This window comes from Rousettus aegyptiacus, unplaced genomic scaffold, assembly GCF_014176215.1.
Source record: "Rousettus aegyptiacus isolate mRouAeg1 unplaced genomic scaffold, mRouAeg1.p scaffold_m13_p_12, whole genome shotgun sequence".
NCBI lineage: Eukaryota > Metazoa > Chordata > Mammalia > Chiroptera > Pteropodidae > Rousettus > Rousettus aegyptiacus.
In genome coordinates this window covers 62,484,643-62,556,731 of record NW_023416287.1, presented here as the reverse complement: position 1 = coordinate 62,556,731, position 72,089 = coordinate 62,484,643, and the positions used below count along the sequence as shown (strand labels likewise).

At 31.0% G+C, this 72,089-nt stretch overlaps 1 pseudogene; it reads right to left on the bottom strand.

Moving 5' to 3' along the window:
• Positions 1–44,440: 44,440 nt before the first annotated feature.
• LOC118610315 lies at positions 44,441–44,559 on the bottom strand (annotated as a pseudogene).
• Positions 44,560–72,089: the final 27,530 nt, after the last annotated feature.

The window sequence follows — 72,089 nt, the reverse complement described above, 5'->3', positions numbered from 1 at the left end:
CACACTAATTTAAGTTTAGTAATTCATTGTACGTCAAATTTTAAACACTCCCCATTGTATGTATGTAAGATTGCATTGGTATAGTACAAACTAAGCTCCAGGGGAAAAAAAAATGTGAAAACAGAATTGAGATACATTAAATGAATGGAAAATGATATTTATTTTACTTGTACAATCTGAAACATAGTTGGAAGAAAAAAAGCAACCAAATAATAGAGAAACATCACAAAGAGATTATTCTAAAGAGTAAATGAGCTATTATTGTTTTCAATATTAACACACATATTTCATGAAATCTAAGGAATATAGAATTTTAATTATTTGTGTAATCCTGATTTACAAGCAACGAACACATTTTTTAAAACTCAAAATCAAATTGGTACTTCATTATATAAATAATAATTATGTGAGATAATGTATCCTTAAAATTAAATGTATGTGATATGTGTGTGCTTAGCAGGAACATGTGTTGTATTTTAACTGAATCCTACTCTAAAACTTAAAACCAGCTTGATATCAACTTTTATTCATAAAAAAACCTATCAAAGTTTTAGTGATCCAAAGATGATCTCCTCTCTGGAATCCTCTAGAAATGACTCATTGTTGAGGAACTGATGTACCTTGTAGATTTTAAAAGAGAACCTCAAAAGACTGATTATAGTAAGAGTGCAAATTGAATAACTCTCCTATTATTTTCTTCAGAATTTGACTTAAAAATGCACTTAAAATGAAGAAATCAACCAATTGTTACTCTGAGAAGTTTAAGTTCAATCAATTTAAATCATAATTTTATATAGTCTATTGATAACTTATACCAACTTCATCATTAATATTTTTGACTTATTGACACAGCAAAAATTAATCAGAGAAAATAATATGAAAAAGAAAAGACTCATGGTTTAGTGAAACTTATTTTTCTCCCTGTCTGGTTACTTACTATTTTTTCTGAATCACATTTATTTAATTTTCTTTTGGGAACCTATGTTTTCTCCACCTCATCTATTTGTTTTCATTATGAACTTCTATGTTTTTACCTAACTCCAAATCTCTGGCCACAGTTGACTAGTTCAAGAGTAGACTCAAGCCAAGCAGAGATTTTCCCTGAAAGTTTTCAAAATATTCAGGCTTTATAGTGGTAGATATTACAAGGCACTTGAGATTTATGAGTAGTCAAGTGTCCTTCTTATGAGAAATCAGCTTGCAGTGAGAGAGGATGAAGTATATACATGGAGAAAAGCATCAATGAAAAAAATACAAGGGAGATCTCGTGGCATTCAAATTCCTAATCTGGTGTGGTTTTTGTTTATTTGCTTGCATATATATATATTTTTTAAGTTTAGAAGTAGTTATCTCTTTTACATTGACCATTATATCAATTTGTCTTTGGATTTTCCTGTTTTTCTACATAAATGCAATTTCTGTAACTTCTAATTTGAATTGAATAAACAATAGAATGAGCCTGAATAAAGTTTTATATTTACAAATATTTTAGCAAGATCTAGACAAAATAAGTATTTCTGCTGAATAGTTCAATATATAAATTTCATTTAGTTATTTAATTAATATTTTTATTCATAGTTATCATTTATTGTCTCTACAGTGGCAGAATTGACTGCCAGAACATCACTCTCTCAGTTCACTTTCTACCTCACCAAAAATACCTTCTCAGCTTCCATTGCTGGTTGCCCTCTTCTCCTTGTTTTTGACCTTTAATTTTTTCAGGAATCTAGGATTCAGTCTTGAAACTTCTATTCTTTATCATCTATACTTGCTTTAAAGTTATCTTATGACTTCACATATTACCTACATGCTTACTATCCCAAATTTAAGTTTCTAGCCAAGGTCCAACATATCCTCTGCATGCAAGACATGTGTATCATGTGGCCTACATGATATTTTCACTAGGGATGTAATAGTCAACTCGAGATTAACATCCAAATTCAGTTTCAGCATCCTCATATCCTAAAGTTACTGCTTCTGCACATTTCATCTCAACAAATGCCACTTACAGTCTGTCGATATGTAAGCAAACAAACAAACAAACTTGGAATGTTTTATTAAAAAAAAACTATCTATATCTATCTATCTATCTATCTACCTATCTATCTTCTATCTATCTATCTATCTATCTATCTATCTATCTATCTATCTATCATCTATCTATCTATCTATCTATCTATCTATCTATCTATCTATCATCTATCTATCTATCTATCTATCTATCTATCTATCTATCGTATTTTCTGTTCATAAGCAATTTCTAATCATTCCAAAGACAATATTTATTTAAAATTTGAACACTGTGGACATGGTTCCATAGTGTAGTGGTTAGCACATCTGCTTTACATGCAGAAGGTCCTGAGTTAGTGCCCCAGTGGAGTCACAGTCCATGGTCTATCGCAATGCCACCCTGAACAAGCCTGATGTCTGATCTCAGAAGCTAAGTAGGTTTGGGCCTGGTTAGTACTTGGATGGGAGACCACTTAGGAAGATCAAGTGCTGTAGGCATAAATAATAATAATGAAAATAAATGAAATAAAATAAAATTTGACCATTGCAATCTAATTGGCCACAGCTTTGGTCAAAACTCTCATCATCTATTGCAGGTTCTGCAGCAACCTCCTGACATGTCACCCTGCTATGACTTCTGCGAGTGACTTATTGTAAAAGCTTCTAAATGACACCTTTCACTCTATATAGTTAGAAAAAAGATATTTTAAAAAGATTCTGTCATTGCTTTATTCAGATTCCCCCAATACCATCCCATCTCTTTCTAAATAAAAGCCCAAATACTTAACAATGACCTTGAAAATCTAACTTTACCTGGCTGTAGGCTAACTCTGATTTCATCTCCTACAATTCTCTCCCTGCCTTTCACCAAGACACACTTGCCTTCTTTCTGTTCTTTGAATACACCAAGTATAAGCCCATTTTTGTGACCTTGAAATTTCTGACTCTTTTGTTTGGAAGGGACCCAAATATTTGTATGATTTACTCCATAAATTCATGATATTTTTTTCTCTTAACATAACATCATGTATTTTTTTCATCCTTGATAATGTATATTCTTTTAAAGACTGCCTTATTTTATTTTAAAATCGATTAAATATGAAAAGTGCAAATGACTTTAAATCTTGCACTTTTCATCATTATAAATAATCTTGTATTTATAACATGTGATTTTTTTATTTTAAAATCCCATTGGATTCAACGGATGTGTTCTTTTTACTGTTATACTTTTTATCCTTAAGATTCAGACATGCAGGTTCTTAATAGTTGATATATTTAATTGATTTTTGTTAAGGTTTGTAACTCAGTGGAGTAGATGTTAATTATCCATTTCATAAAAACCTATAACTTGGAAAAATTCATCAATTACCCAATCACACAACTTGAAAAACAGGATTCAAACACTTACTTTGTTCCTTAGGCAAATGGGCTTTCTCATTAGGCCATAGTTTTGTTACATATCTTTTGAGCAATCCAACAGAGTCTATCATCTCTTAATTTAAATGTTTCCCATAAATTTAAATCTTTTTCATTGTGCAAACTGATTACTTAATTTCTCTGATACCTAATCTTATTTTTATGGGTGTAAAACTGATTAATTTTTATGTTTCTTAACATTTATTTCATTAGTGAACTTGGTACACATGAAAGTACATGATGCATACATTGGACATTCAATATTAGTCTTTTATATTTCATAGCAAGCTTTACAAAGTGATAATTAAAATTGTAACTCACCAGATATTCTGAATTTAAGAAAGAACTGAATTTTTTACTTTGACTATAATTTCTTTGAGAGAAAGATCTTTGTCTTTCTTTATTTTGAATGTGAGTTGTTGCTACTTATTTAATACAAACAACACGGACAAAAATATTAAGCATAATCTCTATCCTCATTATCATCCAAAATATAATCAATACAATCTGGTTTTAGTACTTTATTTTTATTTGCTTATTTTTTATTAAGTTTATTAGGGTAACGTTGGTTAACGAATTATATAATTTTCAGGTGAACATTATCATTTGACATCTGTATATTCTATTGTGTATTTACCAAAGTCCAGTTTCCTTCAGCTACCATATATTTGATCCCCTTTACCCACTTCTCCATCCCCCGACCCTCCTATATTTGACCCTCTTTACCCATCTACCTCCTCTCTCCTCTCCCACTCCAGTAGTAACCACTACTCTATAGTCCTCTGGTAACCACTATTCTATAGTCCATGTCCTTGAGTCTCTGTTTGTCCTGTTCATTTGTTGCTTTTAGGTTTATATCCCACATATAAGTGATATCATGTGATTTTCAACTTTTTCTATCTAGCTTATTTTCTGTAGCATGATTATCTCAAGGTCCATCTATGTTGTCACAAATGCCAGTATTTAATCTCTTCTTACAGCTGAGTAATATTCCATTGTATATATGTACCACAGCTTCTTTAGCCAATCATCTATCATAGGACACTTCAGTTACTTCCATGTCCTAGACATTGTGAATAATGCTGCTATAAACATTGGTGTGCAAATATCTTTCGGATATCGATTTTCAAGTCTTTGGGGTAAATACCCAGTAGGGAGATTACTGGATCATATGGTAGATCAATTCTTAGTTTTTTGAGGAACTTCCATACTGCTAATATAATAAAGGCCATCTATGACAAATCCTCAGCCAACATTATACTTAATGGTGAAAAACTAAAACTCTCCCTCTAAGATCGGGAACAAGGCAAGGCTGTCCACTATAATCATTCGTATTCGATAGAACATTGGAGGTCCTAGTGAGTGCAATCAGACAAGAGAAAGATATAAAAGGCATCCAAAAAGGAAATGAAAAAGTCAAACTGTCACTATTTACAGACGACATGATTCTCTATATAGAAAAGCTCAAAGACTTCACAAGAATACTACTAGAAACAATAAGCAAATATAGTAATGTCTCTGGATACAAAATCAATGTTCAAAAATCCATAGTGTTCCTATATTCTAACAACAAAGTGCAACAAAAAGAATAAAATACCTAGGAATAAATTTAATGAAACAAGTGAAGGACCTATATAATGAAAACTATAAGATGCTATTAAAAGAAATAAAAGAAGATTCAAAAAATTGAAATAATATTCGTGTTCTTGGATTGGAAGGATCAACATAGTTAAAATGACCTTATTACCTAAAGCATTATACAGGTTTAAGGTAATCCCCATCAAAATCTCATCAGCATTTTTTAAAGAAATAGAACAAAAAATCATCAGATTTGTATGGAAGCACAAAAGACCCCGAATTTGCCAAAACCATCTAAGAAAAAAGTACAAGGCTGGAAGCATCACTCTGCTTGACTTAAAATTACATTACAAAACAACAGTAATCAAAATGGCACGGTATTGGCAGCAAAACAGACATATGGACCAGTGGAACAGAATTTAGAGTCCAGAATTAAACCCATATTTATATGGGCAAGTGATTTTTGACAAAAGAGCCAAAAACATACAGTGGAGAAACAAAAGCCTCTTCAATAAATGGTGCTGGGAAAACTGAAAAGCCACCTGCAAAAGAATGAAACTAGACTGTTGTCTATCACCACATGCCAAAATTAAATCAAGATAGATTAAGTACTTCAATTTAAGACCTGAAACAATAAAATGCATACAAGAAAACATAGGAACTAAACTCAAGTATCTTGGACTTAAAGAGGATTTTATGAATTTGACCTCAAAAGCATGAGAAGTAAAAGCTAAAATAAATTAATAGGACTGCATCAAACTAAAAAGCTTCTGCTCAGCAAAAGAGGTAAGGTAAGGAGACAACCATCTGAATGGGAACATATATTTACAAGCAATGCCTCTGATAAGGGTCTAATATCCAAAATATACAAAGAACTCATACAACTCAACAACAACAACAATAACAATGACAACAACGAAAACAAATGATCCAATCAAAAAATGGGCAGAGGGGGCCTGAACAGACATTTCTCCCTAGAGGACATACAAATGGCCAACAACTATATGAAAAGATGCTCAACATCGCTACCTATTAGGAAAATGCAAATCAAAACCACAATGAGATACCATCTCTTACTTATTAGAAAAGCTATAATCAACAGGACAAGTAATAACAAATGTTGGAGAGGATGCAGAGAAAAAGGAACTCTCTCATACGCTGCTGGTGGGACTGCAAATTGGTACAGCCACTATGGAAAACAGTATGGTGGTTTTAGTACTTTAAATGTTATAAAAGTTAGCAAAAATTGGTAACATAATGAGTTTATCATATAAGATAGTTTAATTGGGTGATGAAATATTTTAATTTAGTGACTTAGAGGAAATGTTTAAATTGGACCATTGTTTATTCTCAAATAATTTATATTATTTATTTAGTTTGATAAGTGTTCACCATGGTCAAAGCTGAATATTTTTCATATTAGTAATAATATTAAATTGTTATAATTTTAGGTTTTTACAATATTCTAACTTGTTTGATTTATTCTCTTAATTCTCTGACATATGGTAATAAAATAAATGTTAACCTCACTTTATAAATTAATAAATTATATCTTATATAAAGTAAGATGAACTCAAGCATAATTAACTAGTGCATGAATAATTCAAATTGGAATGAGTTTATTTGTATTTTAGTCTATTGCATCTGAATATTATACTATATATAAAGTCACTGAATACTTAAACAGTTCTCTTCAAAAGCAAAAATTCAGATTTTATATTTCTATTTATTTTTCCATGGTAAATAATTATATAAATGATTTATACCCTAACCATATCCGTAAAACATATTTTAAGCTTGTTCTATAATGCTGTTGTTTTATAAAATAACCAACTAGCACTGGGATCAACAAGTAGCTAATATAACTGTCATTTTCAATATTTATATGGCTTTTCTGGAGAACTTTAAAAGTATTATTAACTAAAATATTCATTGATGGCTTTATTATAACTGTTCTTTTGGACCCAGACACAGCTTCTTCCAATAGAGAGAGAAAAGATAAATGATAAAAAGCAGAAAGTAATCATAATTTCCTCTTTTAAGACATGATTAAAAGGGCAATTTAAAATGTAATAATTAATGTCAGGGATAATTGCATTACTCTATGACATGCTGAGACATTCTGCGTCATTTAATAGGTTTGGATTTGCAAGGCAAACTTCTAAAAGCTGGTTAATTCCTCCCAGGCAGTATGCCTACAATTTAAATAGGAACAACCAGATTCATTATTTTGGATGCAGCGAAGTAGGCATAAATGAATAATTTAGACTTACACCAGGCAGTACTCTGAGGACATTCCCTACATCATTCAGTAAACAATGTTTAAAAACAAAAAACAAAAAATGAAAAAACAGGAATAAGATTTTGATTAAAATGATGCTATAACTTTGCAATCACATATTTAAAATTACAGTAAGATAGCTACTACATTAAGTAAACATTAAAACATATATGTATACATATTAGCAAAAGGTGAATGCTTGTATTTACTCATTGATTTACATATTATTTTTGAATACCTAATAATTGACTAAAAATCAAGAAAGTCATATCTTGTAAAGAATACATGCAAGTCAAAACTAAATCACACCATTCAGTAGATTGATAAATGTTATGACTGAGACTATCATGGTTGCAATGAGAACAAGAGCAAGTACTAATAGAAAACCTAATATTTTGGGTTCAAAGAAGACTTCAGTAAAAAGGTAATATTTGTTTTAATGGGCAAAGAATAAATATATGCTAACTAGGTGGAGGCTTTAGTATAAATTAGCAAATTTTTTTCATACACAAAAGCAAGAGAAAATAAGAGTGTTTTGAAGGAATTTCATATATATTTGGACCATAAATCTGAGGAGGATAAATGAAGAGAAATCGGGAACTAGATCATGAAGAACTTAACCCAAAGGTAATAAGAATGATTGAAGGGATTTATTAATAATTTATACTCAGATTTTTCTATTAGTATGGCAATTCTGACTGTAGTGTTGAAAATGAATCAAATGACTTTAGAAATAAAAGGGAAGTATTTATGAATTTATTGCTATGTTCCCAAAATTAATGAATCATAGAACAAAATAGGAAAAGTATAAATGGGGAAAAGTAAATAGATTTGAAAGATAAGGAGATAGTTATCACAAGTCATATGAGGAAAGAAAATGTCTTAGTTTCCTATTGCTGATATAATAAGTTTCCAGAAACTTAGTTGCTAAAACAACACAAAATCATTCTTTTACAGTTCTTCAGATCTGAGTCTGACACAGGTCTCACTGACTAAATTCAAGATGTTAGCAGAATCATGTTCTTTTCTGGGTGGTTTAGTGGAGAATCCATTTCCTTGCCTTTTCCAGCTTATAGAGCTAGTCTTTATTCCTTATTTCATTACCACTTCCTTCATCTTTGAAACTAGTAAGATTGCATGTCCCTGACCCTACTTTTCTATAGTCTCATGTCCTTCTCTTACCACAGTCAAAAAACATTATTGGATTTTAAGAACTGGGTTATACTGGGTTCACCCAAATAGTCTAGAATAGTCACCTCCTCTCAAGGTGTTTAACTTAATCACAACTTCATGGTTCCTATTGGCCATATAAACTAATATATTCACAGGTTCTGAAGATTAGGACATGGGTGATTTTAGGACCATTATTTCAAATACCACAGGACACAAAATATCAAAGCTGAAACACTCATTTCTGATGTAGAAAATTTCAAGGTGAAGACAGTAAAAATTCCATTAACTGAGACAGATAAGGAGAATTAGGAGCAATAGGGCATTATTGGTAAAGTAATAGGGTGAAAAAAGAAATAGAAGATGCAGGTTATGAGAGAAAAGTTAACTGGTGACTGATGACAGTAATACAAGTACCTGGAAAGGCAAATATATGATTCAGAACAGATTTAGACAAGAAGATATTGAAATACAACCCTTATAATAGAGCCTCTCAATCCCGCACATGTGTGAATCATTATTTTTTGTTAAAAAGCTCTTAAAAGTTTGGTACTTGGAGTATTATAATAGTTCTTATTTTCTTTTTGTTGAGGTAAAATTCATATAATAAAAAATTAAACATTTTAAAGTATATGATTCAGCAACAGTACATTCACAATGTTTTATAACCATCACATTTACTTAATTCCAAAATATTTTTATCAATCACCCTAAAATAAAAAATCATACCCATTAAGCAGTTACTCCCATTTTTTCTCTACCCTTAGCCCCTGACAATTGCTTTTTATCTCGATAGACCATAGTACAGTTTTAAATTCTGGGGATACACATATATTTTCTTTTTCTTTCAAAAACTGGATTGACTGGGTTAACAAATCTAAATGAATAATGGTGGACCAGAGTCCATTATTAGATTTTATAAATTTTATCCCAATACTAGTCATACATGACTCAGATGGTAACATCGATCTCTATAATCCAGATCATAGAGACATAACATTTACAGATTTGTTGAGTCTTTGTAGTATATTTTTTAGGCAAGCTGCTAAAACAAGGGAAAAAAAGTAGATTCATCTCTGTGTGATATGTATCAATGTTAAGATACTTTGTTATATTTTAGAAGGTCTAAATATGAATAAAATTTCATTATTAGAAGGAAATTATTCAACTGTACCAAGTGATCTAGAAGTTCAATCAGTAAGTTAGTGTATATGACAAGTCATCTAATTTATAAGTAATGAGAATATAATTTATGTTAAAAGAGAAGTGATTTATTTCAACAATAAATTTACAGTTCATATGTCACTATTTAAGGTGTGGAAACTATTTCTTTCCACTCTTCTACATTAAAAAGTACCACCTTCTTAAAAAATTTTTTTAAATAAATTTCCCAGGGTTTTTTTTTTTTTTTTTTTTTTTTGTATTTTTTCCTCCCTTATTCAGGTTCATGTGAAATATTTAGAATTCAAAATTAGGGTGGCTTGAGAAGGTGAAACAAACTCTCTTAACACTTAGTTTGAAAGAGTAATCTTTGAAAGTGAGGCCAAAGGTTAATTGTATTACCTTCAGTATGCGTTTCATATAAAATTTTTCTGTTTCTCTGGATCTCGACTCCCTAAAATTTTTTCTTACTTTTTCTGAGAACTTTGCTCTCAGAAATGATCTCAAATTTATTATTGGCAATATATTAATAGCTAAGAAGAGTGAGATGTAATTGTAATTTAACATGAATTAAAACCTTAAAGTCATTATATAAATTTCTAATAGTAAAATTGTTCAGGGGAAACAGCAGACACATTGAAGGTCACAGGGGAAAACACTGAGACATCCGCTAGAACTCTTATAAGAAGTCTTTCTTGGTTCAAATAAATGTGATGGTGATTTATCTCAGTAGTTAACAAATATAGGTGAAAACAGAATATGCAATAATTGCGTTGTTTAATACTACTTAACAGTGGGAGAAAATAAACTGTTTTATTATAATTTAGTGAACATTTATTGAATAACTAATACATGCAGAATATTTGTTAGAGGAAAATGTATAGGACATAGACTACACTAAAAAAAACTAAAATTCCTAATGAGGGACTTGATAAAGTCCCAAATTCAAAAAAAAGTGTACCTTAAATGTGGTACAAGAATGTTATTGGAATCCATAAGAAGTAGAAAAAAATATATCACGGCTACTGAGGAAGGCAAAATGGAGGCAGTATGCAGAAGCTGGAAATGAAAGAATATCCAATTTCTAAACCGCAGTCACTCTAATCAAAATTATGCAGCATGACCAAAAAAGAAATTATCATTCATATTTTCTGCATATTTAAAATAATATTTGCATTTGGGTTTTTGTCGACAAAGTATAGTAATCATTGAGAGAATCATTGGAAATCAGGATTCATGGGTGGTTCGGTAGATGATGCAGTATCATGAAAAATTATGATTCAAATTAAATAAATAGTATTAGGAAAACTGGAGAGGCAAGTAGATCTGTATTGTTTTAATATAAACATGCTCTAAAGACTCATGGCACTGCTATCTTTTCCTCAGGTCAAGATAAGGACAGATGAAATTAGCTGGGGACAGTATATTTGAAAATAAAAAACATGAAGGAATATTTTCAGAATAATACAATCTTCACATGATTAGAAAATAAGCAAATATATAACTACCTCTCCTCTGTTAGCTATTCTAAATCTTCATCGATAAATTACTATTGTCTACACAGGACTGTGAAATTTTTAGTAGGTTTTTTTTTCATCAACTTCTTTGTATAAATAGGGACTATGTACATATTTTTGGTAAAATCTCAGTATTTCCACAAGTCCAGCATGAATATAAATAATTATACTATAAAATGATACCTGGCAGCACTTGAGTGGGTACATTGTGCCAGATACTCCTCTAGGCATTTTACCTAGAATGCTCCATTTTAAAGTCTAGAGCAACAATAGAAACAAAGTGCTACTACTGTCACTATCTTCTTTTGAAAGTAAAGGAAATTGAGGGTACTAAGATTTCTAGAATTCAGTACAAAGCCATTCTGTATTTCAAGTGCCAGATCATCTTGTGCAACACATAGAGATCAGCAGATTTGTCCTTCCTCATCAGCTTTGCAGCATTTTTGTTTCACCTGGCTCCAAAACTTCTCTCCTTGGATTTTACGGATGCTCAGTCTCTCTTGACCAATACCCCTTACTTCACTTACAAATATCTTGTAAAAATAAAGAGCATTGGCTTCTGATCCTTGTGATTCTAAAGAGAAGAGTTCAAACTCACGTGGGAAAAAAAAACCACACACACACACACATTTAAAAAATTCTCATTCATTGTGTTTGGGTCAGTCACCAAATCACCAGCATTTCTGCCTCCTTCCCTCTTCCAAAATAATATAAAACACAGAAAAAAAGCCTTCATGAGTAGGCAAGGTGCTAATTACTGTAAACATACTTGAACTCTGGCAGAGCCAGGCAAAAGACTGTTATCTGTGTCTAATCTGCAACACCTGCGTATTTAGACACTTTTGTCAGGTATTAATAAGCATTTTACATAAAATGGAATGACTTATTAGATCAACTATATCTATTAGGATTTAGTTTTGCACTGATTGATTTTTTAAAACATTTTCATTGGGCAGTAGATTATTTATTGTTTTTCAGCTTAAAAGAGGGAAAAACCTATCATTTAACTAACAGCAGGTTTATTGGTATACTTCTAGTTACCATATTATTAAGTAGAAAACATTCAAAGGAGAATTAAAATGATCGTATAAGATAAAGCTCACATCTCAATATAAATTTTAAATAGAATTCAATAAGCGATATGTAGAAGGGTAAAGTTGATTATGAGGAGAACATTAACTGATGTGTCAATAAATAAATGGCTCAAAAGCATATCCAAAATATCATCTATTATATAAATATTCATGCTTAACACATATTTTAATATTGTGCACTATAGATGCAGTTTCCTAGTACTTACCTTTGAGTTTGCCATAGGATTCCAAAACAACCATTTGATTACTTTAAGAAAACAGTTTGCCTCCACAAATGGGAAAAATAGACGAATCTGTTATTTAATGACATATAGCTTTAAAAATATAAATAGATTAACTAATAAACTTTCCAGCAGGCTTTGCTTTAGTTGCACAGTGAATTTTCTTAACAAAAAGCATCTGAATAGAAAACTTGATGTTCAATATTATACTTAAACTAAAAAAAATACAACCTTGAATTTTCACAATGAATGCCACATCACAAACTCTTGTATAATAATAAATGTCATATTTCACTTGCTTTCTGATCTCTTTACTAATGCTTCATTTAAAAAATGATAAATAGGCACATCGATAAATCTCAACTGAAGAAAATGGGTCTGGATTGAAAAAATGAATAACACTCTGACAACAGAATGTATTAGTAACCTTTTCCTACCTGTACCCTATTTATTTTTACGTAAGTACTTTTGAATCTTATTATTACATTATCATTGAAGTTTGCAAACCTGGTCAGATGTACATCAGAATCTTACTTTTCAGTATATTTACTTTCTCTTTTTTAACTGTTCTTGCTTGGTCCAGTTCAGATGCATGATATAACAATTATCATTTTGGTAAATGTTATTTAAATAAAGGGCAAAGTTCTTCATCTCCCTTCTTTAAATTTCCCTATTCTAGCCACATTATTTGGATAGTCATTACTAATATGATGAATATTGTTACCATTCTACTACCACTGCTACTTTTACTATTTTCCTTGGATGATTAATTTCCACTTATAAAGTGTACCACATACATTTTAATGTTTGTCATTGTAACAGTCTAGCTAAACAGGCACATAATTATTAATATCTCTATAGTGAAGAAGAAGAGGTAAATAGAAACAGAAAAAAATATTTTCTTCATCAAGATCGCACAGTTTAATCCAATTAAAATACATGGATATTTCTGAACCTGTGCTAATCAAGGAAATAATTTCTATGCAATGTGGTAAGTAGTAGAATAGAAATATGCACAGGGTGCTAAAGAACACTCTCATTTACAAAAGGCAGAACTCTATCTTACATTTTCTCTTATTTTAGACTTTTCTAGCAATATACTGCAAAGCCTCTCCACCACAAAAGATGTTCATAAACTGATAAGTAGCTAAGGCTTTAAAAAATAACACATTAGTGATAAATGAACTCGACCAGAGAGTTTGGTAACCTAGAGTCTGGTCTAACTCTGCCGAGAGTGATCCTGGGCAGATTGTTTCCTATGCTTCTTTGGATGCTTCAGTTTCCTCATGTGTAACACCATGGCTCTGACTAATACAGTTGCTTGCAGTTTAAAAATCTGATCATTGAATCTCTGGACCTATCCCCCTTACTCTGCCTCCCCCACCATTCCACCCTTGATGCTGAGTGCAGCTCTTGCTGTAGGTACACAGTATATAAGGAAGCCAAAATCTTGTCTATCAAAGCTCTGCACCAAGTGCTGGATTCTGTTGCTTAGTCTTGCAAGAGCTTTTGTGGCCCTTCTCTGACTCCAGAGTCATCTCCAATACTTATCCAGCAGTGACGCTAAATAAAGATAAAGAGTTCCAATACCAATGCAATTGGAGAAAAAAGTTTTAGAAGATAAGCTCAGGAATTGTTCTCACAAGCTTTTCACTCGAGGATGGCTTTATGATTGAAATTTTATGAATTCTTGAAGGAGAGCACCTGATAAGGAAAAAGGGTCAGTTTATATACATACAAATGATGAGTTTATTATCTAAATATAAAACTATCATCACTACCACTAGGAACCAGACTTTATGCTCCACCCTACTCCCTTAAATCAGGAAAAACTCTACCTATAGCAAGAATATATGTATGTATATATTTCTCTGTTTATGTCCTCATATATAAAAGGAGACTAGGCTGAGTTCATGCTATTTCCTCTAGCTTCAGCATTCTGGGAATTCATTCGGTATAAAAGCATTCCTTATATTATATAAAATCAGAGTTAAACAATGTGTATAGTGATGTTTCTGTTATATTTCCATTTAGGCAGCCATTTATTTTATTTATTTTTCATGTTTTTAGTACTACATACTTTATTTTGGTCCCAGGCTTCGACCTATTGAGATATTTGCTCATATTCATCTTTTTTTTTTTTTTTTTCCTCCTCTTCATGTTTTTCCTCCCTTGGGGCCAGCTGAAAAAACTCAATCTATAGATTTTCTCCAAATCACCTAACAATTCAGCCTCATCTTCTAAACCATAGCCATTATTACCCTTCTGCTCTGTGTTTTGCTTCTACTTTAAAATTGGATTGGTGAGAGCATGCCTCAGGCAATGAAAGACAATTATTTCTCTTATGTTCTGCTTCTGGTGTTTTTTTTTTTCAGAAAATCCTTTTATGAAGACATGAAATCTTAGCATTTTAAGTGCTACAAAATCAATTGTGAAATTGTCACCAACATGATTTCAACATAGGTACTACTAAATATCTCCAGTTGGGAGAAAAATGCTGATCGTTATGGGGTAGACCTTGGAACTAGGGTGTATGTTTCTAATGTTACAACCATATAATGCGGATATTAGCAGAGAGACCCAAAGTGCCTGCAAGAGTAAGAAAGTCATAATGTTCACTTTTATATGCACAAGTGTACTTAGTCTACCTTGATGTGACTCCCTGAGGCCCCATTTATTTGGGGGTAGCTCGGCCGTCTAGGTTAGCAGCCTATGTCTGTGTGTGTATTGCTAGAAAAAAATGGATGTTCATCCTTAAGTTAAAAAAAAAAAATCTGACTCCAGGGTATATCTTTTCCAGATTTAACCACCACCATCACCACTACCACCATCAAACGTACTGGGCATAGAATCAAAATAATTTGAGTTCAAATTCTAGTTTATTGTGAGCTTAGCAATTTTCTAAATTTCTCAAAGTTCAAATTCCCCCACTTCAATTTATAGAAAATAAATACCTATTTAAGCGAGATTTTAGAATAATTAAACGATACATGAAAATACATCACACTGTACATTCATTTAACAAACCTATACATGTAAATTATTTGTGCCGGGCACCGTTCTATGTGTCTTGCCTATGCTTATTACTCCCATTTTACAGATGAGAAAGATCAAGAGAGAGTTTAGGTAACTGAGGTCTCAATGTAATGAATGCAATATCATGATTCAAACCCAGGCAGGAGAGCTCAGAATCCATATTCTTGACATCTACTTTCAATAATTTGTAACTCTTATATATTCCTTTGGATTCCATCGTTCCTCTTTATAGAAGCCAAATATTCCCAATTATACCTTAGTCCTCAAAAATTAGTATAGACCATAAATGCTTTGCTACTGCTAGCCCAAATTCTTCTAAAATAATTCACAATTCCCAAAAGATTTCTAGAATGCTGAAATGTTCTCCAAATGCCTCTAAGATTTTTTTCCTCTGGCATCAAAATGACTTCAACTTGACATCAGTACTTGAGAACCACTTATGTCATTTCAGAGCAACTGGGTGATGGGCAGTTGCTCTGAAATAACATAAGTGGTTCACAAGTACTGATGTCTTCTAAGGCTGGACCTTAGAAGAACTGATTAAGTCAAAACTCATTAACCTCTTTTGAAATGGTTTTTGGTAGTTCACAGAATTTATGAGGCCAGGGAGTCTAATAGGTTTTACTTTACTTCTGAGAATATTCTATAGCTCTGTGAACAACTGTTTACTCACTTTTTTATTTGTTTGTTTTCTCTCCAAGGGAAGGAAAACAAAGGGCGAGAAAGAGAATGAGAAGAGGGTGGCTGATTATTGTGCATTCAGTGATGGCAGAGAGGATGGTAGGAACATGTAGGTCTTACAGCGTATTTCAAAATTTACACAAACCCGTATTTTTGTAAATATTAGAATATCAGGGTTACCTTATTCTGATTAACACTAAAGCCTACACTTTGGCAGGCATTATAAGATACCATAACATAATTCAATAATTACCAGAAAATTGTAATCTCAAAACTATTTGGCCAATTTATAGCTACTAAAAACCTCAAAAAAAAAAAAAAAGACAAATCTCTTTATTCTTTTGCATAAGCTATAATGACTATCTTGAATTATTCAATTTGTTAATTGGAGTATCTGGAAGACATTTTATTCTTTTAAATCTTCCCAGCAGATCCACTTACACTTTTACAAATTGCAATTTCTCTTATAGTAAGAGTGCTATGGTAATAAGTCCTCTAACACTTGTCAAGAGCTTTATTGGTGAGAATGCATTAAAAAATGTTGGTTGTTTTATTAAATGGAATTGTACTTCACCAGGCCTATCATGACATTTAATTTCATGAAAAGAATATATTATAATTATCTTTTTAAATATTTTTTATATTTTGTCACAATAAAACTTAAAGCCAAACCCTTTATAAAATGAATGTCATTATGACCATGATCATATTTAGTATTTATTGAATGTTTACTATACCCTAGACACAGGTATAAATGCATTTTGACATTTTAAAATTTGTTTTCACACTTTCTGTGAAGCAAGTACTGATATATCAATGTATATTTAAGACTACTGAAGCTTTGAGGATGAAACCAATGTGGTCAGAGTCAGGTAAATTTGCAAGCAGGAATTCAAACCTAATTTATCTTAATTCCAACTTTGAGCTCCTGCCCACAGTGTTATATTACCTTGCCCTGCATACATTTTTCTTTCTAGTAAATTCATTCATACTTTTCTGCCTCCATTTTAAAATTTATTCCATTTACCACCAAATTCAAGCATTTTATATTGCTGAACTATATTTTTCTCTGTCTAAATATGCATAAATCTGTATTCTTGTATATTGTACAAGAATTTAGTATATTGTACTAAATCTAAGTGGACACAAGAAAGAAAATAAATCATTAATACATAGGAAATGAGGAACTGTGAATAATGGGGGGGCTTACTAGAGAGGAGCAATTAAACTAATAAGAAACAAACATATAATCTCAAAATATCCCGTGCTATCTAGAACTTAACATACAATTTAAATTGCAGGATTATATTTGCAAACAATCTTATCAACTTTATAAACTAGTGCCAAAAGTATCAGATATTGAAATCCAGCAAGGTATTTATGTGGTCATTAGGATATTTCCTGGTCAATTAAATCATGGCTTTTGACTGGTCACAATACATAATTTATATGATTTCACAAAGTCTATTTCTAGTTTCCTTCACATTTTTGTAAGAATTAAATATTTTGGTGTAATTAATTAAAAGCGACTATGTTAAATGTTTAACAAATTGTATTTTTATTTAAATAAAAATTCTGAAATAAAATCATTATAAGAGAACAGATTATATTTCACTTTTTTAAAAGCTTTTGGGCTTAAAGTATGTTTGACAGTTTTCTCCATTTTTTTCTACTAATACTGAGAGAGAGAAAAAAAAAAACTTTTACCTGTATTAAAAGTATACTTTTTTTTAGAATTTCAATAGCTTCTCATAAAATTATGTAAACTAATTTTTGTATAGCAATGCATAAATCTATATTGTTTTCCCTGAACACAGTTATGAGCACCATAAGACATAAGATATTTGAACTAAATTCATAGCTAGAGGTAGCAAATTTCGTCTAATTAGGAACAAGAGAGATCACGACCTATGAAATTAAGAATTTGACTATGGATTAAAAAATAGCTGAAGATAAATTAAGCAAGGATGGACAGGGGATGAGATGCATGAATTTACAAATCGTTAGTGAATAGTTTGCCTTTCCGGAGTACATTATTTAGTTAACTTTTAAGATAGCGTCTGTTGTCTGGTAACCTTTTAAAGCATCTAATCAGAATATCTCACAAATGTAGGAAAGATACTGAGAGAACAGGTTTTGGCCTCTCAGTTACTGTCCTGATTTGAGCTTTGTTCATGTGAGCTATGAAAAAAAGACAGAATGTGTTTACAGCAAAATGGTGAAATGAAGCTGATATAAATATCTGGAGCTTATTGAAATGTAATTTATGTCCCTTCATTAATGTTTAATTTACTTAATAACATTAATGTAGCAGATAAAGTGCCTGTACAAAAATAGAGATTTAAAATTGTTAATGAAAAATTAAGAGGAAATAGTTCTTACAACACTCATTTATTAAGTGCTCATTAGGACTGGGCTTTGTTTTCAGTCTCTTCTATATATTTAGTATTTCATATAATCTTCCAAGAACTCTATAAGGCAGGTACTAATACAATATCTATTTTTCAAATGAGAAACACTGGCACAACGTTCAAAGATTATATAAACAATAAGAGATAAGCCAGGGATCCCAACTCAGACTGTGGTTCTTAAGTAGTAGATAATGCATATATGTATATATGTTTATATATATGATATGTTATATAAATATACACATATATATGTATGTGTGTACGTATTTATGTATGTATGTATGTTTTGTTTTGTTAGTTTGTTTTGCTTCCTTTCACATAGGCTTATTAAGAGCTGTATACAAGAATGTTCCTTGCAGTGATGTTTGTGGTAGGGATTTAGAGAATCTAGAGTTCCATCACTGGGAAAAACATCTGGTAGAATGTAGAGGATGGACATCATAGTTTACAATGAAGATAAAAGTAATTGACTAGACAAAAAATCTAACCACATGAATTGAACTTAAAATATATAAGTTTGAGTGAAATAAAAAAGAAACAGTAAGATATATTACAGATTTACATATTTTGATAACATATTTTGTATGAATAAATGAAATCTACTTGAATGGTTATCAGTAGGATGAGAGATAAATGGGAGAATTATATGGGAATGAAGTCAAATCAATAATCAAGAGAGGGTCCATGGAGGTGCTTATAATGATATTGTGTCAAGAATTGAGAACTATAATTAACTCAGTCCTTTGCACTGTGTTCTAACTAAACTAGGAATTTAGGGTGAAAGGTGGAAATATTTAATCTCTTATTTAGCAATCTCCCTTCCATTCACATGTTCTAACATGTTATAATAGCCTATTGACTCTGGGCCAGTCTATATTCATCACTACTAATTGACTCAAGGAAAATACCCTTTCTCTCTTCAGAGTAAGAGAAGATATTCTTATATATTCACATAAATTTGGATTCTTGTAGTATAAATTTGAAAACCAAAATTTGTTTTACTTCACTGGGCAGCTGGTATCTTAGTATGAGGCTACCTGTTAGGCTAAACATAAGTGAGTTTCTGAGCCAAGATACATAAATACTTAATCTCCTTAGGGGATTCATCTTTCTCCTTCTCTGTTTATACTGTTTGTTAATGATCTGCCTACTAGCTGGTTTGGCAAGAACATATTTCTTCATCTAGGCAGCCATATTGTTTCATAACAGATTATCTGATATTTTTAAGATAAATTCCAACGGCACTTTTGGATCTTTGTAATTAGCCTTGATAGTCTAAATAGAATTTTCTAAAAATTATGCTTTTTTTTAATTAAATTTTGAAAAGGGCTTACCCCTGCTCAGTCTGTTCTTTTAGAAAAGTCCATTAGAGACATAACAATTGGTTAAAAACATTTAACTTCTTATTTTTGATGCATGACAATAATTCTAGATAATCACATACTTTGGGAGTATAAGCAAATGTCATTCAAACACACAAAAAAATATATTGCCAAATCCTCTAATTTAATTGTCCTTGATATTCTAACTAGAGTCTATTATCAATATAAAAGATAGATCAGTTTCTATAAGTCTGAAAATTACTCCACTTTTATAAAGTATAAGAAAAAATTTTTACTAATTTTGAAACTGATTCTCACGAGCAAAAGCATAATGACTAGAAACAGTAGTCATTATGCTTTTGCTCATGATAGATAATCTATCCAGAATGCATCAGATTTGCCCTGTCTTCAATTTCATTGTTTTTCTCAATTCTATACCAGTTAATGGCCAGGAGAGCTTCAATCTAATCAATCATAGCCCTCTTTTAACTATCTGAAACTTTGAAGGCATCTTCTTCCTGGAATCATAAACCTCTTACCTTTCTTTTCCTCTGGCTCTCTCACATTTGTTTACATGATTTCCAACGTTAATTCATCCATTTGTTCACTTTAGAGTACACTTTATATCTCATCCAGATAAGGGTCACATTGCATTGCACATTAAAACTCTGAGAACTCTTGCCATTTTTTCTAATTTGTTACTGAACTACTCTCCAATATGGAATCCCTCATACCATTCACATTCCTGTTTACACACACATACACAAACATACACACACAATATGTTATATGCACATATTATATACATGTTAAAATATTCTATTTTATAAGAAGTATGTACACTTAATAAATAATTTGGAAAACATAGTATAAGAAGATTATTTAAAATCTCAAATCCAACCACATAAGTATAGCAACTATTATAATAATTTTTTTTTTTTACTTTTTATAGTAGTCTTTTTATTCTCCAGAGCATATAGAAAAAGCATCAAACTATACTACTGGAAAATTATATTAAAGATTAATTAATCTAAATTAGTTTAATAAATACCGATATATGTATTGGGAATGTTCTTGAGGCTGATAAGTTCTGAGCAAACTAAATTATCAAGATCATTATTACTTACACAGGTTGATAGTAATATCTTAAATCTCTTCTCAATAAACACTGTTACTTTCTATCAGACCCAATGCTTATTGAAAGCAATCTATGAGTTTATTGTTAAATTAAGTTATAATGAACTCACATAATTGAAGGGAGACAAAAGCATGAAGTAATCAGAATATTGGCCTTGGAATATACTCTTGTATTTTGATTTTTCTGAAAAAAATTAAACACATTTATGTGTTATCATGTGTTATAACTGACAATTCATTTTATATGTTATCCATTTTTTAAAAATCACAATCCTTTTCTATATTACATACCATTCATATTCTATTACTCCTTAATCCACATTGCTCAAAACTCCCTCATTCTTAACTCTTTCTGAAAATACATTCTGTGAATAGGTTTCCTATTGATAAAAAGCTTGATTGTTTTTTAAATATCATTCAATTTTCTTTGCATTCCTTAACTTCTATACAGATGTAGAAAATTTCAACAGTGGAAAATGGCAAACCATGAAATTTTGACCTGTTACAATGTTATACTTTCTATCTTCAATCATTTCTGAGTGATGCTCAGTAAGTAATCCTCTTACTCAACTATATTAAGCTTCTCTTATGCTTATTCTCAAAAGTCATGGCCTCTTCAAACTCAAAACCTTACCTACCTTTGTCGTTATCAGAAATGAAAACTCTAGTCACTGAAGATGGATTCTATTTTACCTTTCTTTTCCTAATATATCGGTTTTGGTATGTATATATGTATATATAACATATCAGTATACATAAACTAAATACACAAACACACACACACACACAAATACTATATATATATTCAGCCTTTCTTAATTTGCCTAGAAATAATATGTCTGATCCTTCCCAACTTGCCTCTTCCACAAGATCCTTGCAGTTGAAGACCAAGTCTGTCCCTGAGGAAAATAGGTGGCCATGACATAATGTCAAATAAGCTAAAGAGCCCAGGAGCACTCTGAAGTGAAGCCAAAAGAAATGTGATTTATTTTATTTTATTTTATCTTTTCTATTTATTTATTTATTTATTTTACAGTCAAAGGAAAGGAGAGCTTTGGCTTTTCTGCCTTGTCTATGGTGAGAAATTTTAAGGACCATGAGACTCAAATCTTGCTTCTAGAGTCACATTCTTCTCTGTTTTTGACTCTCTCTTGACTGGCATGATTAGGTGTCTGCTTTCTTTCCATCATTTCTATTGCCTAGTTTTCTTACTTTATTGTATAATCTTTGCTTCGCTCTTTAATGCAATACTGTCTCCACAACACATAAGCATAAATGGTTAGTTCTGTAGCTTGCAAGTATTCATTTGACACTGATATCCTTCCCTATACTGATTTATTTTTCTCTTTAGTATAGCGATCTACACCAATGGCTCTATTTGCAAACTTGGTTTTGTACAACAATGCATGAATAAATGCACTCATAAAGGTCACTGGTGAAACTGTCATTTTTCAAAGAACTAGATCATCTTGATTTTTAATTTTCTGCAGCATGTGAATACCTTAACCACCTTTTCCTGACCTTGTTTGATTTTCTTCTCTATTTAATATTGAACCTTAAAAATCATCAAGAACTTATAAAGTTATATTGTTTTTACTCCTTCACAATGCTAACATTTTTCCTTAACTTCAAGGTCAATCTCTGGATTAATACTATAATGTCATTTGTGATAGTATATTCATTATTTTCAAATCAAAGTACATTTTGGAGTGGCATTAATTACTCTAAAATCAGGCTTCATATTGACTAAAATCAACCTGATAGGCTTTTAAGTTTTCTTAGATATAAAAAAGCACAATATATATTTCCATTGACATTCTTTAAGGTTTTGGAACAACTATTGATATATCCTTCCTGTTGTACCCCTTCAACCTATATTTTTGGCAAAATGATTATAGTTCTCTCAATGATTATACACTAGACATTTTCCAGCTATTTCAATCACCATAGCTATTTTCTTAAGTTTTAATATCCTTCATTTGATGTGGTGCCTAAAATTAAATTCAGTACTTGCAGGTACAATATTTAAAAAACAGGGCTCTTCTCTACTTCCCTGTTTCTTACAGCCAACAGGGCAGTGCTATTGTGCTATTGCTAATTCTTGGATTGTGTCAATATTTTCTGTTGTATTTTCACCTCTCCCACACTTGCTATTCTATTTAAAATTTTCACAACAAAACTAACTAATATCAACCATGATTTCCTAATTGATCTTGACTGATATAAATGCAAAACATCTGAACAAATTTAAAAAGTCTTTTAATGTTAAAAGAAAAAAAAAACGACAGCAAAACTGAAAATATCAATAGGAATAAAGGACAAAAGACACATAATGAAAGAAGAATCAACAAGTCTGTGTTTTTGGAAGTAAGAATAAAGAATATAAGAAAAACGGAGTAAAAAGTGATGTCAGTATTTTAAACCTTGACACCAACAGACAAAAAAAAAAAATCCACAGAGCAAGTGAAGATAGTCAATAGAGTCGAATCATTTTGGGGGCAATAGTGATGTGTTTGCTTTTAGATCTGATGAGAATAAGGTTATGGTAGAAAGTTGACATGAAAATTGTTAGTGATAATTGCCAACTATGTCACAATTAGAAAGTGAATCTAAATTCATCCACATAAAACTAATGTTCAATCAAAGATATTTTGTAAGATAAAATAAAAAGCAATAAGATTAAACCTTGAATACAGTAAAAGGTATGCATGCAGAAAGAAAAAAGAAGAGCTGGTGCAAAATGATACACTAATATGTGAATAATCCTTTACAGTTTACAAAACACTACTAGATGCAGATGCTTATTTTGCCTTCACAGAAACCCTGTTAAGTTGGCAGGACAGATGGCAATAGTTCTTGTTTATAGGCAAGGAAAGAAAGTGGGAGAATATGAGGAACAACAGCAGAAAATGGAAATGAATAGCAAGTGGAAATAGGACAGGATAAGATCATAGAGTAGGAGGGTAAAAAAATAAGTTTAATGAAATTATCTACTCATATGGGAATTAACTGAGTTGCTGAAATATTGGCATTAATTCTTAAATATTTGATTTAATTCTATTAATAATAATTTGTATCTAAAAAGAACATTAACAGATAAGGAAGGGTGATTAGAATGATAAATGGACTGGAAAAATGTCACATTAGTAATGATCAGTTGGTTTCAGAATGTGGAGTCAGGAGAGAGATATTCCAACTTGCATTATGTATGAAATTAAAAGCTAAAATCCACATAGTGGTGTATAACTAATGTTTTGTGAAGCGATTTATAACTACTATGATACTTTTCTGAACATTTCTTTGCTCAGGATCCGCAGAACACAGTGTTGTCTCATGGGAACTGGAATCACCAAGGAAACGGGGACACTTCTGAAGCTACTGACCAAAGCAGAGGAAAAGAGGGAGAAATATTCTAGTTTATACCTTACTCTCAACTTCCACTCTCCCACTAAGATAGACATTGGCTAAGCCCAGCTAGAAGCCAAGGGTCATGGAAGTTTGAGAAATACAGGTTTCAGAGGTTTAGACCCTCAAATAATTAGCAGAATAGATGAAAGGAAAGAAATGCATTTGTAAACACATGACAAACACTCTAATGCTATTTCATTTAATCCTATTGCAATCTCATGAAGAAGACATTATTTCCATTTTACTGTAAATGAAAGCTGAACAAACTCTTATTTTTCCTCACTGCATGTTCTGGGATGCAACATACATTAAATTAAAACTCAATAAATATTTATTATTTCAAACTTTTTAACTTACAGTATTTTAATATTTATAAGTTTTTTATATGTTTCAGAAAATTTTGGAGACGTTATTTAGACTCCAAATACCCCACTGTTCTTTTCAAATAAGAGCTAATCATTAAATAAATGAAAGCAGACATAAATGTTTTACAATGTAGTATTGATTTTCCAACTGTGATTGTATTTATTTACATTTTGTGCATTCATAATTAATTAAAATTAATTTAATTTAGTAATTTTGTATTCTCAGAAAAATATAGATAAGAGTAAATTATATTGAACTCTCATATATTTAGTCAGGGGCATGTTTTCTGCATTTCCCTGATTTATGAGTTCAAAGTTTTAAGTTTCATCCTTTATTGCGATGAATTGTGTAAAGTATGTGGAATAATTTATATCCCTGTTAATGATGGTTTTAAAATGTGGATGGGGAAAATAAAATCATCCAAATTGATATTATAGATGGAGTCAGAAGCAAAAATTCATAAACTTGTGTATAACTAACATTTGCATAACAATTGATAACAAAACACTTTCCTAATATTATTTTTTTGATCAGCAGATACGTTAACCCTTTCTTTTGAGGAATCGTTTTGTATCTCAATTTATGCTTTTTTAAGGCATTATGTTAGTAATATTATAAAGAAATATATACATATATTATATTGTTATTTATCTCAGATGATTTTAATACAATATGCCTCTTTCTCTGGAAGGTAGTGGTATTAGTTTCCGAGGGCTGTCATATCAAACTTCTACAAACCGAGTGACTTTAAACAATAGAAATGTTTTCTCTCACAGTCTTAGAGTCTGGAAGTTTGAAATCAAAGTATTAGCTGGACCACGTGCCCTTTAAAACCTCAAAGAAAGAATACTTCCTTATCTCTTTATAGCTTTTGAACATTCCTTGCCTTGACTTGTAGCTGCATCACTCTGGCTCCTGACTCTATTGTCACATGGCCTTCTCTGTGTGTGTGTATCTCTCTATATTCTCTCTTTTTCTTATAAGGATGTCAGTCATTGGATTTAAGGTTTAGCCTGATCCATATTAATAAAGTCATATTACAAATAAAGTCATATTTTGAGATTCCAGGTGGACACAAATTTTGTAGGCCACTATTTAACTCACTAATGTAGTAATTTAATTTAGGAGGGACAAAAAATGGAGGGCAAAAAATTATGTAGAAAAAGTCCAAAACCAGGACTGAGACTTTACTTCTAGTCATCCATCATTAAAGCATTCCTGGAACCTATCTGAGGAAGAAAGGGCCCATGACTAATTTGAAATCACACTTGCACAATACTTTTTCTAATTAGTTATATACTTCCAAAGTATCAGTTAAGTAAAAGAATATAATGTCTCTTAAAACCAGCATCTATGTATGCCAAAAAAGCTTGGAAAATTAAGTGTAAGGCATCCATAATATTTTAATATTTTGTATTAAAAATTAAATTCTGCAACTTCCCAGTCTACAAATAACAGCTCTGAATTTTAGTGATTTTAGTTTAACTATTGTATATATGTAGAGGGGTGTATGTGTGTTTAGTAAAGATCACATTCTAATACAAACATATTTCCATTTAATAGTGTCAGTTTTCCATAAAACTAAATACTATTTGAAAACATAATTTTATTTTATATCATCAATAAGTCATCCTCCATGGGTTTGGCAAAAGGTTGAATATATATGTGAGTTTTGTGACTTTTCTCTTTTCATAAGTATTCTTTTTTAGAACTTATGACACTCTAAGAATGGCAGTTAAAAAAGCTGGAACAACCTGGGTCTTCAATGTTATTGAGCCACTGTACTAGTTGTGGACCACTCCCCAGACAATTGCGTGATAAGTGCATTTTCATTTTGTTTAAACAACTATTTCGTCATCTTTGTTACAACAGCCTAGTCAGTTACACACATGTAATGCTTGTCTGTTCAAAATTCACTAAATTGCTTTGCGAAACAAAGGAGTATCTAGTTTGGATTTACAGGTTTTCAAAGCTTTTCTTCTCCTGAAAGTAGTAGACAGATGGAAAACATAATGTCAGGGAACAGCACTAAGCCTAAACAAAAAACTGGCATACATGTCTGGCTGGCTTCCGAACTGCTCTTGACCAGTGAATGCGATGTCTCCCACTTTCTCCCTTTGTGTTATAGACTTCTTTATTAAGATTGTCCTATGTCTATCTCACCATTGTTTGTTAGACCATAGTGATAAATAGCTTATATCTTTAATTAACAGATGTTAATAGTGATAGAAATTGTACTTGAGCAACCAAATTTGAGGGAAGTCCTCGCACCGGGCCTGACCTTAAGCTCGTTGCTGTAACAGAATGCAACTTAAAGTGGATATTGGGTGATGGAAGAAGAAACTTATATTTTATGTGTAAGAGGAAAATAAATAAATTGACGTCAGAAGGCAGGCTGCATTGGTTTTCAAACATGACTGCTAATTCTTTGACACGCCTCTCATTGAGAGTTGGGTCTACATTGCTTCTCCTTAAATCTGGGTGGACTTATTATTGCTTGGACCAGTAAAATAAAATAGAAGTGACCCTATATGCCTTTTGAGTCTAGCAATAGAAAACCATGTAGCTTCTGCCTTTTTCATTGGAGGATTCACTTTTAGAGTCCCAAGTCTTCATATGAAAATCTAGATTCTAGTTGATAGCTAGAATTTTCACAAATTGCTTCGTCACCCTGAGTCCTGGAATGTATAACTTAATTAAGATTTATGTCTGATTCTGGTTCAAATGGCACAGTCAGTAGGTCTTCTAGATCTCCATATATGCTCTAGTACCACCAGTATCTATTCTAACAGGCTCTAACAGCTAATTACAGTTCTTTTAAATACCAATAATAAGTGACAGACTGAGAATAGGAATTCCTATAAGAAGGGCCAATAATAGGCTAGTCAGCTAAAGCGGATGGTAGAAGGATTGGTGAGTGCCTTTTGTAAAAGACATAACAGAGTTAACGTCTAGAAAAAATAATTAATATTTTAGAGTCTAAATTTGGCACATTAGGAAACTTAACCAGTTTCTGAAAGTATTTGAGTATGCAATGGATTTCTACATAAAATAGCCACTGCTTAGTAACTGCTTAGCTTATATGAGTGCTTCATCCAATAAAACCCAGTAGAAACAAGATGCTGCTTTCAAGATTTCAACTGGTTTTTAGCAATCTAAAAATCATATTTTAAATCGTGGCTCTCTTTGTGTTTATTATACTGAGAATCTATTGGTTTTTTTTTTTTTTGTATCTGTAGATACATTTTTTTTTTCAACAAATATGGGAAGTAGTCAGCTCTCACTTCAAATATATTTTCTGCCCTTTCTCTCTCTTTATTTTCTGAGACTCAGTTGAATATTTGTTGGTAAGCTTGATGATGTACCATGCATGGTCTCTAAGTCTCTGCTTAATTTTCCTCATTCCTTTCTGTTCTTTAGCTTGGATTATCTCTATTGCTCTATCTTTATATTCACTGATTTATTTTCCTGTCATCTCACATCTGCTTTAAATTCCTACAGTGAAATTTTTATTTCAATTTTCACTTTTAACTCCAGAGTTTTTCACTTTGTTCTCTTGTATAATTTATCTTTATTGATATTCTATATTTGCTAAGTAATTATTGATGTATTTTTATTTTGCATATACATATATATAAATAGTTTCCTTTCGTTCAATGATTGCTTCGAATTCTTTCTCTGCTAACCTCATCAGTGACACTTCTAGTTACAAGTTTTTTTAAGTGCCTATTTTCCTGTTTTCTGTTTCTTTGAATTCCTAATTTTTTTTTGAAAACTAGATTTTATAGGTAATCTATTGTTTCAACCCTAGATTCTAATCAATGCTTCTGTTTTGTTTTTTTGTTTGGGATAATTCAATAATGTATGTCTTCCCAAAAATGAATTGCTACTAAAGTCTCTGTTTAGGTTATATTGTTATTATTATTATTTTCTTTATGTTTATATTTAAGCCTGGCTTCTTAGGGGTTCCTTTGGGGGAAATATATTTTAATAGTCAGCCCATTATTAGTAAGCAGTTTGTACTTAAAATAATTGAGCCAATTGGCCTTATTTTTTGCTGATAGATCTGTGTATAACTTAGAAATGCACTCAGAGTTCAATACTTCTACAATTATTCTCCAGTCTTCAATTTCTATACACTCAAGGCCTCATAGTTGGCCAGAAACAAAAAGACAACTAAGACTTTCTTTGGTCTTCCTGACTCTGCACTGATCCTGGCATGAGTGGACATTATTTTAGACAATCATTGTTATGGGAAAGCGTATCAAGAGCCATTATGCCTGTCTGGTTCCCCAGAACTTCTGTTAAATTTATGAGTGGTCCACTGGTTTACTGCTTTCTCCAGCCTTTAGCATGGCATTAGCCTAGCGGTGATGTTGGCCTTCCCATATTGTTTACTATTGTTCCAGGATTATTTCTCTATCATTTTTCGACAGCGGGCCCTGGCATGGATTTTTCCAAGTTTCCATACCAAATCAATGTAGGCTCTTCAGCAAGCAACAAAGATGCAGGTCTTCAAGACCTGCCTTGTCCTCCATGCAGTGGAGTCATACTGATGGAAATAGTAGACCCTTCCTAGGCTAAAACACTGGTTTTTCACTATTCTTACAGAGGTATAAGACTTCTTGAAGAAACATTTCTCAATTTGTTGTATGCTTTTGGTCAATTTCCAGAGTCTTAATGTAGCTGTTTCTGACAATTTTCTCCATTTTTATCATTGTTTTAAGAGAGAGGTTTTACTGAGTTCCTTGCTCACCCATTCCAAAAATTTCCCATGTTCACTCATTGAAAAACTCTCAAGCCCCTACCTAGCACATAGCACATAATACTTTGAACATAGGAATTATTCTATTCTGTTCTAATTAAATGTAGGTGTTTGACTGCCTTCATTACTGGGCATTTGTCTGTTTGCATTTAGTGTCTAAACTTCATTTGTTCTTCTTTATGACTCCCCCTTCTGAATCTTTTTTATAAACTACTATTACAGAACACACTCTTGATTTCTTGCCTAGTTACTCTTGTTATTCCTTTCTACCTCCTTAGTTACCCCATTCTCTCAAGTCTGTCTTTCATATGTTGTAACTTCCTAAAGACTTAATTTCAGGTCCCCTTATTTTCTCACTTGATATTCTTTTTCTTGGAGGCTTCATTCACAAGCCTGGCTTTAACTGGCTCCCTGTAACTGCAGGCGATACGAATGTCCAGGCCAGGTCGCTGAGCTCCATGCTTTCAACTATTTCAACCTAATTGACACCACCTTTCTGATACCATAAACATACCTCACACTCAATATATCTAGGTTCAACCTAATGTTATTCATACCAAAATCAGTCCTCTTCAAATGCTTCCTATTTCATTGAAGATATCACAATCTACCCACTTGGACCACTGGATAGTGTGGGGGCTATTCTTGCAATTATACTTATTTGTGATTCCATGTTTTGGTCACCACGAGAATGACATTTATTGATGCTTTTAATACTACGCTCAGAGTTTATTACTTATTGTACAAACTTTCTCAAAAGACAATAATGTGCCTTCCCTAAATTATATAGTTGTGAGCCTCTTCTTTAGGGGAAAAAATAGCATTTTGGTATTGTTCTCATAATGAAAATATGTGTACAAATGCTACTATACCAGAACAATAAAATTATATAAAGCTTCATACAGTACTGTTTCAAAAGTATGCAATTTTTTGGTTATGATATTATGATATAAAATTATTTTAATTGATGGCAATGTTATGAATATTGCATTGAGATAATCTTCCTAGATAGGAGTCAAAATTTTCTATTTCAGAATAGTATTATGTCCACTTCTCTACCAAAGTATTTATGAGACATGTAGATGCCTGGAGAGGTTCCAAAAGAGGTCGGTGATAATGAGTAAGAGGTTCAAAAATGATACCTGTGCTAAGAAGATGAACTGCTAGAGAAGTAGAAAGGGGATTTTACAGCATTAGCTTTGTGTCAAAGTTTATTCCATTGGCTCAAAATCCTCTTCAGGATAATAACCATAACAATACTGATGAAGGATGAAGAAAATATCATTACTGCAATTACACAGATGAAAAAAATTGAGGTTCAGGGGTCTGGCTTTCACAGAGCTATCATGAAGGAGAATTTTCTGCTTCTAAATGTTGAGCTTTTTTACTCTAATAGCAATCATGTAGACAGTTGTTAATTCATTTGGTCAGTGTGGAAGGCTGGCAAATTTTACAAATTATACACAAAATGGATAGAATTCAAAGGAAATTTACTCATTAAGTTAAAATAGTAAATTAATTCAGTTTAAAAGAGTTTTAATGAGCCTACTTTCTAAACATGTCTGTCCTAGGAATTAACTTAAATATAAGTGTTTTTGACATAATTCTTTATCTTCTAGGACAGAAGCAAATCTTTAAGTAAACCATACTTAACTATTTTAATGAAGATTTTCTACAATTTCAGAAACATGTATTTTTTTGCATGCCAGTGAAATTTCAGAAAGGACTCAATAAGCATGTTAAAAGCAAGCAAACTTTTAAATAAACACATCTCTAAGAATTTATTCTCCACTTACATTCACAATAGACAAAAATATGAAATAATTTTAATTTAAAGCAATGGAGATACTCCAGTTATGTACAAGGAAAATTATGGCTTAGAAATGCATATCATTCTAAAGCATATTATTGAATGTATCTTAAGGGAAAAAAATCAGAGAGAGTATATGATTATTCCTACCTAAATGCGTAGAGATGGAATTTGAATTAAATTAGAAAGGTTACCATTAGGCTTAAATATGATGCCACTTTTTTCCCCTTTTTAATAGTTTTTATCTCCTTTGTTTGACATTATATTCTCACATAAATAAGTAGGTGGTTGTTTATTCTTCTGCTGTAGCCTTTAAAAAGCCTCTGTCACCTATGGTTCCAACACAGCATACGTGCTTGATGAAAGAAGATAAACATATTTTGGGACTAAAAAATGAAAAAGAACTCTTGACTTTGTGCCATTTCAAGTGATTTATTTTACTCAGTAGGTCTCTCTTACTGGCCTGGGAATTTACTTTGCCCAGTGAGCCAAGATGGGTTAGCTGAAAAAAGTCCTTAGAAATGCCAGACTCACACTGATCCAAAAACAACTCTCAAATCAATAGCCTCTCGCTTCTGGCTATGAGTGCATGCACTCAGCACCACCTGGGAATTTTCTATCTGGTTGATTAACAAATAGGGAGTGAAAGAATAAGGAATAACATACTTGGCAAAAGGAAGGAAAACGGTAAGTTAAATAGTGACTATAAATTATATCAAAATTAAGTAAATGGAATAAATAAATTACTATTTACCAGGTAATATGGTCGTTATCATGTCTTATGCCATGTAATCATATCAACTGCTAAAGAAAAAATTTTACTTTTTAAAGATGAAAAACAAGCTTAAATTTATAAACAATTTGTAGGGTAATGTATATTAAGTGATCATCAAATTGTTATTATGTGAACAAATGAATGTATAAATACATGTTTTGTGTAGCAAAACTAGGCACAGAACCTAGTTTTTAAAAATGGAAATATAATTTTATTTGCAATGCATCATTCATTTCAATTAATAATTAGGGGAAAAATAATTTTATAATTTAAAGAACTTTTGATTTATACAAGTATAAAAAATGCCAAAAATTATTTTACTCCATTATTTCATGTTTAAACCTGTTATTCTTTGTTATTTTGTTGCTGATTCAATTTTTATTTTACCATATTTTTCATCTTATATTAATAGTATCAATCCTTCCTCACTGATTATGTATAAATTTAGCCTGTAGTGATTATAAAATATTATTTTTTAAAAAATTATGATGGCTCCAATTTCATTGTAAAAGACTTGCTAATCTATAAAGCTAATTGACTTTTTCCTAATTCCTAGTACTGAACATGCCTGTTTCTCTACTTCATCATTACTATTAACAGAACTCATAACTCTCCTTTTTAAAGAGCCTCTTTTTTTTTTGGTTTTCATTGTCATAAGGAAATCCAATAACCCTGACTGAAAAGAGAAAAATATAAGATTTGAAGTTTCTTCGGTGGGTAGAACTGATGGATACAGAATTACAGCAATGTATATTAATAATACACTGCCTTGGGCAACATATGAAATTAGAGGTCAGAGTATTTGAAATGTCAGAGTAAGAGCTGAGTGGATTCAATAGAGAAGGATGACCCCAAGTAAAGGGGAGATGTTGGAAATGAAGATGTTTTAATGGGTAGAGAATAAAGGCAATGTATGGAAAATCAATCCACAGTTCCTGAAGGCAACCCTTGATTTAATTCAGTTCAAAAGTACATTCTCTTCCTTCCTATTGGTTTGCTTTATGAATGAATCTGAATGTAACTATTTTTCTTAAGATTTTACAAAAGCCAATTAGAAACAGATATCCATCACTATGGCTTCTCTACATTTAAATTTAAAAAAGCGTAGATTTCTGAAAAGTTCCAAGAGGACAGGAATGAAAAATATTCAAAACTTCCAATAACCATCTCTCATCTAATGATAGAGTAGTACTCTAGTGAATTTCTCAGGATTGGCAAAGGTTATTAGGCCTTGAAACCTAATCCTTCCACAAATGTAACTTAAGTGAAAGATCAATTTTCCAGATGAAATTCCTTCCTAATCTACAGATTTCTTGTAATCCAGATACACACCATTCAGAGCCAAAAGAAAGAAACCAGCAGTTGGTTTGCTTTAGGCCAAGATGTAGATGTCTCTAGAATTATCAAGAGGAGCTTGTATCTTAGGCCATGGCAGGCCACTTTTAGGCATGACCATATAGTAAGAAATAGGAAATAAGAATCCGTATGTAGCTCCAGTAGTGGGAAAAAAACCCTGAACTCTGATATATTTTTTCTATACTCTAATGGTATGAGTCAAAAGCCTCAGTCTATTGGTTCTTCTGATCTGGCTTCTGTCCTTTCTTTGGAAAACAATGAAGAATTCAAGGAGCTGTGTAGATATTATCTATTACAATGCTTGTATCACTTGCTTGCCAGTTTGGTAGTGAACGTAACTATTCCCACATAGGCAAAAACCTGTTTGGCCAAGCTCAGCTTGAGACATCATGTTTATCAATTTTGTATTTTTATTACAGAAGCTAAAAATGTATTTTTAGTGTCTTGGTTTAAATTACAGGATATAATTTCAAATCCATTTCCTGGTTTATAGTATGACCTGGTTGAATTGCTAGATCATTTCTATGGCCACGTTTAACTTTTAAAATGACATTTAAAAAGTAATGTTAGAAAAACATAAAAATACTTGACCGAGGCCACTTCTCATCATTCTACCTATATGGCTGTGTCTTGTTGATTTCCTGAAGTCCACAAGCAGTTAAATTGAACTCATTGCTTCAACAAGTACCATGGTGTTACAATGCACAAGCACTGTCCAAGGTACTGGAGATATACAAATAAATAAGGTCTCATTTATTCCTCAAAGATATAAGTTGTTCAAGAAATTATTAAAGATTATTATGATAAAAGTAAGGATGACCATGATGGCATAATATAAATAGTTGCCAAGTAATTGGTCTTTAATTAATTTTAATTTTAATATGAAGATTAGAGTCAGGCAATCATTTTTGTTACAGCAGTCAAACACTTTCATGGACCAATGTCTCCCACCGTGATTTGAGCAGCAGATTACTCTATAAGCAGAGTAAAGTATTCCAAAATATTCCAAAGGAGTTTGTGCTGCCAAGTAAGAAATCTATACATTTAAAAGATTAGTAGTGGCAGGCCTAGAGCTTTTCTTTACTTATATTGTACAAACCTCAAGTTGTACACTCAGGTTCACTTTTCCACTCGGAAAGTTCAATAGGATACTGGAATTGAATCTTTAGATTCTGAAGTGAAGCTTTTCTCTTATAGTTAACAGAATTAGGAATGTGCACATCAGAGGAAAGATGATGATGATGATTCTATTGAAATTCAGATCAGAAACCACATTAAAGTTGGGATAAAATTTCCTGAATGTCAGTAATAATTCATCATTGAATGAATAACTATTATCTCCGCAATACTCTTTTTTTCTTTGCCTGAGAACATACAATCTATTTTCTTGAGCCTAGTAACAGAAAATTAATATATAATTTTTATGAAGCCCCTCTATAGAAATTCTCATTAAACATTAATGCTAACTCAGGTCATAGGTAGATTGCCATTTTTTGTTTCAAAAGATCAAAATGTGTAACTGTTCAACAGAAAGTTATAAATATAAAATGTATATACATATAAAAGAAATCAGTAACATATTTTCTCATAATTGTAATTGAACAAGCAATAATAGGTTGTGAAATTTAACATGATTCCAATTTCTTTGCTCATCATAGTTTAAGAAAGAAAATTATTGAAACAAGCTGGCTTTTTTTCTAGCTATTAGTAAAGTCTCTCTTGAGTTTCTACTTTCCATAAATGCTTTTGTGTATGATCAGATAGAGGAATCAAATGCTACAAAAGAAATATGTCAGGATTATTTTGAGAATAAAAGTGTCATGGACCAAAAGAATAACTGATGTTGCCCTCAGGAACTCCAATTATGAATGCCATTAAGGAATCTCTGTAGAAGCAATTTTTATGAATAAAGATGATAACACGAACAAAAATACAATTCACTTATCTGCTTGCAAAAACCAAGGCATGGAGAGAAACAACACTCCTCAAAACATAAATCTATATTTTATATGTCATCTCCAAAAGTTATTTTGTAGTTTACTGATATTCCTGTAAATTGAACTGTATTTTGTAAGCTCTTCTTCAATTGGTTTAAATTATTTTTAAAGTTCTTATTCATTTATAAGCAGTACTTTTATTGTATCACATGTTCTAATGTGCAAAACTGTTTTTTAAAAAGCTATCTATTTTAGCCTTTCATTCTCCATGGAAAATAATTATATCGATATTTCAGCTTAGTTTTTTTTTTTTTTTTTAATAAGATTTATGCTCTCCGGAGCTGATTGGTCTATGATTTCGTTGTACTGTTTAGTTCATCATACTCATAGAACACATTTGCTGTTTTTCTGCAACTTTATTTCAGGTAATTTAAAAAAGACTTCCTATACTCCTACTCATATAGAATACTTGTTCAAATGCTCATGGAATTCAATATGAGTCAGTTCTATTTGAGTGAAAAAAATCTTCACAAGCCAGCAAATTCCAAAAAGCACTAGCATCTGTTCTGGTCATATATTGTCCAATGATATAATTCATCCTTTATGACCATTGCCACATTTTTGTAACAATGTATTCAATTTCAGTTGTGGGCTGTTCCAAAAATATTTTGTTTCTATATAATTAGGGCTTTCCGATTATCTATCTATATCTATATCTATATCTATATCTATATCTATATCTATATCTGTACACACACACACACACACATATATAGGTATATACACACACATACACAAATACATGTTTCTGAACATATATATTAATATGCATATTTATATATATTATAGTATTTAAATTTCTCATCTATAAAGTGGGATTTGTCAGAATATTTTGTGTAAATACTCCTCCAAGCTTCACTTATAACTCATAGTGAAGGCTCTAATAAGAATTTCCAGGATAGAAATGCAATTAATAATTCTAGGAAAGAATATATTTTTAATAAAGATGTTCTTATTATTCAAGTATTTTTCTAAAAGTTAATGGAAATTTTAGTGGGTGCTTTATCTATGTATGCGTATAAGATTTTATTGAAGAACATCTCCCCACCCAGCAAAAAAAAAAGCAGCTCCTTTAAAAAGAAAAGAGAATTTTTATGTAAGCATTTGTCAAAAAATAGAAAATCTAAAGTAAATGTTAATAAACAATTTTGAGGTTCAACTTTAGCCATTTGATAGACCATAAAGCAAAGAATCAAATTGAAAAATGAACAGTAACCTGGCTAAAATGAATATAGGGTGAAATTTAAACCTATTACCTCTCTTTGACATCTGTCTCAACTACCTCCTTATTCAATCACATACATTTCTGCTTTTTTAATATTAACATTCTTCTATTTTTCTTCTTATTATATAGGCAAGATCAGATTATATCTCTTAAAAAGATATACACAAGTGTGCACGTGCACATGCACACTCTGATGGTCCTTGGATGTTGGTACCCAACTTCTCAGTAGACAGGGAGGCCTTTGACAGTCAGAGATACTCACCACTATACTAACAAGGAAGGAGCTGGCCTTTGAGATAATATAATAGTTAGTGGAATATCCACAGAATGAGTTAAACTTCTTTTTCTATATCATAATTTATAACTGTGTATCTTTTTTTAAGCTTCAAAAATTTAATTTATTATATAACACTATTTAAAATATAAATTCATATTTCATTATAATATATAGTTATATTTTATAACTTTTGTTCTATTTATAAGGAGAATTTGTACAAATCCTTCATCATTTTATTAACAATGCTTTCTTAGGCAAGTTACTTGATCTTACAGCTTTATTTGCTCATATATGAAATAGGGATAAAACTGTGTGGTCTATATAATAGTATCAGAAGATAAAATGTATATAGCATTCCTGATAAGTACAAAACTTTCAATCAACATTTACTACTGGAATAGAAATATATATGTTACAGCATCCATTCCCATTTTATCCTACCTTAGCTCCTTGCTAAATAAACCTCAGGGAATGAATTTAAATTGCTCATAGCCATTCATGGATTTCCATCCCATTTTTGTTATAGATTCACTTAGCATTGTGCGTATGACCTAGCTTGGCCACTAGATTATAAAGGGATTCTGTTAGGAGATCTAAGGAATGTTGATTCTTCTAATAAAAAGGGAAAATAGCAGAAGAACCAAAATCTTAGCCTGTATTCCCCACCTTTGGACATGGCTGTGTGAGGACGTGATGCCAGGCACTGCTCCCTTTTATTGGGAAAATCATCATTTGCACATTGATTATGGCAGAGCCTAAATCTAAAAGGAACTTGGATTCTAGATTGTCTCAGTAAACTGTGGAAACATCCCTGATCAATGAAGTCCCATTGCTTATGCTAAATTTACTCAAATAACATCTTTCTTGCAGCATTCTAACTAACATAGCTGCTAGTAGTATTAGTAGTGGTAGTAGTCCTATCCCAACTATCTTCAGAATTGAGTGTTCATACCCATAAAATTGAGAGCAGTTGATTTTCATCCTGTCCTTAATATATTTATTGCTATCCTTAGCACTGCCTTCAATTACCTTATTTGTAGGTCATTTTTCTTTTTCCTAGTTTTCCTTGGCTTCCTTTTTGTCAGTGAGAAAAAGCTTAAATAATAACTCTCTCATATTTTACTAAATTCTTTAACAAGCCCTGAGTTTTTATTTCTGATTTACTTCTACATTTTTTTCACATTTTTCCTTTTATATCATGTTATATTTTTAATTTGAATTAAAAATTAAATTTGAATTTTTTTGTATTTCCACTCATTTCTTTTTTTATTTTTGCCTTTAATTTGCCTTAGACATACATGGAATTTCTTTAATAGAAGTGATACAGTCGATTTATATGACTCATATGCTTTTTATATTTTTCCATTCGTCCCACTATTTCTCTGTCTTTTCTGTTTTTAGATACCACACGTTGCTTTCTTTCTAGAAGTCATATATTTTGAGTTCTGAGCACATATTTTGAGCTGTCCTTATAACCACAGAATACAACTTTCCAAAATTCTTTTCTTCAATAATGCATAAGTTTTTCTTAAAAAGTCAAACAAAATATACAAACAAAAAACAAGGTTTTTTTCTTAAAATAATGCTAGACACAAATCATAAAAAATTAATATTAAAATGTCTAGAGATAAAGTATAACATACCTTAACTAACTAGAATTTATTATGGTTATAGGATTATAACTCTATATCGAGTAGATAAATATGTACTTATTACCCTCAAAACAACCAAATGAAATATTAATGAATTATATTATCCCTTTCTGTGAGAAACACACATTTAGATTTACCTACTAGGTTGTAGAGAAGGAAAAATGAACAATCTGATGTATTTCTTCAGATTCTTCCATCACATACTTTGAGAAGTCTGGAAGCTTTGGTAGAAAATGTTAGCCCAGACAAATTTACTAAAATTTACCCAAGTAATATAATAGCAATGAGTAAAAACTTAGCTCTATCCACCTCACACATAGCTGATGGTTCTATAAATGCATAAGAATAAAAACTGATTCCTATTTATTCAGAGAAATCATGGAGATTCAAGGATATTATCATTGTATTCATACCCAAAGTGTTATGGACATCATTGCAACTTAGAAAATGTTGAGCTTCCTTCTGATATGAAGGTTGTCTGGATTGCTCTTTAAAATTGAACAGAATTCAGTCATTCTCATCTTTTCTTTTTAAGACCTGCCAGAGTAGATATAATGCTTTCAAAGAGTAAAACCCCCAGTGCCTGTTAGATTAAAGTTTTGAAGAAGTCTGCCATTTCAGATCTGTTTTAGGACAAGCCAAACTGTGTGTGTGTGTGTGTGTGTGTGTGTGTGTGTGTGTGTGTGTGTGTGTGTGTTTTAAGAAATTTGTCATGAGACTTCAGTTGACTTATGTTCTAGATCTAGATCTAGAAGCCTTCTTTGTAATCTATAACAGTAGATTCTCTGAATGTTAAAATATATGCTGAGAATCTTCCATTATAGAAACCGAACAAGTGTGACATGTCCCCTTGTGGTGATTCCATTCAATGTCTTACTTCCAAGACATTCCTCAAACAAATCTTAATTGTTTTTTCAATATTCCTGAACTTAGTATCAGTATTTCATTTAGAAATTTGGCCAGTGACATGTATTCATTCGCTTTTGCTTCATTCTCAAATATTTAGACCCTTTATTTATTTAACCCTTTCCCTACAACCCTATGTTAACTTTTTTTTCTTCCAACTGTTCCTCTCATAAATGTTCTAATAAGGTCCTTTGGAAATTTTGTTCTAGGAAAGACAGGCTTCTTTCTATATTCTATATAAGGAATATTTTCCTTGAGCTTTAAATCCACAGCTTTATATTACCTGAAACTGGGCCTTCCCATAGGTATACCATATCATTAGAACTCTTGCTTCATGGCATATGACCTGACCAGTCACACAGAATCCAATACAATACTCAATAGTGTTACTTCTGAACTTACTTTTTTAATGCAAAGTTTGATGTTCAATGAAGTAGAGGAGATACATGCAAAGTGGGTGTCTTTTTTATCCCTTGTCAACCCATTTGTGTATAGTCTTTATAATTCCCCAGTAACATCAAAGTTCAATAGACTTATGCTATAGGAGAGTTCTGTGAGATTAAAGAGTACAGATTAGCATGTATGTTCTCAATTGAATAAGCGGGTGCACTGATGGTTCTGGGAGAACCAAGAGGTCTTACCTTATATTAGAAGCAGAACTAGCTTGGAATGCAGAAAGAAGCCAACAGCATTCAAGACAATAACACTTGAAGACATCAATGGCATTCAAAGACACATATGACCAAAGAACTCTACCATATACTTTCCTATTCATGTTACTTCTGTATATTACCCAATCATTTATGCTGAAAATGAGGACATGAAAGAAAGGGAAAGAAAACCAACCCACTGTTCTTTTTCTTTTAGTCCTTCCTAGTCACTAGTAAACATAGGGTAGAGACCATTGATAGTCTGTGTGCCTGTCAAAGAATAAGATTAAAAGACTGAAGTTAGTTTTGTGCAGTGTTTCCACTACTGTGGTAGAACAAAATACATAAGCTTGCCCAAACTATGAAATACAAATTGCTTAATTTTAGTGATTGTGAAAATGAGTTAAATTCTCATATTTGCATTTAAAATTGGCTGCAAAATGTAAAGATGAACAGTAGAATGTGTGCTCATAATTTTAATTTTTAATGTTTCTTTACTTAGAACATTACATCGCAAACACAAACAAACAGACAACTCACCATGTCCAATCAAGAGGAAGACTGCAGAAGAAAACAAAAGCTTTGTATTTTAGTACATTTTCATATAACTTTTCCCATATTTTTTGAATAAGGGACTCCATATTTTCATTTTGTGTTGGGCTCACAAGTTAGTTAGTAAACCCTGTCTGGACCTGCTCATTAAAAAAGAGAGTCTTTATTTTCTTATATCTCATACTCCACAGTGCACATAAGATCAGCTTAGTCTTAGATATTCATTAGTAACTCATTACTGTACCATCTTTAGATTAAAACTCCTTTTGCTTTGATATTTCTAACATCTCAATATGCCAGGAATTGCCTTTCCTCAATGCTTCAATCTTTGAACATCTGGGTGGGCCATTCTACTCTAATCACTGAAAGATCTTACCGACATTCCAGCTTATGTAATATAAGTATGAATAACAAATCGACAATCTAGCTTCACATTCCTATGAACTCCATGTCTTCACTTCATTTTAGTTCCCTACATTATGGCAGTTCTGACTTTTTCCTAGTCATGACTTTTTCATATTATAAATCTTAACTTCTGATATTCTAGTTTGTCACCATAACCTTGTATCTTTTCAGCTCTTTCATTCTCTTAATCTATTAAAAAAATTGTTTTGAAAATGAATGCACTCTTTTTTTTCTTAGATGGACTATCCTTCTTGGTCTCACTTAATATTTAGTCTAAATTGCATGGATGGATAATTTAAATGGTGTCATGCTGCAATTCAATTCACTTGTTGTAACACTTATTGCAGACAACCATGTAGTAAACTCCTGCCCTATGGCTAACATAATATACTGTTTTTCATCCATATGAAGACTACCTAGAACACATAAGGAAGAGGAAGTGTATTCCACAACCTCATTTGGCCCTCAATGTTAATGGTTATACTTTTACTTCTCCTTGGCTGCCTTTTCTACTTTAAATTCTCAATATTCATCCAAAAGTTCATATTCAACATATACTTTTGAGATAAACCTTAATCTCCCAAGGCAAGTCAGGAAATCAAGGCAGGACTATCTCGGCTATGTTACTACCCTCTTCAAAACATATCAGGATCCATGATACATGCACCTTTAAATCTATTCTTGAAAAACATAATGGATTAGAGAAAGTCATACTCCCCCTGACATATTGCATAGATAATCAAGGTTAATGTCACTAGTGATAAATTATGTTGATAGCATGTACCCTTGACGTGATGTGATGATATTAACACTTCTGTGATCTTCCTTTCAAAAACTCATAGCTCCAATCTATTCATGAGGAGAGCATCAAACATATCCCATTCAATGGAATTCTGCAAAACACCTGACTACTATTCCTTAAAGCTGTCAAAGTCATTAAAAACAAGGAAAGTCTGAAAAACTGCTACAGCCATGAGGAACCTAAGGAGACATGACAACTTAATGTGATGTAGTAATCTGAATGGTATGCTGGAAACTAAAAAAAGATTAGGTAAAAACTAATGAAATATGAATAAAATATGTACTCTAGTTAATAATATATAAATATGAGCTCATTAAATATCATAAATGTGCCATACCATGTTAACAACAGGGGATACTTGGTACAGGGTATAAAAATTATATTATTTTGTATTTCTCAAAATATAAAACTATTCAAAGTAAGATTATTAAAACATAAAAGTTCATTAAACAAGTAAATATAAAGTATATTTTAATGGCTACATACTTTATTAAAATATATTTATGAAGTTTGTCTCTTTTATTTCATTTATGTGTCCCTGTAAAAGGGATGCTTTTAAAATTGAGTTAGGTCTTTTAACTCCCCCGTGGAAAATTATCTCATAAGTTCCCCTCAAACTCAAAATCAAATCTAAACTCTCCACTGTGGTTTACATTCAAGCCTGTTCCTCCCTCTAACCTCGCTCTGACATGATTGCGCATTGTTCTCCTCGTTCACTACACTCAGTCACACTTTGCTCTTCTCTTAACACCAGAATTTTTCTTGCCTCAAGCTTTGCTCACTATCTTCCCTCTGCTTGGAGGTTCTTTTCCCAAATATTGTCAGGGCTTCTCTCTTATATTTTCCAGGTCTGATTTCAAATACACCCCCAATAAACAATAGCACTCCTTGTCACTTTCTATCTCCTTTGCCCTCTTTTCTTTATAACACTTTCACTTTCTAATATTATAGATTTGTTTGTTTACTGTCTGACTCACCCTCTAAAATCTAAGCTCCATGAGTGAAGAAAATCTTGTCATTGTTCCTTATGGTTGTAACTGAAGTGTGTGGAAAGGTGCCAGATGCACACTAGACATATAAGAAATATATGTTGTATGACTAAGTGAATTACTGAAACCTAATTATAATTAATCATTTATGAAAAGTTTAATACTGGAATATAATAGTAACCACGGTAGATACTGGAGAAGTTCTCAATTCACTAGGAACTGTAACCGATAGCCTCGCAGGTAGCCTAGCATAGACAAATTTATTTAGAATTCATAATTTTGCTTAAATTAACCTATAACCCTATTCAGATCGCTCTGGATATTATATGGTTTGTGTAACTGTTAGGTGGCTAGTCAGACATGAGTGACAAGGGGGAACAAAGGAATAGGGAGCCACCTTAGAGACTGCCCAAAGAACACCCCAATGGCAATAGAATTCTGGGTACACACGTGTGCACCAGGCAAAAAGTTATATCAAGCCAAGGTACAATCAAAATGACCTGACTTGCCGATCACCTAGGAATGCCTTTGGAAACACCCATCACAGCCCAGATATAATGCAGACATTCCCACTTCTGGGTCCTTTTACGCCCCTTTTGCTCTTTTTTTGTAGCTTTTTTTGACCTCTCATTGTTGTTGTGGTTGTTATTACAGCACTCTGTTGCAGGTCTCATGGCTGAAACCATGTGCCTCCTGGGGCCATGCTCTGTCTTTCTAAAATATACTCTAATAAATCTTTTCTAAATCTCACTGACCTGGAATTCTTCACTATGTCAATGAGGAAGAACTGAGGAAAAATGGTAACTACACTTATGTGCTGCCTTTATCGCTCTCACTCCCTCCTACCATTGGGGTGACACTGAACTCCCAAACTCCAATTGGCCCCAGTGGTAACATAACCGTATCCTATAATTTGATAAGAGTTTAAGGGCTAAGACTTAATTAGCTCAACTTTCTTCCATACCTGTGATATCTCTGACATTGACAATTGCCGGAACTGTTTTTCAAGGAATAGTCCAGGATGATTTGTAGAATCATGGGGCTGATCCAGCTCAAACCGCTTGAAGCTGGTCAAAGTGGCCTGGAGGATTCTATACTGTCCTCTTCATGAACTAGTCTCATTACATCCTCATTAAAATACTAAAATATTCTCCCAAGGTAGAGATTTTCTGCCGCTTTTGAACAAATGATGTATGTATAGCCATGTTTTCTAATTGTGCATGTACAGGAATGTCCTCACCTATGTATGTGATAACCATGCTCACCTTAATGTTTATGCATGATTTCCCTGACTAAAGAGGAATCCAGTCCTCTGTTTGGGATGCTTCTTTGGAAATGACTCCTCCCAACTTTTGGCTGGCAACTACTGAATAACTCCACCTGGCTGGGTCTGGTAACAGAATCCCCATAGTCTACTGTAGGAAATTCTGATCAAAACATTGAATCAATCCAATGTCTTTTTTTTTTTAAAGCCTACAGTGCCTAGTATTCCTAGGTGGTCTCTTATCCAAGTACTAACCAGGCCCAACCCTGCTTAGCTTCCAAGATCATATGAGATCAGGTGTTTTCAGGGTAGCATGGCTATAGACAATCCAATGCTTTTTAAGATATTTCAAAATAGAAAAAAAAAAAAAAACAAGAAAAAACCCTAGGTTTTGTATAAATATCTAACTTTTTAAATTAAAAGAATAAAAAGAAAAACTATAAAAAAAGATCATTACAATTTTGACAAATAAAAAACATTATTTAAAAAAAAAAAACCCTGGGATTCCTCATGAATTAACAAGCTCATCTCTGATATTAAATCCTGACAAAGTTTGTATGTATACAAAAAATATTTATACATTTAATTGATAAATCCTAAATGTAATATTTTCCATTCAAATCTGGTATTTTACTAAAATAATAATATACCTCAAAGAAGTAAAATATATTTCTATAGAAAATCAAAAGTTCATTTATAAACATCATCATTTCAAAACTATAACAGAGGAAAGAAGACATTTGTATATAATTGACTGGGTTATCAAGGCTAAAATGCTCACTGAAAACAACCAATATTTTAGATATAAAAAGACCTAACAAAATAGTAAAGTATTTTCTATGGGGTTAGAACACATTGAATTTCTTAGGTATGTGATTATCCCATAAATTGACAGAACATAAAAATTTTTTGGATGTGAATTTTAGCAAGAGGTATAGACTATTCTGGAAAACGACCTCTGATAACAAAAGCACTCATAGTATTTGAATGATGGATACAACATACTTTTCATGCTTCTACTTACAGGTGCAAATATTTATCTCTAGATGCCATCTAGCTGCACCTGGACAAATTGAGATACATATTAGTTTGATGACTGTCAGAAAAAAGGGAAATGGTTTGTTCTTAGCTATTTACTTCCAACTAAATAATAATATATTTATAAATAAACAATAGTGGTTAAAGACAAACTTAAATTAAGAAATTACATTCTAGTAAATATAAAGAAGTATTTACCATTAAAGAATAAAACTATATGTAGCTCTAAGTGACTAAATTTCATAAACAAAAATTTAATATATCGATTTTTCTTAAGAGCCTATAGTTAAATGTTCTGTGGTCAAGTAAGTATCAAATACAATGGGTCTGAACTGTGCACCTTATTTACTCTAAATCCACCTCATCAAGTAAATATTGAAAGGGCGTAGATTTCTGAGACAGAAAAAAAAGCACAGGGTTCAGCTGATAAAAATGGCAAAAAAAGCACTACAGTTGACCACTAAAGTTCCTTTGTTAGACCATGAAAGCACTTTAAAGTCCTTCTCCAATTCTAATAATTTATTTCTATTATCAAATTACAGGTATTATTATGCAAACAACTTAAGACAGGTTAAATGACTAAATGAATACATTATTAGTTCACTTAAGCATCAAAAGGAAACCTTAGACCACAAGGTTACTATTTCAGAAAATTATAAAAATGGACAATTTTTTCAAAGATTCTAACAGAGTTCAAATGAAAATCTAGTGAATCCAAATAGAATCCTGATGGACTGTTAATATCTCATCAAATAGCTAATTGAATAGTGTCCATAAAATATTAGCCATCAAACTCAGTGATATCCTATTTGCCTAAATCCTAAAGAAGATATTTAAATAAAAATTGGACTTTGCTTTCTTACTTTAGCATACTTTAAAAGAATAACAGTTTTTGATAATTAATGAAAAATTATGTAATTCTCTTTTGACTTTTAAATGACTGAAAATTTAATCTATAAATCAGTATTACAGTGAAAGTAGAATCATTGTGCTATAGAAAATGAAAATGAAACACATATATCTGACCAATATATTTTTCCAAAAAGGAACTTAGGAAGCACATAAGATGAAAAGACACAATTTCAATATAATGCTATCTATTAGATTAATACATAAGTAAGGAAAGGGATTGTTACCTGAATTCTGCCATAGTAATCATTTATATATTTCAACAGAACATTAATGAAAAATGTTCCTTTTTTAAAAATTTCTTGAGTTTAAGAATAACCTATCTTTAGAACTTATGTATATTTCTAATGCTGGACACTTTACAAAATTACTCATTTTGTTATTTATACTGGGCTTAATATAAAGTTTGTATATACGGTAAAAATTGAGACATAACATCTAACTTCATTTTGAAAAAAGAGCGCTTGATGGAACTGAGGGAAAAATAGTGTTATGTGCTGTATAACCTATTTCCAGAAAATACCTTCTACGGTACAAAGTGACCCCCATCTTTACCTCTACCATTATTTTGCAAAGTAGTACACATTTGTATCACCCAGGTAACTTTAAAACATATCTATACCCAAGCTTCACTCCCAGATAGTCTAATTTAATTAGTTTGGCGTTAAGATCCAATTGCAATAATTTTCAGGCTCCCAGGTGATCGTATTGAGTTTAAGAAAAACTGGATCACCGCAAGAAAAATGAATAATTGACACCTCTTATTTATATTTTTAACCACAGATCATTGGTATACATTAATTTGTAATGTAATTGACAGAAAGAATATCTTTTTTTTGGACAATGTATTTGAATATTCACAACTTAACACTTTATTGCTCTAATATCATTTACTAAAATATACATTCTGGACCACTCTGTAAAAGGTCAAGATAACTTCTATTTCAGTATGGACATATATAAGCATATTTTATTTTTCAATCTGGAATGTGCAATGATAAAGATTAGCTAATATACATAGGGCATGGTGTAACTGAGTGGAAATACTGTAAGGAAACGTGTCTCTTCGAAAATTACTTTGCCAACAAATTTTATACTTAGAAGAGTTCTACCTTTATTAGTTTATTTATCTTCATCAAAATTAACTCACCATTGTAGCATTGTGAAATTATATCATTCATGTTTTAATATTTTTTTTAATTTTACCAATTCAGTAATTCCTAAGAAATTATTCTAAATTAATTTATAGTTAGTTCCTTAGCGAAGACTTATTTCTGTCTGGAAATAAGAGGACATTCATATGCTGTACCATTCACCCTTGATAAAAATATATTAAACTCTGCGCATACATTTTCCTTATACAAAATTATATAATTATACCTGACTTACCATAAATGTTCAACTTATCTATATTACACATATTTTGGATAAAACTATGCCATTTATTTTTTCTACTTTAAAATTCTCTTGCTCCATATACCTATTTATCTACTCACTGGAAAATAGGCTATTTCTAAATTACTTGCTGACTTGGTATAAAAACTAAAACCTCTAACTAAAAGGCAGCATAGCCATGAAAATTGAGTAATTAATTTATGTACAAAGTATGAAATTGATTAGCATACCAACATTTATGCATTCTTAACAAATTAAATATTTCCCTGAAGCAGTGAGAATGCTCACCAAAAATACAAACAGAAAAACTAATGCTAATTATTACTTTCTCCAACTCCAAACAAAATAGAGCAAACAAGCAAAAAATCTCTGTCTCAAAATTTTATTGCTCATATCACTTTACACAGAAAGGGGCAAGCTCATTGTTTTGCACATTATATTATTATTATTATTTTATTAATTTGCCTAAACTTGTGTTACTAGAGAGTAGAATAATTTCACATGGATAGATGAAAAAAAATTGCTGAAAAAAAGTGATAAATATCTGGAATCATGTTTTTTCTGCCTTCAAAATGTATGGTATTGGCATATTTTTGAACCTCACTATAAACGGATGGAAAAATATACAGATTTTTTGTGTAAATTAAATGACAAAATATGAGAATAATATATTATGTAGCTTGCTACTTAAAAGGAAGGGATCGATAGATGCATGTATTAAAAGTAAGCTCTTTAATGACTAGACATAGCATTGTTCATATTGAAAAATGAGTACTTTAGTTAAGGGAATCACACATTGAGATTAGGGAGGATTTTCACATTTAAGGATTAAGAATGTGAATTCCTCAATGACAGTTAACATCTTTCCAGATATTTTAATAATATAAAGTTGGTAGAAATTCATTCTTTGGATTAATTTTGATAATTTTGATTAAGTCGACAGATCAAATAATAGTTATTTAGTGCCCCCTAGCCATGACTTAAAGAACTAGAACCATATGCCATGCCTCTCAGTTCCTTTGTGTTTTAACTTAACTTGCAGGCCACAGCCATGGATAGTTTTGTGGTATTTTCTTTTGTAAAAAATAAATAAATAAAATGTGTTCATTCCTGTTAAGCCTAATTTTACAAAAAGTAGGCACACACAATTTACATCAGGTTCACCAATGGTTCTCAGGCTTGAACTTCTGCATCAGAATCTTTGGAGATGGAACTCCACATTTAGTAAACTCACAGGTGATTCTTATATTCTTACCTCTCATCTTTCCCTGATTCTAGGTAAATTGGCATTCATAGGTTTATAGCATTATTACACAGGAAATATGAAACAGTTTTTTTAACTAATGATGTATATGGGATAGAAATAGATAGAAATGAAAGAGCATTTATCAAATATGAAATATCAATTTTTTTCTTATCAAGTTGACACCAGGATGAAATTTCTTAAATGTATGGACTGTTTTATATTAAACCATTATGTGACTTTATCAATTTGTATGAATATAATACAATGTATATTCTATTATAATTACCATAATAAGTACTTTGTTTTTTAAAATGAGAAATATTACTAAAGATAATGATTGATTCAAAGTAGTTCTGAGAATCATAAAAGGTAAATATATAACGAGAACTCAAAATACAAATTTAGTGATGTTAATATTACACTCAGGAGTGGGCAGTAAAGCCTACAGTGTTAGCCAGGTTGGAATCTAGTTTTTCAGAAGTAAGCTTTTAGTCTCTTGGAATTAGAACAATTAATGTGAACAAAGAATTGTCATTTCTTTTTTGTCTCTGAGGACCCAACATGAGCTCTATTTTTCTTAGGCATCAAAATGAGGAAAATTTTCTTCTATTAGAGCCTGGAGATATTTTGATCACTCCATATAACTTTGCATTTTATGTGAAACCTTAAAAAGACAACTATGAAAAGTCTTGTTTAGTGTATGTATCACCTCTGAAGGAAGTTACTTTAACTATAGTTTGTATCTATTAAGATTAGTCTAAAAGAAAAAAAGTTTCTTAAATATATTCCTTGAAGATGCAATAATTTTAATTTTCTCAATCAAAAATGTGAATGCTGTATATTCTCTGACTATTAATATTCATCTTTTTTCATTGAATGCCAAAATTTAATATATTATGTGTCATTTTTATTGAACAATAAGTATTTCAAAATTTTCCAAGTTGCTTTGGGCAAGATGTACAAGTGATACATTGTCCCTAATGGCCAAAATAACAACAATTCATCTGGAAGAATTAATACAAACAGAGTGGGAATAAAAGATATCCCAAGACTTAATTCAGATTATTTTAATTCACTATAATTCAGGTACTAGAAATGGACTACTGTTTAGAAGCAATGTTCATCCCCATGACAACATGTTTCTTCACATACTAGAATCACTTATTATTCGCTCTTCATGAGGGGTAACCATTTGCTGAACAATGAAGAGAAATCACTCCTTTTCCTGCCTACTATTACCAAGGCTTTATATATGCATATCAGTATTTTGAAAACATCACAATTTTATGACACGTTTGTCAGGCAGATGTTCTGCCTTGCCCTCAGTTCTTTACTAGACTATCCATGTTGCTCCACAAGGCCCAGATCAGATATTCCTTTGAGGAAAGCATTTCTGGACACTAAGCAGAGTGATCGTGTATCATTATATTCATGTGTTTTATAGGTTTCATGGTGAAAACAAATATTTATTTGCCCATTTTTCTTATCTTTTAGCAGCATAGTCTTGATACTAGGAATAATAGTTATTTACCAACAGCTTCATCCAGAGAGCCTGGCACAGTGAGTCCATTGAGTGAATAAATGACATAATGAAAACATTATATCATTTTATATATATATATAAACACACACACATACATTCAAATGTCTAAACTTTTAAAATAAATTACATTAGATTATTATCAATTTTACCCTAGATTATGAACTAGCTAAAAGTACAGTTTATTTTATTTTTTTCCTATTGCTCTTATCCAGTTGAGATAGAAAAGACATACTAATTTTTGAACAAGTGCTTAGCAATTCTGTATACTTACATGCCTTATTGCAGTTTTTAGAAAAGGAGAGAATAATGTAGTATCTACTGAGAGTCTCTAATCTATCAGTAACTTTGCTGGATGTCTTACATTCTCCTGTTATATCAGAAAACATATTCAAAATAAGAATGATAGTTATTCATTTTACAAAATAAATTTAATAAAAATATCCATATAGTTTCTTTGTTTTTATTTTGATTCAATTTTAAAAGTCAGAAAAATAAAATAACTTTTCAGAAACATATTTTTCAGAGGATATATCTATAGTTATTTATTAACATAAGGATTCTGGTTAGAAATGTAAAACTATTCTATAAATTTCTTGAAATTTTTGGTTGGATTTAAGTAAAATATCTCGAATTATATGTCTCTATATTTGTGTCTTTAAATTTTATGAACAGAAATGGGTCAATTTCAAATTGCATATTCATTAATGTTTAATTATGTAAATTATCTATGGAAATGTAATAAATTCCCTATTATATATTTTAGAATTGAATAAAATCATTTAATCACTGGTCCTTTAAGTAGACAAAATGTGTTATGTGTATAGAGTCATAAAATTAGTTCTTTCTCATGAAAACAAGATGACTAGGATATCAAAGATTATTTCTAAAAAATTTGGAAATTTAAAATCAAATTAATATAAATATAATACATTATAAAATAAAAGCTACATACTTTTATTTTTTAAAATTCGCATGTAGCATATATGTGTAGTAAAATCTTTTAACCAATAGAGCTATTTTTGTTCAAAATAATAAAAATATTTACAATAAATTATTTAAGTTATATTCTATCATTGTTAAGTAAAATCAATATTATATTTAATATGAATGGCAATATTTAAAAATGCAGAAAATTTTTAGACAAAAAATATGACATAAATATAAAAATTAAGTATTACCTAGTGAGTTTGCATTTTAGTATTCTTTGAGGATAGTGAAAATGGTCAGAGTATTTAGACTATTTTCATTACCTAAAAATGCCTAAAGGTATCATAATTTGGCCAACATAGAGGATTATCAAAAACTATTGACATTCTTCCCCAACATCAATCCTGGAAATATTTTGAAACAAAAGGCAATTATATATTTAATAAAAGATGTAAAAACAACTACAGCCAAAATGAGAAAACGATGAGATTTCTGCAGGATATTACGAATTGATACATGTATGAAAATTGATGTAGCTTGGGATAGAGAGTACCAATACAGCTATGAGAGAATAAGTAAAGAAAACAAACTTCAAGTTCTTTTCCAGCTTCTTCTCCAATCACCTGAGGCAGTTAGAAGTAAACTTTGCTGAAGTAAGAGTACCTTTTAGCATTCGTCTCCACACACTCACCATCCAACCTTCCCAAACTAGGAATTAGAGGCTAGGTAACACAATGCTCCCTGGTAAAGGGGTTATAAGAGGTTTGAACTCTGTCCTGAGACATCCATTCCTCTCTCATTGGAGTAAGTTGACCGACACTAATTGTTTCCCTTCCAGTGTCAGTCAACTTACTTCCACAATGTATATCCCAGACTGAATAGAAGTATAAACAATTAAACTACTTAAAATTATATTTTAAGGAATAAAATCTAAGTGTGCCAGCAATGATTAGAAAGTTAATAGCACTGTTCTAGGTGCATGGTAGATTTTAACAAGTTTTTCATTATATATATTTACTATCAATCAGTACCATGTAAATCTACTGCATATGGATTTCAAACTAACTTTCAGTTTCTTTTTTGCTTTCAGTTGATGTTAAAGTTCTGTAATTTAGGGTTCTGCTCCTCTTTTTCCTTGAACACAAATGACAACATTCTGCCACTAGAATTATTTTGCTTTTCAGAGTAAAACAGGTAACTTATATGTAAACATCTCTAGGGGTTTCCAGATTGCATAGAATTATGCTGTATATTGTTTACTGCCATTTAATAACCTAAAATAGAGAGTAGCTCCTGTGTCTGTACCTGGAAATAATGTGAGCATCTTTGATTCGGTTTCTAGACCAAGGATGTACTTCATGGCAGAGATATGTAAACACTCTCAGCACAAATCTCTTGTGGTGGATCTAATATCCCACTGAAATGAGCAACTTGAAAATGGAAGTTTAAAAAATAGCTATAGAATGCAGTTTTTTTCCTCAGATTTGATAAATAGCATATCATATTTAAATCCCAACAGTGTTATCTTATGAAAACATATCCAATTTCTATTTGTGAATTGTTCTATTAAAGGAATTGCTTATAAGTAAAAGTTCTTGATTTTTATTTTGTTTTAAGTGTACTTTAAATTTTCCTCCTTAATAATGTGGCTATGGATATTTTGATAAGTATAACCAATGGAAAATTTAGCTCTTGTTTTAACTATATGCATGGTTCATAGAAAAAGGGACCTTATCTTTCCTATATCCTCAGCAACTTGCAGAATCTAGCCACATATAACGCACTTAATAATTATTATTGAATAAATTACTTAAATGTTATACAAGACTCCTAAATAAAGAACCAACTTTTTTTACATCTATCTTTTCTAGATTCACTAACAAAATATATTAAAATACATTAACGATCACTTAAAGAAGAAAGAAAAAAGTAAAAATTGCAAGATTCTGAGTAATGCTCAAGTAGCAGAATCTTCCAAAGGGAAGATATGCTCATGTAGAGAATTGACATGTGAGGTAAAGTTCTGAAAAACTGATATTTGACCCTGTGTGAGTAATTAAATGATGTTGATTTTCATATTTAGGAATGAGCAAAGAATATCCTAGAAATCATCACATTCAATTAGCTAAAGAATGACTAATTTTTTCAAGAATAACAGTAACATATACCATTTTACTGACAAGAGTTATTTTATTCAGCCTTAAAATATAACCCAATTACTTCATTAAAGAGGTCTAACAAATGTAGTATTTCACCTGTGCATTTATTCATGGTTTATTTTGTGAATAATGTTTTCATATATCAGTCTGTTTAAAAATAGAATATTTTTCTTCACACTTGAATAGCTGCAGCTGAAATTTTGTAAAGCTATATGTATTAGTGGAAACCATATCAAATTGCATATATGTGACCACTATGAAATAAAAAATAAAAATTTCAAGTGCTTTCATTGCAATCTATGGCTACAAATTTACTGCTTTTAGGCTTAGGGGTACTGTTTTTAATTTATGAAATATAAGTTGATCAATTTTCTGAGCTTCAATTATTGAGTCAAATGATGTATGTTCTCCATGGTTATTAGTTTCCTATGCTTGACTGAGACCCTGACCAAGTTATAACCCCTACTTTGTTTCAGAGTCTTGCTTTTTCACTTGAAAACTAAATTCAGGTTGCCTTTTGAACTGATGACTTTGTGACTGTCCCAGTACTCTCAGTAGAAAAAAATTTAAGCAAGCTTTTTTTTCACATATTTTTGGAGCCACAACTACTATGATGAGGACTTATATATACTTAATCTTTAAGCAGAGATTGTTCACCATAGAAAAATCAAGGATGGTTCTTTTTGCAGTTCACTTTGCTGATATAATGTTAATGCTACTTATATTTAGTCTCTTCTGAATTAAGTCACCTTTCAATTAACCACTAATAGTTTGAGGTTCTGTATATTTGCTACTACAAATCCCCTGGCACAGCCTTCAACTACTTCCAATGCATTTCACAGTTTATTCTTGGTGAGAAGTGCTTCTTTCCTTTTGAACTATCATGTTATGAGCTAAGGAAAATGAGTGTAGTTTTCTTTTCATTTCACAGTTTATATCTAAGTACTTCTCACCAGGAGAGCTTCAGAATTTTGCTGTAAGCTAAATGCATGTTTCTCTAAATGGTAGTTTTGAGCTATGAAACGTGAAATGATTCTTTTAATGGAAAAATTCTTAAATAGCTAAGACTTGGATAGTTCACTAAATAATTCTTGAAACAAAATAAGTTAATTTATATATCAGTATACATATTTAAATGTGTTATATATATTTTTATTTATAACGTGTTATTAATCATTATGCTTACCATAATGATTAATATATTTTCTATACCTATTTTACATTTAAAAGATAATGTACTATACTACCAAACTGCTACATGAAAAAAAAAACTTTTAACATAAAATACATTAAAATTAACTTCTTAAATCAACATGTTAAAATTTTAAAAAACAGAATGCTTAATGTATTCATATTTACTCCAATAAATATGTATTGATAAACAAAAATAGTCTGTTAGGTATTAATAGCATATGCAAAGATGAAAACAAATTTACCCCTATATCTGAGTTCTTAAAATATACTTTAAAATGTGGCTAAATTCATGTATATCCTTTATATAAGAAACAGAATAAGTGCTATCAAAGAAGCATAAAAGTTTGTTAGAACACAAAGAGGGGAAAAAATAATATCTATATGAAACAGATCTGTCACTTAACCCTTCTTTTTGCAGACTGCCTATAGTAAAAAAAAAAAAAAAAAAAACTGAAGTTATCTATGTATTACATGTATTGTGAATTAATTAATGTTTTATAACTGTCATACTGAAACTACAATTGAATTGGGCTCACAAAAGAAAACATCCTTTCCAGACAGTTGTAAGATAAAAATTTCAGGATATATATGAGACTTCTGTTATATAATAAACACAAATCAATAGGGTAGTATAATATCCACTTTTAAATGGAACCTTATGATCAAAAACAAAGTCATTATTAAGAAGCATTAGTCTTCTAAGTTGATATGTGTCAACAATAAATGGCCCTGGTAATTGATATAAAAAAATAAAACCTATGGCACATTTCTTTTGCTATTCAATAAAAAGAATGTTTGCACATGTTCAGGAAGGGAGAGCACCATTTTTAAATTATTATAAACGATCTTGAGGAAAAAAATGATGGTCTTTAAAATGATGATCAAATTTCATGGTTTTAAATAGAAAAGTATATGTCAAACAAACAGAAAGTGGAAAAATTTTAATTGAATACTAACAAAATATATGTCAACAAAGTATATTGCAAATTTTGATTACTAAAATTACCCTCCGAACTACTTTTATAGTTGTTGTCATTCAAGGAAAGTGGAAAGTTTATCCTTATCCTTTATGTAAGCTATGTAAAAACAATATTTAAAATACGTTCAGTGCTATGTCTTTACATATTTTTCTGTACTAAGCTGTAAATCTAAAATGTATGTCTCAGAGCTCTATGGATCTCTATTAATTTGAGAGGACAGATCTTTCGTTTAATATTATTAATTATATTATTACTCCTAACATTATTTATGTGTGTCTGGCTTTCACATGGAAATGTGTAGGAAGGAAAACAGGTCAAGCATATTATAATTCTCATTCAAATGAGTTCACGATTCCAATGAAGAGAGTTTTATTAGCAGCTACAGAAATTGCTAAGAAAAAGGAAAAAAATAGACAAAGAAGCAGTTGAAGCAGGTGGGTTTGCCACTAAACAGATGGGCTTGGTAAAGAGTAGAGAAAAGAGAAAAAAAAAAAAAAGACCAGACAGGGAGAAGAGTGAACATTAATCAGAATGCTATTCCAAGTATATAGGGTAGCGTGAAATGAGGTGTGAAAGTTGGAGTGGGTGAAGAAGACAAATATATTACATAGAAGCACACTTACACTAAGCGGTTATGGTATTTGGATTTCTCACTTTGACATTGAAAGATCTCAAAATCCTTGTGAGGATGCCCTAAGGATTGGTTACATTTGCTTAAAAAATGGTTGCATTTGCATTATTTCTTAGTTCATAGCAAAACAAGAAAATGTTGCATTTAAAATACTTTATGTTCACTTAAAAATCTTTCTCACAAGAATATGAGCTATAAGAATAATGATATTTAATTAATTAAAATACTTTCTCTTGATATGTTGCCTTTAAGTTTCATGTTTTGCATGTATGCTGTTTTCTTTTGAGTTATACACTCAAATTTCATTAGAGATTAGACAATTTTCATTTATAGATAGAGAGGCTGGTATACAACAATAGTTCTGGTCAGGTTTTAGAAATAAAGACATTGAAACACTTTAACACTCTGCTAGCCCAACAAAAACAGATACATGAATGTACCCCACGAGGCCCAAAAAATTCTAGAGTGACATAAGGTAAGTATATACTTAATCTAGAAAATTCCAGAAATTTACTTAAATAACCCTGCTTTCAAAGAAAAAGTTGAAAATTACCTTTCGACGAAATACTAATTTTGTTTTGTTGTATGTAAACATAGCAATTTAGAACACATATCATTCAATAATTTTCCATTTAACTCTAATAAGTCTCTCTTCACTTTCTTAGCCCAAACTTTAGTTAACAGTTAACCAAACTGTCAGCACACGAAACTCTTACCTTTACTTCTGTCCTTGATAACTGTCTGTCAAAACCAGAATCAGATATGAACTCCAATGGTCAGAACTTGACTCTAGGCTCATGATAACCAAGATTTGTACCAGTATAAATTCATGGTCCAGTACTGCTTGGGAATCTAAGTAGGTTCAATAATCAATTTGCAATGTTATTCTCAAAAATGAGTGATTTAAATCAAATTTATAATTTTTAAAGCTGTTTTTCTCCTATGACTCTGTCATTCCTACTTATGTCAAAGATACGTCTCACTAACTGGGTTCTGTATCCAACACAGTATGCCCCATTTAGGATCTTGTCTATTTTTTATTCTGTATATCACATGAATTTGTAACCACTTAATACTACAGAAGTATTAAGTGATAATGGGAAGTCGAGCAAGATAGAGGATGAGAAATACAAACTATGTTTAGCAACATGTAGGTCACTCACTGATAACCTTAATGAGAACAGTTTCAATTGTCAAGGCATGAGGAATCAGGTATCAGCAGATACTACTTTTCAATGCCTCTTCCAACATTACCATAAAGAGCATTTCCAAAATAATATAATTCTGATAACTTTGATCCTCTACTGAAAATACTTTAATGGTACCCAGGTTCACTCAAGATACAATACACTTAGTGTAGAAAGCTAAGTTTAAGCATAATACATTCCCTCAAATTGTGTCCCATTTTTTTTTCTTGACTCTGGCTCTTCATGTATATTATTCCTTTGCGTTGGAATAGTGTTAAGTTCTTCATTTGCTCCATCAAGACACTGGTTTGTGTGCATGTGCATGTTTATGTGTTTATGTGTAATTTTTGATCTCTAACCTAGATTAGATTCTCATGATATTTGTCTCTATTAATCTTAAAATTAATTTTTAATACTGGTGTCAGTTTATATAAAATGCTTATATATATTTAAATCTCATGAAGGTAGAAACTTTGTTTCTCTTACTTGCAAGTAAACCATCAGGGAATTAATTGCACGATTATTTGAAAATATCTAATAAATGAGTGAATACATGAATGAAATAAATGATAGATGTAGATGGATAGATCTGTAAATGAATGAATAAATGTTTCTATTTTGTGAAAAAAAAATCCGAGGGTACTCACTTAAATAAAACCTATGCTAAATAAAGACTGAGTTATATCTTTATATCAAAGGTTGGATAAAAATCATGTGTACTTGTGGGAGGTTCATACAACACTAGAAAATTAATAAGGAAGTTTTTGGTGAAGTTTATGAAGTTATTGCATGATTCTTGAAAGTTGATTATTGTATTTAATTCCCACAATATAGTGGAAATGATAAAGGCTTGGGGATAATAATTCTCATTTGTCCATGTACACAAAAAACTTTGTTAGAAAGTATTTTTCTCTGAATCTATTTCTATCAGTAAACCAGATGACATATGAATACCCATTTAAGGGCATAGTGAGAGTTACAGAAATTAAATATTAGACTTTTCTGCCACAGAGCAGGTATTTAATTAATACTACTTTGAGTTACATTTCTTATGTTATGGACCTCTTTTATGTTGTTGTTTTTTTCTTATAATCTTTTATATATTTTTGGATCAAGGCCTGTCACAATCTCTCACTGATAACTATGTAAAATAATGTGTAAATACTCAATGCCTTTGCCCATGTGAGATTAAAAATAGAAAAATGATAGTTTTCAATAGTTCATTCATCCAACAAAAATTCATTTGAAAACATACCAAATGCTAGGGTTTGTCCAAGCCTTTAGACATAGTATTTAACAATTGTTGATATGTGCTATGAAGAAAAATAGAGCGAAAACAGAAAAGGTAGTGCCAAGTTTCAACTTGGAGTTATGGTTTGGATTGCACTTTTAATAGAATTGTCATGGAATGCCCTTCTGAAAAGGTGGCAATTTATCAAATACCTGAATATATCTGAAAGGGAGAAGAAATAGCAAGTTCAAGGCCCAGAAGCAGAAGGGTGCTTGGCTTATCTGAGGAATATTAAGGTTGGAACAGAATAAGTAGAGGGTTAGAGGTCAGAATAAAGATAAACAATAATACGGTAATGAAAGAACTAGATATACTTTTGTTCTACTTAGTGCAAGAAAAGAAACGAAGAGTTCTAGTACATAAAGGATATGATATGACTTTTGGATATAGACAGCAAGATTTGAGAACAAAAGGGATATATACTATATTGTGCAGAAAATATACTAAAAGGGAGAAGCTTGTAATCAGTAAGACTAGTGAGAAGTTTATCACATTAATCCAGGGGAAAAAAAAAAAGATGATGATGGCTTGAACTTGGGCAGTAGGCATGAAAGCAGTGAGACATGGATGAGTCTGATGGTAGAACCAACAGAATTTATTCATAGGTCACATAGGAGATGTTAAAGGGAGGAGTGAGTAATGACTCCAAGTTTTTAACCCTGTGTGACTGCCTGTTTCTGCAAAGTGGGAGGTGTCATAGGAGGGAGTGTGGTAGGAGGGAGTGTGGTGTGGCAGGCACAGAAATGCACCTTCAGGTTCCCCTTCAAGAAAGGAATCTAGTCCAGCTCTGAGAAATATGGCTAGCTGATGGCTGCCAACTGTAGTTCCTTCAGATTTGCTTCAGCTTTCGAGCCAGTCATACTTTTCTCAGGGGCTCTCCAGCAGAATAGCTGAGGAAGGTGATAGTTCCAGGGGCAGATTTTTCTCAGAGTAGCTCCCAGAAAAGGAGTGAGAAAGTCATTCAGGGACTTAGATACTCCCATCAGATATGGGACACTTCTAAAAATGGCAGTCTTTACTCTGTAGTTTCTCATTGAGCTGTTAGAAACTGTCGGGTCAGTTTCTAACAGACCAGTTCCTGGTCTGACAGCACTCCCCACTTCTGACCATTGTATTTTGCCCTTTAACTTTCACAGGCATAAAAACACTGAAATATCTCTTGCATTTTGAACTCAGTCTCTGCAATGGGAATTTTCAGGTTTTAAGAAAACTGTCCTAGGAGACTAATTTTATTAATCTTTCTGAGAAATCAAATCCTCCCACTCAGCCTGCATCTTTGCAGTGAAAAAATTACAGCATTCTAGCAGGTGCATATAGTGTAACTAACTGCAGAAACAAAGACTCGGCTTCATTATAGTCTGAGTCCTTTAATGTTCAAAATTCTAGATGAAGCTTCCTCAGGCAAAAGATGGCATCTCGTGAAGTCTACTTAATGCAGCAATCTGATGACAGATAGAACAAATTCCTATTCTTTCACATCAGTGTTCTTAAACTGTTTGAAGTCACATATTACAGTTTCCTATATCTTTGCTCATTTTAAGCAAATTATTCTGAAATTTTTCTAACTTTGCTTGTATTTGTTATTTTCTCTTGGCTGTTAGTCAAAGAAAAATATAAGGATTGTGTAATAAGATTACATTATAGTTAAAAAGTAAAACGTACAAAAGAGTAGCGTTAGCAATTACTTAAACTATCTATTATTATGATTTTAAATATGCCAAATGTAGTAACCTCCTAGTATTTTAATGTAATGCTATTGATATATATATTTACTCATTTTTGTGTACCTATTTTCTATATTTCAAAGTACATTTAATCAGTTATCATGCAGTAAAAAGGACATTGGATTTAAAGACAGAAACCTGAATTACTGGTTCTAATTCTGCTAATTCTGATCAAATTGATATAGCCTAATTCATAATTGCTTAACTGTGAGTTCCATATTTTGAGAAAGTGGTATTACAAATGTAAACATTCTGTAAACTATATAAATACAGAGCTATGTATATAGATAACTACATAGTTATGACATGATGTGAAAGTTTGTTAAGCCAGTTAGCTCATCTATCTTAATATCCACATATTAAACCACACGTTAGATGTCTGATTTAATTAGCAGTTACCTATACAGTTTAACAGGCATGAATCACCTATCCCATTTGCAAGTTAATTGATTGCTTGAAGATAAACTTGTATATGGTAAATCTAATTGATCTAATTATTGTGTGATCAAAATACTGTCTAATGGTAGAGTGTATTCAGCATGTACTTGTCTATTTATTCATTTTGCAAACTATTGTTCAGTATTGACTGTATTTCAGAGTAAATGTGCTAGGTTTAGTCTAATACTGTGGCATTCTGGTAAAATATACACCAAAGTTATTGCTTGAAGCATTTACCCTCCTTCCCTAAAAAAATATGTAAATGATAATAAGCTACAAATATGTATATTCAAGATATTTTTAAATTCAAAGATATAGTTCTGCTCTTTTATACTGGGATATAATCATTGTTTTTCTTTAAACATAGTTTATAGATAAAGCTAAAACTATCTAATATTAATTTGTTTTGAAATTTGACATAGTACATAATAGAATAAAATGTCATTAATTTGACATAGTACATAATAGAATAAAATGTCATTAATATGAATGAAAACCTAAAACATTATGTAATCATTTATAATTACTATTGATTATATAATGCACATAATTATGGAAAATGTATTTATATTATACATATAATTTGTGTTGTGTATATGTACACAATTTATATGTATAATATAAATATATTTGTTATATACACACACACACACACACACACACACACACATCTTAAAGGATTCATGATAATATCTGGGTATAATTTAAAACAACCAGATTAAATCATCCACATATATGTCATTTATTCATTCTACCTATAATGTTTAATTTGTTTCCTTTTCTGTGTCATTAGACCAATTTCTCTGAACATGAAAGGTGGTTAATATTGATTTGGCTCTCATTTCTGGAAATCTCTACCTTGCAAGAGTTGAAAGCCTTTACTATATTATGTAAAAGCACAAAATGCCATTTGATCATTGCTGGATTAAAATAAATAAATAAATCATCCAGCCTAATTTTTTCAATAGCTATCGATTTACCTCAGCTGGGTAATGAAATATGTCCCTGCACTGGAGAGAGAAGAGATGAAATTTGAGGAATACCTAGTTTTGTTTGTTGGTTGGTTTTGTTTTTGAACTTGGGCTGGTACTAAAAACACATCATATGTAACAAGAGAGCCCCTTTTGGTCTCTTTTTGGTTTGTGTACTTCTTTATATAGTGTGTATTGAAAGATGACAACTGAAATCAAAATGTGATGTGTACTTCACTCATTCTTCCAGAATAGACTACATTGCTGAACTGACAGAGAAATTAACATATTCTAACATAATTCCATCACTAAAGACAACTCGAAATGAGAAGCAAATTCCATGGAGTTCTATGGATTTCCTATAACTCTAACATTTCTGAGTAGACACCCATTTCTTCAGAAATTTCTGGAGTTCTCAGAAGATAGCAGAGCAAATAATTCTTAAATTTATCCATCTGTGGTGCCACTATCGATAGTGTTTAAAATTTCTTGAAACAACAAGAAAAATTAACATATATGTCCCAACAATCTTCCGTTAGCATCTACTGTAATTTTTTAATATACTAATAACTAATTTTATGTAAAATATAAACTATGTCTCTTAAGTCAAATGGAAGCATAAAAACACTAACCACCGTATCAGAACACATTTACAAATCTCCCAGGCCAAAGAGTTACTAATTTTTAATACATTTCTATTAAGAAAAGCTACCATGTATATGCAGCTTAAATATTCATACATTTTCATTTTTGCTCATTACTAATTTTAATGGGACTTTGCATAATCAGAATAATGCCAAGGTATAAACTAAATATATTTATGTAATGAAAATCGAGATGATGATTATGGCTTCTGATGCATGTAATGTGATAAAGGCAATAATGAGTAATTTTGGAGGCAATTACTTTACATAATATTTTTATTATGCATTATTTTCACTTAGAAGATTTTGTTGAAATAAAACAAGTTCATAATCAATTTCAATGCTGTTATGTAAATAATATGCAGTAGAATATGTTGTAAAATTTTTAAAAGAATAATATGACTCCTGTTAGATATTTTATTGTGATCTTAATATTCTCTAAACAGTTTAAAACCTAAAAATAAACTTGTATTATATGATGGCTAACAATCATTTTAATCCTTTTAGAGTTTATATAATGTCTCCTTTAAAGAAAGATTTAAAAAATCTTCATTATCATTTATTTGGACCAAATTATAATTGTATAAGGACAAGGGCATACTATTATGTAAATAAATTAAATTTATTATAATGATGTAATAGGAAAGAAAAAATAACTTCGTTTTCTACAAAAAACATAGACTGGCTTTAAAATTGGAGTATTCATCAGAATCAGAAATCTTGTCAAATATTGAATACTGCATGGCCAATCCAGATATTCTTACACATTTGGCCTTGGAACTAGTTTAGAATTAATTTGTATTTTTAAGAATTAACTCAAGTGATACATGGTCTTGCTTATGGAGATCTACCTCTGCACAGAGCAAAACTAACTTGTAACAGTTTAAAAATGTCTCGCCTATAAGCAGGAAAACTGTATATGTTGAGGAAACAGGAATATGTTATTGAAAAGAAAAATTTTCTTCACATGTAGATAATTTGACACTGATATTTCATGTATCATAAGCAATTCAAACTAATATATTCATGCCCAAATACATCTCCAGACACATCTTGACTAGACTGCTTAATTTTTATAAAAGGTTGTCCTTACCTTATATTTTTATATATTTTTAATCATGAATGGAATTATATAAGATACTATATAATGTATATTAATAATTTATAGAGTAATAAAACAATTACTAACGTACTAACAATTTATATAAAGTTAGAATATTATCTAAATTTTTGAACCACTGTCAGTCTCTCCTGAATTCAGTCAAACCCCCTAGAAGAAGTTGGTATGCTGAATTTGGTGTTATTATTCCTTTGCTTTTCTTTTTTCTGTGACAGAAGGATGACCCTCGCAATATTTAAAATCAGGCACTGAACAATCAGAATAAATGTTGCTGGGTAGTACTGGCATGGGATCCATTTTTGGCAGATGCATTTAAACATTCTGAGGATTAAAAGAAGCACAATTTGGGGTGAAGTAGTAGGGAGGATCTCTTTCAATGTAAATACAAATTGAAATCTAGGAGGAGGCCCTGCAAGTAAAGGACCATGAGCAAAAATTTCATTTGCTTCACTATTTGCTTCACTACATATCTGCTTCTGGTGCGAGGTAGTAATAGAAAACATAACCAGAAGGTCGTAGGATAGGGGTGGGAACATTCTGAGCAACTGGCACCGTGTGGGTGAGGGGCACTTGTGGTGAGAAGGACAATGCTGCTTATCAAATAGTATTTCGACATTTTAACTGATATTGTTACACCGAGGCAAACTAGCTGTTTACTGATATTGTTACACCGAGGCAAACTAGCTGTTTACCATATCTCTCTATATTATCATATAATATTACATATAATATCAATATGATATAAAAACATATAAACACAACTGAATATACACTTAGTTTTGCCTATGCTAAATATTATATAAAATAATTTATATATATACTCCTTTAAAATTCATTTACACTTTATTTCACTTTCATCGTCAGATGGTATTTAGCTACATAAACCTGGTACTAGTATTTTGTAATTTTCTTCTTGATAAACAATTATTTCAATTTACTTCATTATATCAACAATGCTGATATTAATGATTTTATCATATCCTCTGGTGGATTTCTATAGGATGTGTGTATAGGGAATTCATATTTATATAGAGAACATACGGAAGAGTGGAATTATTGATTTTTTGAGTATGCACATAATAATCAGTCTTAATAGGTAATATCAAATGATTTTCCAAAGGTTTTGTACCAAGTTATACTAGAACGAGGAATACAAATTGAGAATTCTTGTTGCTCCATATTCTTTCCAATAGTTATTCCTATATGGTAGATAGAATCCTTAAAATTATATTTATTTTACATTTCCCTGACTCTAAAGAGCTTAAAATCTTTGCTTATTTGTATGAGCCATTCTTGTTTCCTCTTCTGGGTAGTGCCCATTTATATTTTCAGTCTGCTGGGTTATCTACTTCTCATTGATTTATAGAAATTACTAATGTATTTAAAAAACTAATCATTTTGGTTATATATTTCTAATAATTCTCGCACTCTTTTTTCACTCAATATTTCTTTTTACTTTATGTGTCTTTTGATAAACTTCAAGCTTCAAGCTTCATTGTTAATATCAAATTAATTAATCACTTCCTTTGCGGCTAATACTTTTAATATCTTATTTAAAATTTTTTCCAATCATGATACTATAAAACATTATCCCTGATCCTTTCATTATATTTTTAAAAAGTTTATATCTTTTTATTTTACAATAAGTACTTAATCTTCTAATTGATTTTTATTTGTTATTTCTTGATTTCTAATTGATTTTTTTATTTGTTATTTCTTTGTGAGAATATTAAATTTCTCTCTTTTTATTCCTTATGATAAAACAGTTCCAGCAACATTTATTGTAAAATCCATACTTTCCCTCAGTGCATTGCATCGGTCCATTTATCAAATATCAGGTTTTCAAGTAAGTATTTCTCTGTTTCTGGTCTCTTGTTAAAATTCCACTGGTTGTTTGTCTCTGCCCGTTCAACTACACACTATCTTAATTACCATAATTTTCAAACAAGCCTTATAAGACATATCCTTTCAAATAATTTCCTACTTAAGAAGTATTCTTTCTTTCATTCTTATGTTTGCCAATACAACTTTTAGAATTAAGGTATTAGTTTATAAGAAAAATTCCACAATGATAGTGTCATTGCATTGGACCTATACACATTTTTTAATCATAGAAAATTTATACTTATATTGGTATAACTTTCAATTTATGTTATTTAATGTTTTTAATATAGTAATACATTATTCTCCTTAAAAATCATGCTCATATTTTTACATATTTATTTCAATCTTTATTATATTTTTATCATTATGTAAATGACATTTTTAAGTAAAATTTTTAATTGTTTGGGTATGGAAATGCAGTAAACCACTTTTAACATTGGTTTTATTCTAGAAATATTGCTATACTAACTCATTAACTCATATCTTTTCTGTATATTTTTTAAAGGTTTCTAGATAGAACATACCATACATAAATAATGACACTTTGCCTTCTTCTCTTTCAATTCTTTTACTTTTTATTATTTTTATACCTTAGTTTACGACTTCTAACTTTTGCACAATATTGAATGAAATGGTGATAGCTACCTATATTTTCCTGTTCCTGATACTGAAATAAATTTTTATTTTTTACTTTTAACTTTTGTGTACTTTGTTTATAGGTTTTGATGTTCTTTATCAAATTAAGTTTTCTAATCTTAGTTTGCAAAGACATAAGTTATTATTAACAATTCGAAAGCTGTTCCTATATACTTTGAAATAGTTCATACTTTTTTTCTATTTAATGTTTTGATATAGACATTTACATTAATCAATTTTCTAATAATGAACTAACTTTGGAGTCCCATAAGAAGACATTCCTAGCTGTTATGCTGTTGTTGTTTTCAGTACTAAATTTGGTTTGCTAAATCATCTTTTTTCAATTTTCCTCTTTATAGGTAAAAGTAAACTTTAATTGTCCTAATTTTACTTATTTCCTATGTTTTACAGCAAAAATATATTAAATTCTTTGAAAAATGAGGCAGCACGTACCTTATTTTTATATCTCATAAATTTGTGTAATATTGGAATTATTTATTTCTTACATATTGAATAGAAATCCCTTCAAAAATCCTCTTGGCATAGTGCTTTATTTGTGGGACAATTTAAAATTAAAATTTAATTTGCAATGTTTCAATATGTATATTTATCTTGAGCTAGTGAGGGTTTCTTTCTAAGACATTTTCCAGTTAATCAAATTAGTCTTTTTTGGGCATATCGTGACATCTATAACATATTAATTTGTGTATTTATTAATTTCCAAGTTTTTTTCTTACCTAATGTGAACATTTAAGGCACCAAATTTTTCTTTATTACTTCTTTAGCTTTATCCCTTAAGTTTTGATATGTAGTTGTTTCGTTATCAATCAATTTTAGAATGTATTCTAAAATTCCTATTATTTTTGCTTTGCATCATGGGTTGTTTAATATAGAGATTATTATTAATACTTTTTTACTGATTTCATGTTAATATTTTAAAATCAGAAAAGTAGCAGGAATGAAACCCCCACTATGTTGACACTTTATATTTCCAAAAAAGCAGTTAATTTTTATACCTTATTGGTATGTCCCAATTGATGCTTTATATTATATTTTATTTGGATTACATGTATTAATTATGTTATGCAAATTATCTATATTTATTCTTTGACAGGGGGTATCTAGGAAATTCATCAATTACTTCAGAGGCTTAACAAATTTTCTATTGATTACAGTTTTGTTAAATTCTACTTATATTAAGCAATTTTCCATAAATATCACTAAACTCTTCTAATGTTATTACTTTACCATAGAACATATTTTGCCTGATATTATTCATATCAGCACTCCAATAATTACATAATAATAATAATAATAATAATAATAAATCGTCCTTATCTCTAGTTTCTCCCATCTGGAAGTACTTTTGCACATACTTTTGTGATTATAGGAAGGAGCCAAGAAACAAACCTACCAAAAAGGGTAGGAATGTAGCTGCACTTCAGGAACAACTGCAAATAAGAATATGTACATATCATGAGTATATCTCCTAGTCTCCCTTCTCTGACTTCATTCCCATTTAGAATAGACTGCATTTTCAAAGATAACCCAAAAGATGACTCCTTGTAACTATGTCCCAAGTTATACATGTTGACACTTATTACAATGGAGAACAAATAATTTTTCCTAGTTCTAGGTTTACATGACTGTACCTTTTGTTAGAATCCTGAAATATTTGTACACTTAGTTGAATAGCTGCAATAGCTTGCCACCCCGCGCCTCCGTGGGTCTCACCTGAATATTAAGCAACTGAAGTCTATTCTTCACTCAGTAAGGGTTATCCTGGACCCTGTTCCTCTGGCAATTATGTTTTAGGGTTTTTAATTTCCTGAATTAAGTATGTTCAAATGTTAAAAATTATCTCTAGGTTTATCCTTCGAATCCCAGGGAAGGAATATGAAATTAGAAAGAACATATATCTTTCTAATTTCATATTTCTTCCCTGGGATACACACACACACACACACACACACACGCACACACACACACGTATATATACATGTATGCATATATATACATATACATGTATGTATATATATATATACACACACACATATCCCTCCCTATATATTTTATATTTATATATTAAGCTTTATTTTTTTTCAGAGAATAATTTTAACAAAATACTTGATGCAGCATTACTATCTTCATTCTCCTTTCCATTTTCTCTTTTTCCTTTTTTTAAAAAAATTAGTTTTCTCATATGAAGAACATAGATGTTGCTTCTGATTTGAGAATTGACTCAAGTCAGTCCTGGGTTTAATTTATTTCCTGAAGGGTATCTCTATTACTCTCAAAATTTAGTCACTTGATTTTAGCTTGAAGGACATTCCCTTGATCTTATTGCTACTTTAAAATTCTAATAATCGAAAGAACTTTTTTTTGTCTGACCATATTCATAATAATTCACGTGGCCAGTCTGTCTATAGGTCTCTTTTCACTTTCCTCAATAACAGAAAAGGACCGGGTATTCTGTTGCACCCATTATGAGAAATGTTTCAAATACACTGAAGCTAAGTGACACCTAATATTAGTTTGAAATCAAGCAAAATATATGTGGCTGTTGATTCAATTATGACATTAGTCAATTGAGTGACGCAGATGAATATCTTTTGGAAATTACAATTGATATGAACATAATTGGACAGCTGAATGTGAAATTAGTTTTCAAAATATTCATTCTTTTTTAAACCTTGAGGATGATAGTATTTGGTAATAATTTTATCTTTCCACCAGTAAATAGTGACAATGCACATTATTTGATTCTCATTCCTACTCTAGAAAATTAATTTACATTATTAATTTACATTATGCTGTTTCGGAATTTAACCAAATTCCTGAAAAAGGCAGTTCTTACATAACATATTCAAGTATATTGGATGCTATAAACAAATTGCATATAAAATGGTCCCTAAACACTGAGATTGGAGTTTATGGTCAACTATGAGCATCCTTATTATTTCTCCAAATAAGCTTTGTAGATCTGCCAGCCTCTGTGTACATAATTCAGTATATGGGATCCAGAAAAGCAACAAACACATTCAAATGAATTAGTCAATTGAACATATATTGCTTGGAATCATGGACCAGATTTCACAATTTTCACTTTGAAAGATGAAAATTTTGCCACAATGTCTCTAAACATTCCACAACTATATTTCTGCCTCATCTGACACATATACATTATATATAATGTGTAATATATGTGTCGAATATATATAACATACATTACCATGTGTCAAACATATATATTATATTTCTGAAATTTAATTATTACATATATTCATCAACTAATGAAAAATATTGGATAATTCACAAAACAAAGATTACTTAAAACCGACTCAGACTTTGATTATATCATTTTTATTCAAAATATTTTTTTAAATTATACTAAATACCCATATAGGAAAATGAATTAGACTTTTTCCTAAATAATTAGCTCTGTGAATTGTAAGTGTATCAGGAAGCTGAAGAACAAGGGTGTTTTCTGCATCTAACCTAGACAAGCTCATACATTGTCAATCATACATTTTATAATATATTGATATTCTAGCATAGTTTGATCACATTTAAAGATCTTACCCCCCCCCACTTATTTATAATCTATTTGCACAGGTCAAAGAGAGTTGACATAATAAATGGATAAAGTTAAGGATTTCTTGAAGAATTATTTGAACTTTTTTTGATGATAGTATTTGACAATTTTAAGAGATATGTGATTTCCATCTCTATATCATATCTTCAAATTACATAATTGATGCATTCTTGTTTATTAATTAATTTTTATGGTGATATTGGTTAATAAAATCCAATGTTTCAGCTGTATATTTTAACAGTAAGGCATATATATATATATATATATATATATATATATTTACATTATGTTCACCTCTCATAGTTAGATTCCTTTCTGTCATCACATATTTGACCCCTTTTACCCCATCTACTCCCCCCTCCCACCTCCCCCCACCCTCTGGTAACCACTAATCTATTGTCCCTGTCCATGAGTCTTTGTTTGTTATGTTCATCTGTTGCTTTTAGATTTATATCTCACATATGCAATATAATTTGGTTTTCAACTTTTTCTGTCTAGCTTATTTTGCTTAGCATGATTACCTTGAGATCCATCCATGTTGTCATAAATGGCAATATTTTATCTCTTTTTATGACTGAGTAATATTCCATTGTATATATGTACCACAGCTTCTTTAGCCAGTCATCTATCGCAGCACACTTCAGTTGCTTCTATGTCCTGGCCACCATGAATAATGCAGCTATGAGCATTGGTGTGCAAATATCTTTTCAGATATGAGTTTTTAAGTCTTTAAGGTAAATATCCAGTAGAGAGATTGCTGGATTGTATGGTAGATCAATTCTTATTTTTTTGAGGAACCTCCATACTGTTTTCCATAGTGGCTGTACCAATTTACAGTCCCATCAGTAGTGTATGAGGGTTCCTTTTTCTCTATATCCTCTCCAATATTTGTTATTACTTGTCCTGTTGATAATATTTATTCTAACATGTGTGAGATGGTATCTCATTGTGGTTTTGATTTGCATTAATGTATTCCTTGAATGAATAGTTCCTCATATTCCTAATATATTTTGTTTTGTCACCATGGTGTTTGCTTATCTGGGAGTCTACATTACTTAATTGACCTTTGACTCATCTACAAGTTTATAGATAAGATGACACATCATTACAGTACAAAGATAGCTATTGTTTTGATGATTTAATGCAATGTTTTGAAGTAAGGTAGAGATGAATGATGCTTCTGCTTAAATCACCTTAGCAGCTATATTTTCTTCAAAAATAGTTAAACTTCATAAATTTTATCATAAGCAGTATATCATATAAAGTTATTAGAATATTATTTATGTTTTTCTGGGGTCACTTAATTTTACTTTAAAAGGACATCCACTAAACAATCAGTATTTGTTTAATGATGTAAAAATAGTTCATTTTCTATGTTAACTAGTATATAGATTACACACACATATACACATACACAATGAACAGATATATCAAGGCTACACTGAGTAAAATTTGAGTTATCATTTCTAACTGATATAGAGTTTAATATGAACTTTTATGTCTCCAATTTAAACACTAGAGAAAACAACACAAGTGCATTCAAGCTTTTTCTAGTCAGTCAATCTGTCATAATAGTAAGCATGGCTGTCTGTTCTGCTATTTTCTAGTGCCAGTGTGATATTCACACACCATCTGCCGACTTCCACTTATTGCTATCCAGGCTCCATTGCTGGTTATTCATTTCTCATTTCGGTCATCATAAGTCAGCACGTTTGTGAAAATCCAGTACTGTATGCTGAACTAATCATGTACAACTGCTATTGAATTTAGGCTTTGAGACTTATATCATTGCTCTGATAATTTCCTATGGATTCATCTTTTACAAAATTCATGGGCTAACATATTGCACTGAAAGCTGGCAGTAGAATAAGGTATTCATTTTTCACAAAGAAAGAATGTGAGGAATCATCAAACACATTTTTTCTTTTTTTATCACTATTGTTGAAAGTGCACTTTTATTTGCATGCATTATTCTTTTACTTAAAGTTCTTTGAACATTATCTTTTATTTGAGTGATCCATATTACTTACGAATTTGCCCCTATAAAAATACATATAAAAAGTAAGCTTTTCTAAAGTTCAATGTGAAAGTTAAACCTCTCGCCAATGTTCTAGTTTCGAACATAGGGACGAACAGCTACAGTTCTTCATTAACTGATAATTGTCACTTCATATAATTCTTGTACGCAACACCTCATGATCTTTTTTTTTTTTTTCCTTCTAAACTCTAACAGATACACCTAATACAAATTTAACTGTCTATCACTCCTGGTTCTTATAAGCTTCCACATGCATCAGCAAATTGTTTTATCCCAAAACCCACAACGTAATTTAATTCTCCCTT